We start from the raw sequence: 72,089 nt of genomic DNA on the forward strand, positions 1-72,089 counted from the left end.
AGAAACCTTAAATGTTATGATTATTTTAAATCATTTAATAGTATATTGAATTCTCATTTTCATTACATTAGAGTGAGTATCACTTACCAGAACCAGTATCACTACAAAAATGATTTTTTTCAAAGATTTCTTTTTTTATATGTAAGTATTCTGTAACTGTCTTCAGACACTCCAGAGGAGGGTATCAGATCTTATCATGGAGGGTTGTGAGCCCCCACACAGGGATTTTAACTCAGGACTTTTGGAAGAGAAGTCAGTGCTGTTAACCACTGAGCAATCTCTCCAGCACCAAAACTGATTCTTTTTAAAGAAAAACATGATGCTAATATTTTAAGTGTAGAACTATTAAATGTATCTTTTCATAATATTGTAAAACTTTCTAGGGATTCCAACTTGCATTATATATTTTTGTAAATGCAAGTCATGTTTTAAAATTATGGCCACTCGACCACTATAATTTATGTGAATTTGTTTTGTGCTCCTTAACGTAAAAATATATGAGTAAATGTGTCGTGAGGAAGAATTCTGGGAAAAGGAGTAGGAAGTGAAAGAATATGAATAAAATATTGTATGAAAAACTTACCAACAAAACAAAACAAAAAATGCTTTGGAAAGTAAAAATAGATGTACTATTACACCCGGTCAAATAACATTAACTAAGAGTTCTCTCTGATATATAGAAAAACAATTGACTGCTGCATATTGAATAGCTAACCAGCTACTTTGCTCACTTCACAGAGCTTTCCTCTCTGCAATTTTCCTATAAGATCTGCTATTAGGATGGACATGTGCTATCCCTGTTCCAGCCCACTTCACACTGAAACTCCATTCCCTGGTGTGATATGGGCTTTGGGACAAAACTGGGTCATAAGCATTGCAGTGAAACCCTTCTACAGAGAAATAGAGAAGAACTTCTATGTGCTCTGTCATCTATGTGTAGTGTATATTTGTGAGATATGTGTATTTGTGTATGTGTGTTGTGTGGTGTGTGTGTGTGTACCTTCACTTTATTTCCTTCTAACAGATTGGTGTACAAATACAAGAGGTAAATCTGCAAACCAGGAAGGAAGTCCTTACTGCCACCCATTCATGTTGTAGGCAACTCCTCCCTAGTTGCACATGGCCTTGCAAGGGTCTGAAGTGTATATCCCAGGGAAGACTAGTGCAGGGGACCTCCAACTTACATAGATGTGTGTAGAAGACAGCAAACTCACTGGGTACTACCTTTTCTGGTGCAGCACTGCAGGGAGAAACACCCAAACCTCTGTGGGTAACCACCACCCTAAGCTCTTTAAGTGAACCCTATACACTCATTGGTTCCCAGAGTAGATCCTGTCTGCCTGTGTCACTGGGAGCTGAGGAAGAAGGATAGATATTTAGCATCCCCAGGGGAAGAAATGCTATTGACACCTAATCTGATAAACTTTTACTTCTTTTAATATGTCAGGGCAGGAGGTGTCTAGCAGAACCTTACTCTACCATGATATGTGGGTCATTACAGGAGGAGGAATGTCCAGCAGGACAGGATACCTATCTCTGTATCTCAGGTGACACTGACATCAGGGGGTTGTCCAGCAGGTTCTGGTACCTGGCATTGTACATGCCACAGTAGAAGAGATGCTGTCAAGGCAGGACTGATATCTAGAAATCTATTGAGTGTCCTACATGTCTTGAGCTAGCAAATATCTAGAAGGTGTTAACAGGGAGGTAGGTGCATGCTCAATACATACATAAGTCTCTGGGTTATTAGGCCCTGTTGCATACCACGTGCAACTCCACCTGCCAACAGAGAGCTATGATTAGTTCCAGCTGTCAAGCTCTTCCCTGCCACACAAAATATGCTGGTAACCTGGCCTCACCATACCACACTCTCCCACCACAGAACTTGAACTTCTCTCTGCAGGACACTTAATAGCCAGGCCAAATTCACACAATGTGATGTTGCTGTGTGCAACGCTGTTCTCATTGGTTAGTGAACAGAACACATCATCGGTGTGAGGAAGTGCTATGACTGTTCCACCTGTACACAACCTACCTTCTCAGTGTGGTTCAGCAGATCTCCCTCAGCAGCCTGTTCCAGCACCATAAAGATATGGTTTTTGGTTTTGATTATGTGGAACAGCTTCATTATATTTGGATGCCTATCTCTGTCAGGTTCACTTAGTCATTTTTCTTATCCCTTTCCTGGGTTCTGAAAGTGGCCTACACCTCCTTGTTGAGATGGTACAGCTCAGGAAAGTAGCCTTCATCAAGGGTCATGAAGATGAGATGATCTGAAAGGGGCACACTTTTGGAGGACCTGGTCTACATGTTAGCTTCTTTGTGGCCTGCTCTGTATATTTGTCTGAATGTTGATTGACAATTTAAATCCTAACACCAGATGACAAAACACTGAGATGAATACCATGATATTTAACACAAAAGAAATAGGTCAGGAAACAAGAGTTACTGCTCTCATTTCACACATAGAAAAGTGAGAGGGAGTTGAGATGGTTGCACGGTGCAGTTCAGGGTCATAGAAAAATAACATAAAAAAAAAAAAACACTACAACAACAACAACAACAAAACCCTAAAGCAGTAGCAGAACCTAACCAAACAGACCATAATGAACAATGAAAAAAATGTGTTGTCCTTGGAAAATCAGGTGAAACTTAGAAGAATTACCACAACTAAACAAATGAGAAGATATAGAATAAAACTATAGATACAGAAATACTGTAGCAGATACAATAAGGCTCTAAGAACCATTATAAGAGATCTCAGAATCTGTAGAATAGATATAGGATACCTATGACACAATCCAACATGAATGAGGGAGAAATGGGTAAATTTCCAATTACATATAAAATGCCTGAATAGATCAGTAAAAGGAAATGAAGAAATATTAATAAACAAATACAAATCAACAAAGTGCTTAAGACCAAAAATATTCTTGAATGAAAACTCCCAGAAGTTTATTGAACACCAAAGTTCCTAAAATAATTCCATAAAATGGAAGGGAAGGGACACTTCCCAATGTGTCCCAGAAAACCAATGTTACCCTATAACCAAAATCAGATAAAGTGAAAATAGGTGGACCTTCAATGGATAGAGTTGGTTACCACCAGATCTGATGACCCAAGTTTTATTTCTCAAACCCAAATGGTGGACTTAGAGATCTGCCTCACAATTTGTCCTCTGATTTTCACATGTATGCAGACACACGTATGCAATTAAATCTACATTAACCAAATATTATGTCAAAATTTCCATATAAAAATATGAAAACCTAACAAGATGGCTTGATACTTCACGATAGTTCAACACACATTTTAAATATCAGATTCATGATCAAGATCACTTCCTTCATAAATATGGTATGAGCCTTAAATACACACATCCTTAAATTAAAAATGTGAAGTATAAACAAGACAAAAAAGTGTGTAGCCTTAAGAATGACGTTTTGTCCTTTTCCATCATGATTTAAAAAAAAAAGGAGAGGCTTTCTTAACTGTTGGTATTTGGGAATGAATAACAATTAGACTTTAAAGCCCCTTCTAACACGGCATTTTACAATATTAATTGCTCACTTACTGACATGTTCTCATTTAAAAATGGTCGACATGTTTCATTCATTCCTTTTATTGGTTTGATATCACATTAGCCATGGCTGTTAACTCTGGTCTATTAAAGGGAATAAGCAAGAAAAAAAAAAAAAAAGAATGGCATTTGGTCCTTTCCCAGAAAGTCGGTGGAAGTAGGGATAATGCTCCATGTGATAAGCCAAGTCCCTAAAGACAAATGTGCTGTGTTTTCTCTCCTATGCAGAATGTGCACGTTTGGCAGAGCCTGGAAATAAGAGGACATGAAAGAGGGGAGAGTTCTGCTTCTCTAGGGTGTTCCATAGGGCATGTGCTGGCCTGGGGTCTGGATGTCTCAATCACTACACACTGTCCAGGGAGTGCTGCACAGGGTTCTGGGAGGTTCAGAATCCAGACACTTGCAGCCCCAAGCCGTCCATTAGACAGAGAGTGGGGAGAGAGGCTCAGTGCCTAGGACCCAACCTAAGTGATTCAGACAAGATGAGAAGGCATGGTAAGGGACCCACCTCACTAGCAAGCCTGTTGTGGATGCTCATCTTTTACCTCTCAGTGTTAACTCCTTTCAGCCCACCTCTTTGGGAGGTTGTTCCATCACCTTATGTGTTCATAGAACATAAAGGACAGTGTCACAAGAACCACAGGGCAAACAAAGTCTGTTCCTCCATTGAAAACAACCCTAGAGCCCCTTCCCCCCCCCACCACCAAAAACGGACAGAAATAAAAAATATGAACAGAACAAAACTCTCCAGAAAGCCTCACCACCAGGGTAATTGAAAATGTCAGACACACTGTCCCCTGAGATAGTGGTGTGAAGGACCTAAAGTGTTATACACACACACACACACATGGACACACGGACATGCACATACACCCCCCGACACACACACACGCATATGCACACTGCATAATTCAAGATCCCAAGATTCTATGGCACTTCTCAGTCAGGAGCAATAAACATTTTGTTCCTATTGTGGGATGCATTTGGAACTCCCTTCAGGCTGGCATAACTTTCTGTCTGACCCTCAGGCCTGCGTACACTGTAGAGTTAATGTGTATGCACTAATCAGTGCAGCAGGACCTGTCACTATGTCCTCAGGAGTTTCTTATATCTACATATAAATCTGGGATCACACAAGGTAATCAAAGACTGTTTTCAAAAGGCCTGCCCTGGTTTTTAGGTACCCAGAAAGATACTTACATAAAATGCCCACCCAGGCATCTCTTTGTCTGTGGACTCTGAGGAAAGACTCTCTAACAGGCCTGACTCATAGCCTGGGGCTCTGAGTGTGGGATCTCCAGACCATCACAGTGTCAGCCTGCCTTCTTTCATAGCTGAGAATAGGTGTCCAATGTGTCTATGTTGAGAAGTGGGGATTACTAGGAGACCTGGTTCTCCCTCTACTACTCTTTAATCAATTGTTGAGAGAAATATGAATTCTTTGCTTGTGTGCAAAAGCCTGGGATTCATCAGGAGACATGAACCTGGAAGCAATAGCACCTGGATGCTGTTGTATAGTAGTATTTTGCAACATGTAAGAGCAGAGCCTCTTGGTCCCTTGGCAAGCAAATCTCTGGCACACCTGGCATCACCAACTCAGAAGACTGGATTCGAATCCACAGCCACACTTTTAGATGAGGAAGTCAGGAGGGAGATGAGTCTGCTACAGGAGGCTAGATACAGACCTGGAATTTAAGAGACCCTGGGTGAGTGCTTCCCCTTCCCTGAACCTGGTTGCTTTTGATAAATATGGCAGAGGAAGGAAGAGCAGCCTCTTCCAGAGCATTGATACTCATGCCAAGCACAGGACAGTGGGACCCTGCCAACCCAGGGCTGAGAGCTGCGGTTTACACAGAGATATGCCAGCTTTCAGGTCCAGAAGACATGAGATGAGGGTGACCAGAGGCATGGTGATCCCGACACTAGTACACTTCAAGCATGGCTGACAGCCTGGCTCCACTGCAGCCTCCCAGCTGGACTTCCCAGGCCTCTGCTCATGAAGATGAGGGACAGCCAAGAGAAGGCCTGTCCTCTTCCCATGCCAGTTACAATAAACTCGGGCTTGCAGGGAATAGGAATAGTGTTTGACACCAACATAGAGACAGGAATAATCAGCATTTGGATGAGTGCATAGCCTGCTGCAACAGCTGTTTAGGCCACCACATCTAGCAGAGCAGCTGACAGCAGGGTGTAGTGGCTGTCCTTCATGCTTCCCATATAAACAACCTCTCTGCAAGCTCCTCTCCCTGAATGCACCCAAGGACAGCACCCACCACTTATCAAAGACCCTCCTGGTCTTTTTTAGTTACTAGTCAGCAAACAAGTCACAGGAATGCTGTTTCCCTAATCACATCTATGGCAGAATGCTCCAGTCAGGCCAGCTCTCACCTCCCAACCTCATCGTTCATGATGTCCAGACTCATAGAATGTGAGAGTAAAGCAGATGTTGACTTCATTCCACTCTCCTGAGAGATAAAAGAAGGTGTGTGATTCTTTTTTGTTGTTTTGTTTTTCAAGGCAGGGTTTCTCTGTATAGTCCTGGCTGTCCTGGAACTCACTCTGTAGACCAGGCTGGCCTTGAATTCAGAAATCTGCCTTCCTCTGCCTCCCAAGTGCTGGGATTAAAGACCTGGGCCACACTTCCTGACAAGGTAGATGATTCTTAAAAGAATCTCCACGAAAGAAGGTTCCATAAACTGAGCTCATATGTCCAGGAAGCCAGCTGTTTAAGGATTGCAAGGGAAATGCAGCTCACCCCACCACTGAAAACTGGTGTTTGCAAAAAGGCACAACAGAGCTCACGCTTTCAAAAACATATCTAGAGAAAATTGCTAACTACCCCATACTGCCCCTGCAAAACCCCTTTCCCAATTAATGAACATTAGCTGCAAAACCCCTGCTTTGTGTGCAGGCTAAATCATCTCAGTCTTATATGCCCTGCCATCTTGTAGCAGCATATACTATCCTAAGCATCCACACGCCCCACCCACAAAATTTATTAGAAATCAGGACCTATTACACACACCACTGGGGGCAGCCAGCAGCAGGTGTTTCATCAGACTCTCATGGACACCTCCATATCAGTACCACGTACTGACATGCCTCCATGGCACAGACACAGACTCTTACAGTGTAGTAAAACAGTGCCAGGCTGATGGCATCCAGGAGGGCCTGTTACATAGCAGTATATGATTGATGTGCTCTCTTGAGTATGAAATATATGAAGTTCAGATTGTCCCCCCTGCAATCAAAAAAAAAAAAAAAAGCTGGATATAGAGTATTGTTACACACCTCACATAAGCATCTAGCTTTCAGACCCTCTGGTCTTCTACACATTTTTCAGGCTCTGCTAATGAACAGCCCTGGTATAACCACATTCCTTTTGAAAACACTCGACAGGCACTGATGCGTGGCAAGCCACCCCCGAGCCTGTACTCATTGATAATTGCTGAACTTCTTCACAGAACTATCACTGGACTCTCAGACCTCTAGCTACTGAATAATGACACAGAAACTTATATTTGTTTATTGTAGCTTGGGCCTTAACTTGCTACCCCACAACAAGCATGTATAACTTCATTAACCCATTTATTCTAATTCACATTTCCCACATGTCCCATAAGGTCATGTTCAGTACATCTGACTTCCTGCATTTCTGGCTGGAAAATCCCTCCCACCTCAGATTTCTTCCCACAGTTCCTCTCTCATCCAATAATTTCCACCTTCTGAATTCTGCACAGATATAGGCTTGCAGCACATTATTAAAGCCAGAGAATGACTTAGGATAGTAAGGAGGACAGAGATAACCTACACTCAGTGCACAGAAATACACAGAATCCTTGAGAATTCTGCAAATTCAAACATACCTCTTGGTATCAGGTCCTCTCCCTCCTTCATCCCAAACCAACATTTACTCTTATGTGTTTTCCCATGATGGTAGTCCTCTGCCATGTTTCAGGTACACATTAGGTTACATGACAACAGTATACACACACACACACACACAAAACGACTGCTAGGAATCAGGTCCTCCTGGATACTTCCCCTGTCTCTGCCACCACATACACATTGTTATGCACTGGGCTCTCTTGGACAACCTTCATCAACCCTCCATACAATGTTACCTTGCCCTATTGGACACTACCCAGCATCCTGTGATAGGAGCAAGGTTTTCTTGAACATGGTCCCTACAACACGGACAGCAAAATATTTATTTTTAAGCCATACTAACTAGACTTAGTACTTTTGCCATCCTTTCTAAACTTACAGGTAACAGGCCTCCTGGACCTCCCTCAACTGACAACCCACATACAATTCAAGGTATCAGGCCCTACTGGACACCCTTCTACCACAAGTGCCATCCTACTATATAACCCTAAATCTCAGCTGCCACTCACTGCCACCATGGATATACTAACAGGTGTCAGACCATGCCTGGCACAGCCTCAGACCCTGAGTGGATACCAGCATAGCTTCACCATCTACAAACTTATAGGTATCAAAGATCCTTGTCAAACATTCATCCAACATTTCGTTATTTATGTAAAAATGAATCAGAGTATGCATCTCACTTGTGTGAAGATGGTTTTCATCTTTAACAAATAGTAAAGCAATATGCACACAATACTGTTTTCAAACAAATGAAGGATTATTTGAAGTAAATATTTGATGGACACATCAGTATTACAAATAGAGACACAGTTTGGTTCCTGTGAAAATGTTATCAATTGAAAACTTTGGTCATGAATGGATGAAGTTTAAAGGACCCTTGCTCTTCACCACAAAGACTGACAGCCTCCTGCTGTGTTGGTCACTGAGAATCCTTGATAATCTCATGATGGCCTGGGTGATCCTTACCACTAAAAGATCATTGTCACTTGGTTCCCAGGGTCCCCAAGGTCAGAATATGGTACTAGGTAAATGTCTCAGGAAGACACACACAGCCCTGAGCTCACCCATACTCAAGTTATAAGATATCCTGGTAGACCACCATCTCTCGTGCACTGTCATATATCAGGATTTGTTAGATACCCCACCCTCCTAACATCAAATCCCCAAATTATATTAGTCAGAATGGCTAAGATAAAAAATTCAGGTGACAGCAGATGCTGGCGAGAATGTGGAGAAAGAGGAACACTCCTCCATTGTTGGTGGGATTGCAAGCTTGTACAACCACTCTGGAAATCAGTCTGGCAGTTCCTCAGAAAATTGGACATAGTACTATTGGAGGATCCCACAATACCTCTCCTGGGCATATATCCAGAAGATGTTCCAACTGGTAAGAAGGACACTTGCTCCACAATGTTCATAGCAGCCTTATTTATAATAGCCAGAAGCTGGAAAGAACCCAGATGTCCCTCAACAGAGGAATGGATACAGAAAATGTGGTACATTTACACGATGGAGTACTACTCAGCTATTAAAAAGAATGAATTTATGAAATTCCTAGGCAAATGGATGGACCTGGAGGGCATCATCCTCAGTGAGGTAACCCAATCACAAAAGAACTCACATGATATGTACTCACTGATAAGTGGATATTAGCCCAGAAACTTAGAATACCCAAGATACAAGATACAATTTGCAAAACACATGAAACTTAAGAAGAATGAAGACCAAAGTCTGGACACTTTGCCTCTTCTTTGAATTGGGAACAAAACACCCATGGAAGGCGTTACAGAGACAAAGTTTGGAGCTGAGACAAAAGCCTGGACCATCTAGAGACTGCCATACCCGGGGATCCATCCCATAATCAGCCTCCAAACGCTGACACCATTGAATACACCAGCAAGATTTTGCTGAAAGGACCCTGAAGTAGCTGTCTCTTGTGAGGCGATGCCAGTGCCTGGCAAACACAGAAGTGAATGCTCACAGTCAGCTATTGGATGGAACACAGGGCCCCCAATGGAGGAGCTAGAGAAAGTACTCAAGGAGCTAAAGGGGTCTGCAACTCTATAGGTGGAACAACAATATGAACTAACCAGTACCCCCAGAGCTTGGGTCTCTAGCTGCATATGTAGCAGAAGATTACTTAGTCGGCCATCATTGGAAAGAGAGGCCCCTTGGACACACAAACTTTATATGCCCCAGTACAGGGGAATGCCAGGGCCAAAAAAATGGGAATGGGTGGGTAGGGAAGTGGGGGGGAGGGTATGGGGGAATTTTGGGATAGAATTTGAAATGTAAATGAAGAAAATACCTAATAAAAAATATAAAATAAATTCCACTCAATATCCTATCATACACTGTACATAACAGTAAGCAAGATTTCTAAAATGTAAATATATTGTTAGGTTCTGATAGCTCTCCTAATAATTATCATTTATTATAGATCACTTCTCATTCTGCCCAATACCTTTTCTCTTCTTGGACTGTTCATAACTAGGTTGTAAAGCATCCAACTTAGAAGCTCATCATTCTTACAAACCTCCTCTCTATGGCAGTTCCAGGACTCAGTGTCTGGATTCTTTGTCAATCTAAACTCTAGATTTCTACTTAAAATGAGAGACTATCTGTCTGTACTATGAACTGGTTTTTAAAAAGTTAATAGAAAAAATAAAATGAAAATAAAAAATTCTTTCCCAACAATAAAATTTCACATGGCTACTCCTGCATCAGCAGAGGTGGCTTTTGGTATATGGTAAAGAAAGCCTTAATTAGAAAGAATTAAAATATTTCAAATTTATGCATTGAAGATTAATAAAATTCAGGGGATAGATGTTAAATAATAATTGACCATATAGGGCTGGAGCATTATCTCAGTGGTTAGGAGCACTGTCCTTTAAAGATGTCTTAACCTGCTCTTGGAAATATACCACTAGCCTTGGATGACTTCCCCCACTGAATACATCCTTTTAGAATTGTTATAGTTTGATGATTAATATTAATAATGATGTTACCTGTTCTGTTTGTGATTGTTTCACTGGATACAGTTTCTAAGAGAATTAATGTTTGGTTTTTAATGTATAAAATTCCCTGCGAAAGAGCTGCAAAGTATGCTCAGATTCAAACTGCCTCTGTGTTTGTTTCTGTTTGTCACCACCTAATCCTTACCCATGTGGCCTTGAGAACCCACATCCCAGGGACCCCCATACACAGCTGGGGTGGTCCATGGCAGTATGCACTCACTGATAAGTGGATATTACCCCAGAATTCAGAATACCCAAGATATAATCCACAGATCATATGAAGCTCAAGAACAAGGAAGACCAAAGTGTGGATACTTCAATCCTTCTTAGAAGGGGATCAAAACACCAGTGGGAGCAGATACTGAGACAAAGCAGAGAACAGAAACTGAAGGAAAGGCCATCCAGAGACTGTCCCACTGGGGATCCATCCCATATACAGTCACCAAACCCAGACACTATTGTGGATTCCAACAAGTGCTTGCTGATAGGATCCTGATATAGCTGTCTCCTGAGAGGCTCTGCCAGTCGCTGACAAAGAAGTGAATGCTCACAGCCATCCATTAGACTGAGCACAGGTTCCCCAGTGGAGGAGCTAGAGAAAGGACCAAAAGAGCTGAAGGAGTTTGCAGGCCCATAGGAGAAACAACAATATGAACCAACCAATATCCCCAGAACTCCCAGGGACTAAACTACCAACCAAAGGGCACCCATGGCTCCAGCTATATATGTAGTAGAGGATGGCCTTGTGGGACATCAGTGAGAGGAGAGGCCCTTGATCCTATGACAGCTTGATGCCCCAGTGTACCAGAATGCCAGGACAGACAAGCAGGAGTGGGTGGGTTAGTGAGCGGGATGGGTGGGGGAAAGATAGGATAGAGGGGTTTTTGGAGGGGAAATGAGGCAAGGGGATAAAATTTGAAATGTAAATAAAGAAAATATCTAGTAAAAAAAAAAAAAAACAAGTAGGGCTAGCAGAATGAACTCACACCTCTCCTGTCACTCTACCCTTTTCCTAGGCCTCCCTCAGAGAGGGCACATGAAGGACAGGGGTGTTCTTCTCTTGAATACACATTTTACCATGAATTAAGTCTGTTATATAATGTCATATATATTGTTGAGCCCCATTTTGGCCCTGGTTTGGGCCTTGAGGACCAATCCCGAGCCTGGCTCGAGTTTTGAGGCCTGACTCAGTCACTTCCATGTAGGAATGACTCAGCAAGACCTCTTTGGTGTTGCCCCTGCACTACCATTGCTGATGTAGAGCTATGCCATTGGCCCTGTCAGTCACTCCATACCCTCCATCACCCTTCCCCCACCTCCTATATCATCTTACCCCATTAAAATCCCCCTATGTTCTGAACTTATATAAGTGAGAGGCTGATGTCATAAAATTTAGTTCCTGCTTCAACAAGATTCCAGGCTATGTGTGTTTGTTTTGGGTCATCAACACTCACCATCCTCCTCAGCCCCATAGACACCAGGAAGGACCTCTCTCCTCTCACCTGGACCTGCCAGCAAGGAACCAGATAGATATAGATAGATGTAGATACAGATACAATTATGGATACGGATACGGATATAAATATAGATATATAACACAACTACGCACAAGGGTCTAAATATACCCATAGGTGAAAAGTTAATTGGAGGAAAGGGGAACCAGAAAGCACCTGAGGGGTGCTGAGGCTGTCCATCACCATTTTTTGCATCCTGTTTGGACACAAGCTGATGAACCTGGGGTCTAACACTGAACTGCCATTCAATCTTGTCCATCAGTGGACTGAAACCCCTAATTTATGTCCTGTTCTGAAGGCCCTGCGCAGGCCCAACTATTTCCATTTAGGTTCTATTCAGGGGCCTTGTTTGTAGCACCTTCCTGGAACTAGCCTCCAATCTAACACAAGTATACTGTGTCTTAGCTAAGGAAAGCCTGAGTACACAGGCTGGTTAATGCCCTCTAAACACAATCTGTCCACCACAAAAATGGATGATCCACCCAGGGAAAAGGAGGAGGCAGACCTGAGATTATCCCTGCACCATCACACTTCAGCAGTGTAGATGGCTCATCACAGAGAATGGAGCCTTGTGGCAGGGAGATGTGCTCAACCATTGGACATGAGGCTCTCTCAGGTTTCAGGGCCAAGCTGATATCCCTGCCAGAGATGCTTTTACTGGTAATTCTCAACCTGAGGGTCATAACCACTTTAGAGGTTTTATATCAGATATCATGCATATCAGATATTTACATGATGATTTAAAACAGTAAAATATTTAGAGATAGGAGGCAGCAATGAAGTAATTTTATGGTTGAAGTGTCACCACATCGTGAGGAACTGTATTAAAATGTTGCAGAGTCAGGAAGGTTGAAAACCACTGGCTTACAGGAAGGAGATGAGGCAGGAAGGCCCAAAGGACAAGGAACTATGTAATGCTGTAGTGTTTTGATCAGTGACTGCTGCTTACACTGAGTGAATTGTACATACATTCCCAACAGTACTTGAACATGAAGTCTACAAGAAACCGCTTCAAACTTCAAAAAGGTCCATGTGTGCCCAGTGCCCAGGAACTGGCAACAAGTCTCAGTGTCCATTGTGGTGTTCTTAGCCATGGTCTATGGTATTCTTAGACACACTGCAAGGAAGGCACCTTCTGTAATCTGCAAAAAGGTAAGGTCTTCTCTTTTGTCTGTCATTTATGTTTTTAGGGTATGTGCTCAAAGAACATAAATTGAATATGCCCAGGAGTGGGGTGCATGCTTAGGAGTTTAGTGAACTCCTATACTGAGCATGCTCAGGGCACTAGTGTCTTCCTGCATGGAGCATGTGCAGGGATAGACCCACACTTCTACCCATATGCACAGGCTCATGGAGTGAAGTGCCCATGCTTATCTTGCTGGAGCAGGATGTGGCTTCCCAAGTAGGATGCCAATGCTCTCCTCATCCCCTTCAGGTAATAAACCTTTCTCCTCTCTTTTGTCTCATCTCTGCTTAGTTTCTCTTTCACTCACTGCCAGGAGGACCCTTGGTGTTTGTCTTGCATTTAGACAATCAGTGTAGCCCACACTGCAGGCATCTACCATGCTGCTCTCTACATTTCTTCTGCATCAGTGACATGACCTGCTGGGCCTACACAGTTGTGCCTACTTCAGGACAGTGAAAGCCCTTCAGGGATAGAGAGTTAGTGGTGGACTTACTCCTCATATGCACACTAGCAGTGTCCGGGGTAGGGAACAGGAATATGGATGGCCCTTCCTCAAGTTGTCCCATCCAGGGGACAGGTGCCAAGGTACGTTCACCTCTCAGGGCTCAGCTAAAACACTTTCCCATCCTGTTCAGGAATTTTGTAGCAGCAGCATCTGGAAAAGAGAAGACATGACCGTTCAGCCTAATAAATGTGCAAATGGAGCCAAAGGGGCCTATTTCCTGTGGGTTGCTCACCTGGTGCTGGTGGTCCAGGTTCCAGGACATTTTGCAAACCCAAGTCAGGGGTTGGGATGAGGGAACTGTTCTTGACCAGCATGACCAGGACATCATGGCTGGAGCTCTTGGAAGCTGATGGAGCATAGATCTAGTAGCTAAATTCCAGCAACTGGAAGAAGGGCACAGGCACTTGTATCCAGAGTTGCATTGTTGGCTGGTGAGTGGTCAGGCATAAGTCCCCTTGAAGCTTGAGCCTGGCTCCTTCCTGAACCTCTCAGTCCTACTCAGGATACTCCCTCCTCCCATGGTTCAACATCCACAGAGATGGGCCTTTTCTCCTTCATCTCTTAAAAGACACAGGAAACAGAATGTTGGAAAGGCTAAAATATCTCACTGATGCAGTCCTGAGTAGCCCTCAGTAGTATCAACAACATCCTCTAACCCTCTTGTAAACACATTCTGGGCCAGGAAAAGCCATTACCCATATGGACCAGGACAAAGAGTGGTGGCAAAGGCCTCCTATAAAATCTGAGCATGCATGAGTAATTATGAAGGAGTGATCAGTTTGTGACAAATCCAGCAACTGTGGGTCCCTCCACCTGGTCACAGAACTGTTCAGTTTTACAGGAAGGTCAGGAGTACACCCAACTCTGCATTCATTCCTTGCAACCTTAACTCTCTAGGATATTGTCTAAAACATGTCAGCAGGCTCTACCATCTTCCAAGTCTTCAATGTGTCTGACAGCAAGTTTACTCTCCTTACTGAACAGAAATCACAGCAATAGGAATTGAAGGCACAAGCACGTATGTGAACATACTGAACCTTGCCACTGCCCAAAAGTCATGTCTGAAATACACCCTCTTCCAACATGGTCCAGTAGATATGAGGACCAGCAGGGCAAACCTGCCAACACACACACACACACACACACACACACATACACACACACACAGAGAGAGAGAGAGAGAGAGAGAGAGAGAGAGAGAGAGAGAGAGGCTGCTAGCTATGATACCATGCTGCTGCTGTCCCCATACACTGCTAGGAATGGAACTATGAAAGAAGGAGGGAAGGCTTGTCAGAAGATGTATAACAACTCCTGAAACACAACAGTAATGTAGCAGAGGGTGGAAGTGTGCATCGGGATGCCCAGTATGCTCTGAGAGCTGGCACAGGATGTGAGTTAGCTACAGGGATCAAGGGAAACCAATAGGCTCTGATATACTAGTGAACATGGGACAAGCTGGGCAGCTGGGGAAAGGCTGGATACCTAGGAGTTTCTATGGGAAAACAGCAGGACGGTGTCCAACATGGCTTGAAAATGTGCAATGGGTGCAGATGGAAATGACTGGGAAAAGGAGAACATGCCTCCCTAGGTCCTGTCCCTCCACACTTTGTGTATTGGGTAGGTCCAGTAGGACCTGACACTATACACAGCACAGTGGTGGCAGGAGGAGGGGGTCCTGATTCTTCAGACTGCCTTGAGTTTGGTAGTTGAATTCCTAACAAGACCAAATCTTAGCAGTGAACACAGGAGGTTAGGATCAGCAGGGTCTGATTCCTAGCAATGTATGTGAGGTAGGGGGGTCTCACAGGGTATAAGACTTAGTATTGTATGTGGAGTGAGGTACAGTGGATTTACCAGCATAGACTGAAACATAGCAGCATCTTTATGAGTGATGGGGACAGTGAGGGAATGTATCCAGCAGGGTCAGGTAAACAGCCCAATACCCAATAGTGCGGCTAGGGTTCCAGCAGCATCAGTTTTATGACAGTATATATAGGGCTCTAAGTGCTGGCCAGTAGTGCCTGCAATCTACCACTTTATTGGGGTAGGGCCCAGTAGGTCCTGAGTTATGGAAGGTTTTATGCACCCTGGTATATGCAGCTGGCGTTGATAGCTTCCAGTGTATATTGTGTATCTGTGAGGGAGGTGTCAGCAAGGCCTGATACCTAAAAGTTTATATTATCCACTCTCCCATGCTGCTGCCCCAAATACAATGATAATTTTCAAGCAGGGTTGGACACACTCATCTAGAACCCATGTAATGTTTAAGGTGTCAGGACTCAAAGGACAACACACCAGAGTGGCTACACCACTTACTATACCAGATGACAGATGCTACTGGACCACACCAACTCCCTGCTGCTATCTGAAAAACACAAGCAAGCTATCAGACCCTACAGCTTGTCCCCTGATGAAGCCCCACATATAGTGCCATATTGAGAGCCTTCTGGACACTCTCCACCATCCACATGACACACACTGAGGTTTGAAGCCCTCTATGACATCTCCTCCACTATCACAGACAACTGCTAGGTCCTAGGTCCTGTTATACTTGTTTTCTCCCATTCACACAGCCCTAAATACACTGCTTTTATCACTTCATGTTGGCTTCCCACACACACAGTGCTGTTTTCAGGCAAGGATGTCCATTCAGGCAAGGATGAACACCTAAAGTCTCCATCCCACATAGCAGTCAGGTGTCTAGGCCTTCCTAAATACTCGTTCCCTGAAGACACCACTCCACAGACAGAGCTAGCTATCGGACATTACAAGAAATCCCACTAACACCGCCAGACAACTTGGCCTAGGGGACAGAATGCTGGCATTGTACACACAGACTCTTGAGGGCATGTCCATCAAGACTGATGTCCTAACTTTATCCAGAAGCGTCTATGACATAGTAGATTATAGTCTGTGACAGGGGTACAGGAGTCTCCATCAAGACCTGATAGCTAATGTTGTAGTAGGTGCTGTTTTGGGCTGATGTCTAAGAGGGACCTGACACCAAGAATGACATGTAAGCTTCATTAATGTGAGGCTGTCAAGCAGGGCCCAGGACATAGCAGTGAGTTGATGGTACAGTGTCAGGGAGTATCCTTCAAGGCCTGATGACTATCAGTCAATATGAGGTTTTTCAGGGATTAGGACCGGATACACAGAACTAATGTGATGCATATGTTGGTGACCTGTTCAGCATGCTTCAATACCCAGCAGTCAGTGTGGTGTTTGGTGGGAAGTCGTGCATGGCCCAATACTTAGGAATGTATTCAAGGCACTGGGGAGGTTGTACCGTAATTCCTGGTGCCTACAAGTACAAGTGCTATTTAACAGTGCATTACACCTGGGGTATATGTCAGGACAGGAGGTGTCCTGCAAGATGTGAATCTAGCAGTATATGTTGGTTAATGGCAGGGGGTGGAATGACAAGCAAGCCCTGATACCTGTCCCTGTATCTCTGGTGGCAATGTGGTTAGGGGAATGCTTAACAGGTTCTGGTACCTGGCATTGTATATGAGACAGCAAAATAGCTGCTGTCTAGCCAGGACTGATGTCTAGAAATCTATATGTTCATTGTCTGTCAGGTACTTGAAGTAACAATGTATATAGGGTGTTAATGTAAGACTGTAGGCGATCAAGTCTTGTTGCTCACCCCATCCCACACTACCTGACAAAACAGTGCTATGATCAGATCCAGTAGAGAGTCCCTCTCTGCCACACATAATATGTTGGGAATCTGGTGTCACCATACCATACACTATACCACTACGACCCTTCAACTATTGCCCAGAGGGACCTTGGATGTCCAGGCCAAATACGTACAATTTGATGTCCCTCTGTGCAATGGTGTTCTCGTGGCATAGTGAACTGAACACATTATCTGCGTGTGGATGTGCTGAGCCTGCTCCTCCTGAAAACTGTCAACCTTCTGTGGCTCAAAACATCTCCCTCTGCTGTACATTCTATGACCATAAAGATGTGTTTTCTGATGTGGAGCAGCTTCAAAAGTTTGGATGGTCCAGAAGCTTAATTTGTCAATTTCAGTCCTGTTGTCTGTGCCATTTTTCTCACCCCTTTCAGAAGATCCTGACAGCAGACCACACCTCTTTGTGGAGGTGGCAGAGCCATGTAAAGCTGCCCTTACTGAGGCTCCTGAGGTGACCCAACACAGTCACACTTTCAGAGGGCCTGACCTCCAGGTTCAGCTGCATCACTGCCAGCTCTCTTCACTTCCATGCAAGCTGCTTGACAATTTTCACCCTAATATCAGCTGTCAAACAATGAGATGAAAACCATGGTATTACAAACAAGAGAAGCAGGTTTGGAAGAAGCCTTACTGTTCTCAATTCCCACATAGAAAAGTAAGAGAGAGGTAAGATGGCCCCATAGTGCACTTCTGGGTCATAGAAAACTAACAACACAACACTGGAAGTTACTGGGACCAGAGGGATTCAGGCACCCAGGAACACCACCTGACCAGTGGCACAGGTTCCTTCCAGTCTGTGCCCGTGCCCTAAGCAGACCTTGAGCATAAACTCCACAGCCAGTCCCACAACACCCAGAGGAAGCTCCACTCCCAGGCTCTCTAACAACCCCAGGATTGCAGGTTCACAGTTTCACTGGATTGCAAGATCGCAGAATCACAGGATAGCAAGATGGCAGGATCGCAAGATCACAGGATCCCAGGTTGACTCCCAGAAGCTCTGACACACCCAGGATCTCACAATCACAGGATCCCAGAATCACAGGATCTCACAATCACAGGATCCCAGAGACAGCTGAACTCTGGGGAGTTCTGACACAACCAGGATCACAGGAAGGACAGGTTCCAGTCAGACATACCCAGGGTAGGTAGCACTAGAGATAACCACATGGCAGGAGTCAATATAAGAACATAAGCAACAGAAACCAAGGTTTCTGGGTAGCATCAGAACCCAATTCTCCCAACAGAGCAAGTCCTGGATACATCATCACATCAGAAAAGCAAGATTCATATCTAAAATCACTTTTCATGACAATGATAGAAAACTTTAAGGAGGACATAACTCCCTTGAAGTATAGCAGAACACAGGTAAACAGCTAAAAACCCTTAAAGAGGAAACACAAAAATCCCTTAAAGTACAGGAAAACACAATCAAACAGGTGAAGGAAATTAACAAAACCATGCAAGATCTAAAAATGAAATTAGAAACAATAAAGAAATCACAAAGGGAGAGAAACCTGGAGTTAGAAAACCTAGGGAAGAGATCATGAGTCATAGATGCAAGCATCACCAACAAAATACAAGAATAGAGAATCTCAGGTGCAGAAGATACCATAGAAAACATTGACACAACAGTCAAACAAAGTGCAAAATACAAAAAGATCCTAACCCAAAACATCCAGGAAATCCAGGACACAATGAGAAGACCAAACCTAAGGATAATAGGTATAGAACAGAGCGAAGATTCCCAACTTAAAGGGTCAGTAAAAATCAACAAAATTGTAGAAGAAAACTTCCCTAACCTAAAGAAAGATATGCCCAGGGACATACAAGAAGCCTACAGAACTCCAAATAGACTGGGCCAGGAAAGGAATTCCTCCTGTCACATAATAATCAAAACACCAAATGCACTAAACAAAGAAAGAATGTTAAAAGGAGTAAGGGGAAAAGGTCAAGTAACATAGAAAGTCAGACCTATCAGAATTACACCAGACTTCTCACCAGAGACTATGAAAGCTAGAGGATCCTGGGCAGATGTCATACAGACCCTAAGAAATCACAAATTCCAGCCCAGGCTACTATATCCAGGAAAACTGTCAATTATCATAGCTGGAGAAAACAAGATGTTCCATGACAAAACCAAATTTTACACAATATCTTTCCATAAATACAGCCTTACAAAGGATAACAGATGGAAAACACCAACACAAGGAGGGAAACTACACCCTAGAAAAAAGCAAGAAAGCAATCTTTCAATAAACTTAAAAGAAGATACCCACAGAAGCATAATTCTACCTCTAAATACAAAAATAACAAGAAGTAACCATCACGTTTCCTTAATATCTCTTAACACCAATGGACTCATTTCCCCAATAAAAAGACATAGGATAACAGACTGGATATGTAAACAGAACCCAGAATTTTGCTGCATATGGGAAATCCATCTCGATGACAAAGATAGACAATACATCAGAGTAAAATGTTGGAAAACAATTTTCCAAGCAAATAGTTATAAGAAACAAGCTGGAGTAGCCATTCTAATAAAGAATAAAATCAATTTTCAACCAAAAGTGTTCAAAAAAGATAAGGAAGAACGCTTCATACAGGTCAAAGGAAAAATCTACCAAGATGAACTCTTAATTCTGAACATCTATATTCCAAATGCAAGGGCATCCACATTCATAAAAGAAACTTTACTAAAACTTAAAACACACATTGTACCACTTATAGTAATAGTGGGAGACTTTAACACCCCACTCTCAGCAATGGACAGATCATGGAAACAAACTAAACAGAGACACAGTGAAGCTAACAAGTTATGAACCAAATGGATCTAACAGATGTTTATAGAACATTTCATCCTAAAGCAAAAGGATATACTTTCTTCTCAGCCCTCATGGTACCCTCGCCTAACTTGACCATATAATCAATCACAAAACAGACCACAATACATACAAGAAGATTGAAATAATCCCATGCAAGCTATCAGATTACCACAGACTAAGGCTGGTCTTAAATACCAACAAAAACAATGGAAAACATACATGCACATGGAAACTGAACAACACTCAACTCAATGATAACTTGGTCAAGGAAGAAAAAAAAATTAAAGGCTTTTTAGAATTTAATGAAAATGAAGACACATAATACCCAAACTTATGGGACATAATGAAAGCAGTGCTAAGAGGAAAACTCATACCTTTGAGTGCCTCCCAAAGAAACTGGAGAGAGCTTACACTAGCAGCTTGACAGCACACCAGAAAGCTCTAGAACAAACAGAAGCAAATACACCCAAGAGAAGTAGATGGCAGAAATAGTCAAACTCAGGGCTGAAATCAACCAAAAAGAAACAAAGAGAACTGTACAAGAATCAACAAAACCAGGAGCTGGTTCTTCGAAAAAGTCAACAACATAGATAAACTCTTAGCCAGACTAACCAGAGGGCACAGAGACAGAATCCAAATTAATAAAATCACAAATGAAAAGGGAGACATAATGAAATATATCTTAAAATAATTATTCTATTTGTTGAACATTAACAGTTGAAAATATTAAAATGTTTTACAGACATCATGAATTATTATTGATAATTTTTGATCACTGTGCTTGAAATTAGCATTTTCTTAATGTTTAACTTCAAAGAGTTTTTTCCATTTAAAAATTTTTAAACTATATTTACTGATAAAATAATTTCTCTCCTAGAAACACTGATAATCTTTTTTAAGCAAACTTATAGTTAGACCCTGTACACAGACATATAGTGTGTTTTCAATACCTATGTCAGGTGGTATCATATAAAGGCTTTTGAATATATTTGTTAATGATTCATTTTTAATATTTTATGCTCTTATACTATGATTAATTCCTAAAGAATATTTTGTATGTTTTGAAACAATTTAGTACTCAACATTAGATGTAGGATCCTCAGATATGGGCAGTATTAGATGTTCATTAATGATATTTTTAGGGTATGGATGGATATGAATATAAAAGTTGAACAAAATTTTTGTATTTGATTCTCAAAATATTCATTGTATAAAATGCATTTAAATAATAAAAATTTTTAAGAAAAACAAAGAAAAAAAAAAAAAACAACAAACCAGTAGCTGATAAAACAGGCTGAAAGTGAGAGCTGAGACTAACCAAACAAAAAATAATGAACATTGAAAAAAACATCCACGTCCTTGGAAAGGAGAGAAACTGAGGAAGCATTCCCAAATCTAAGGATATGAGAAGATACAGAGTAAAACTAGAGACAAATGACTGTGATACAGTAGCAGATACAGCAAGGCTCTAACAACCTTTAGAACAGGGCTGGAGAGATGGCTTGGGCTTTAAGAGCATTGACTGAACTTTCAGAGGTCCTGAGTTTAATTCCCAGCAACTACATGGTGGCTGACAACCACCTGTAATGGGATCTGATGCCCTCTTCTGGTGTGTCTGAGGACAGCAACAGTGTACTAACTCACAACAAATAAATATATAGATCTTAAAAAGAAAAAAAAAAAAGAACCATTAGAACATATCTAAGAATCTTTGAAACAGATATAGGAAACCTATACTGACACCAATTGTGAAACCGGGAGAAGTGGACAAATTTCAAAATACATATAAAATGCTTGAATAGATCAATAACAAGCAATGAAGTTAAAATATTAACAGGAAAAAATCAACAAAAGTCCAAGGCTTGACATATTCATAAATGAATTCTACCATACTTTTAAAGAACACCAATGTTCCTAAGATAATTCCATGAAATAAAAGGGAGGGAACACTTTCCACTGTGTTCCAGAAAGCCAACATTACCCTGTAACCAAAACCAGACAAACAGAGACCTCGCTCATTCTGTGGATAGAGCTGCTTACGACCAGACCAGATGATCCAAGTTTTGTTCCTGGAGCCCACATGGTGGAATGAGAGAACTGGCCTCACAGTTTGTCCTCCGTCTTTTCCATGTGGGCAGACACATACAAACAACTAAAACTACAGTAAACCAAATACGATTACCAATATGTTCATGTGAAAGATGTGACAAACCTTAACAAGAGTCCGTGATTCTTCACGATAAACAACACATTTATAAGCTCATGTTCATGAACATCAGTTCACTCACGAATATAAGGTGAGTCTGAAATACACAAATCCATAAATAAAATCATGTGAAGAGTGTACGAGATGAAAAAGGACCTAGCCTTAAGAATAAAAAGTGTCAGCCTAGCATGGTGGCATATGTCGTCAATCTGATTGCACCTGGGAGGCTGAGGCAGGCATATTTCTGAGTTCGAGGCCAGCCTACAGAGTGAGTTCCAGGACAGCCAGGGCTACATAGAGTAAACCCTATCTCGAAAACAAACAAACAACAACAACAAAAAAAAAAAAAACACAAAGAATGAAAAGTGTCATTTCCAGAAAATAGGTGGAACTAAGGATAATGCTTCATGTGACAAGCCAAGTCTCTAAAGACAACTGTAATATGTTCTAATTTCTATGCATAATGTGCCCGTGTTGGAGGATCCTGGACATAAAAGGGGGACATGAAAGAGGGCAAGGCTCTGCTTCCCTGCGATGATCCACAGGGCTTGTGCTGGGCAGGAGCCTGCTTGTCTCAGCCACCACGAACTGTCCAGGGAGTGCTGCACAGAGTCCTGGGAGGCTCAGAATCTATATTCTGCAGCCCCAAGGCCTCCATTAGCCAGGCAGTGCGAAGAAAGGGTCAGTGCCTACAACATAACCAAAGTGGTTCTGACAAGCTGAGAAGGCGGGTTAGGGAGTCACATCATCAGCAAGACTAGAAAAACTAGGCTGTACCTGGGTGTTGGGGGAGTAGACAGGAGCAGCTCTCCTGAAATCATGCCTGAGCACACTGTCTCTGCCTCTGTAGACCCGGAGTGAAAACTTAACCTCAGTTATAACAGGTCAGTTACCAACTGTCTCAGCAAACTCGCACCACCTGTAACTCCTGGTCAAGACCTAATTGGTCACATGTCCAGAACTTGGCCAATCAGACTGGCTAGCGAACCAGGACTCTCCTGACTGGTCATACTGAGGTCATGTGACTCCTGTACACATGAGAAGGTTCATGTCCCTACCACAAGCAGACAGTCTTATTACAGCAGGGTTAAGGAGAGAGGCTTGCATGCTCTGTGCTTCCTTTCCAGGACTGTGCCAGCTAGGATGCACCTCCCCATCCCATTGCCTCTGTCCACAAGAGAGCTCGCTAGCTATTACACTTCCTTTCTCAGGTCCTGAAATACAGTACACATTGTAGTACTATTTCTGAAGGGCAGATTTTCGGTTTGCTCCCAGCTGTGGGTCGCCCCTGAGTACAAAAGCCTTCAGTTATGTATTCAGTCAGTGATCCTTCACCTTTCACTAGGGATCACCTACTGGGTCCAGAGGGCAACAAGACTGAAGGAATTCCTGTCTTCAAAAAACTCACAGTGGGCGGTGGTGGCTCACGCCTTTAATCCCAGCACCCGGGAGGCAGAGACAGGCAGATTTCTGCGTTCGAGGCCAGCCTGGTCTACAAAGTGAGTTCCAGGACAGCCAGGACTATACAGAGAAACCCTGTCTCGAAAACAAACAAACAAATAAAAAACTCACAGTATAAAAGAAAACGTGAGACACTTTTAAGCAGTGTCTATGTCTACAATGTGTACTGTCCTTTACCTCAGAGAGGGGGCTCTTAATGCCTGCCCTGCCATGTGTGCTAATACCATTGACTAGTGAACTCCAAAAGTTTATCATAAAATAGTCATGGCTTGTCATACTTGGTTTTGCTCTCAAAGTGTCTCAAAATTAAATGTTATTTTCCACTGCCTTTTCTGATCATTCATTGCACTGCTTTAGTGATGAATAATTTTAATCCAGAATTTTTTTTTCCTCAGATGTAGCAATTTCCCCAAATTTTTCATGACTTCTCCAGTACTTTTGGAAAATAGTTTCAATCTCTTGCTAACTAGCCCTCATGGTTCCTGTGCACTTCCTGTGTTTCCTCCCAACCTTCAATTTTTGGTTTCTTCTAACTTAATGATTTCATATGTTTTTGAGATCTCCATACAGGGGAACTATGTTCACTTCAGTCATGCTCCTGCCCCTCAGCTTCTCCCATTCCCCACCCAACTCATGATTTCTTTATTGTTGCACATTTATGTGGTTATAATAAGTACAGGGTCTGAGATTCAAGTTCTGGGAGACAGCAAAGAGCAATAGTGTCAGCCCATCTTCTCTGGGGCGACTCTTGAGCTCTGATTTATCACACCAAGGGAGATTTCTCAGGTATTGGGATTGTTTTGTCATTATCAATCATAGTGGCACAACTCTATTTAAATTATGTATACACTTCAATACACAAATTGTGTGTGTGTGTGTGTGTTTTCAAGGATTAGTTTCATTTTCATGTTCCCCCATCTCTCTGAAAGGTGAGTGTCATAGCTTGGGTTCTGTTACTGTGAAGAGACACCATGACCAAGGCATCTCTTACAAAGAACAACATTTAATTGGGGCTGGCTTGCAAGTTCAGGGTTCAGTCCATTATCATCAAGGTGGGAAGCATGATATCCATCAGGCAGGCATGGTGCTGGAAAACGAGTTGAGAGTTGTATGTCTTGGTTGGAAAGCAGCCAAAAGACTTGTTCCAGGCAGCTATGAGGAGGGTCTCAAAGCCCACCCCCAAAGTGACAATTCCCTCCAACAAGACCATACCTCCTAATAGTGTCACTCCCTGTGAACCAACCACTCAAGTTCATGAGCCTATGGGAGCCAAACCTATTCACACAACCACTGTGAGTGTAGACAGCCCTGCGATTACCAGAGACTTTCACTTGATTATGTTGCTTTGATTGAAGGCTTTGCTCATGCTTTGAAACCCCTTCCCAGAAAAAGGACTCTCAAACCAGTTTGGGGTTCTGTGATGCCAGGCTCCACTGTCTGTCATATATATGATTCATAGTCCACATGCCAATCTAGACTCAGCAAAAAGGCAATCTCTCACTCTTAGAAGACCCACACTCAGAAATTGAGCTGCTGTTGTTGGTTACAGAGAAGAGAACACTGGCAAAGACATTCTTCCTCAGTTTCTCCAGTTGCTGGAACATTCCAGTAATGAAATAACAAGTCATGAAGATGTGGAAAGCTCTTCAGGGAAGCAGTATTCACCTTCCACAGGGACCAACCATCCTTACCATGGTGTTGCCAAAATAAGGCAGCGCCACAGAGAGGATGACCTCATGGGAGAGCTTGCACTTAAACTCATCCAACACAGTTACACTTGGACAAGCTAACCTTGGGCTGAGCAGCCAGTGTAGGCACACATTTATACATCCCCTCAGAAGTTGGTAAGTTGGCCATCTTTCCACTGAGTCTGGGGATTCTGCTTCTTTTCCTTTGACCCTTCCTCTTTCCATGGCATATCCATTGTAGGTTGGCTCTCTGCAAGATTTCTGGCATGAAACCTCACCTTCATCTCAATACATCTCTGAATTGGGCCTGCTTAATGCAGATGAGGAACCAGCACTTGGTACTGTGAAAGCCCTGATGAAAAGGAGGGCCAAGGACCAGTCATGGAGCCACACCAGTATGCATAGAATTGTGGTGTCAGCCAAGGTGACTTGCTTATATGAAAGTCCTCAACTTTGAGTGACCAGAAACCCCAGGATTTCCCTCAAGACCTCCTCCGCCATTTCAGTCGACTGTATATCATGCATAATGCTCAAGGTGAGGACACCCAGGTGCTGGCTGAAGAAATGATGTCACTCTCACCAAAACTCACTCACTACACAGCCAAGCTGCTGCCTCTGCCTGCAGGTCCCCATTGCTCAGGTAAGAGGAATGGCATTGCTCTCACGCACACAAAATTCATCTTCACTCTTGAATGCTGGAACCTCCTCCACAGGGAGTTTGATGATAAACTCAGGGCTTCTGTTGGCTTGGCAAAAGTGGGAAAAGGGTGCTGTGAGTCCTGCTACACTGGACAGCAATAAGTACCATGACATCTGGGATTTTAAGAATATGTGTACAGTGTGCATGGGGTGGGTGTGTGGTGCTGTCTGTGTCTTTACATAAACATAAAATAAGGTTTCTCTGTATTTTTCTTTTTTTTATTAGATAGTTTCTTTATTTACATTTGAAATGTTATCCCCTTTCCTGGTTTCAACTATCCCCTCCCCCTGCTTATCAACCCACCCACTCCCCCTTCCTGGCCCTGGCATTCCCCTATACTGGGGCATAGAACCTTCACAGGACTAAGGGCCTCTCCTCCCATTGATGACAGACTAGGCCATCCTCTGCTACATATGCATCTAGAGCCATGAGTCCCACTATGTTTTTTCTTTGGTTGGTAGTTTAGTCCCAGGAAGCTCTGGGGGTACTGGTTAGTTCATATTATTGCTCCTCCTATGGGGCTGCAAACCCCTTCAGCTCCGTCGGTCCTTTCTCTAGCTCCTTTATTGGGAACCCTGTGCTCTGTCTAGTGGATAGCTATGGATCTCTGTGAATTTGAGGCCTGGTGTACAGTGAGTTCCAGGTCAGCCAGTGCTACTTAGAAAGATCACATACATGAGTCGTAGAACACGGAGACTCAAGCGGATACTGACCTGAAAGTTTCATCCTTACTGAATAGCTGAATAGCTTTCCTGGTGTTGGAAGGTTGGTGTGGTAGAAGAGAGGAAAAGCTACCATCAGTCTTCCTCAGCTGTGGAACCTGCAAGCTACAATAATGACAGGCCTGAAAAGACATGCCCAACCAGTTTCTAATTGGATTTGAGTCCCGATCTACAAGATGAAACCCATACACTGTACCCTTATCAGGCCAAAAGCCTGTGTATAGAGTGGCTATGAATCCTTGGGGGAGACCTACTGCTATTACACTGCTAAATGGACATTAAGCCAACTCCTACATACTTATTGTCATATCCATATATCAATGCTGCTCTTAGATCTTATCAGATAAGCTTCTATGTCGGATTGATACAGAAACCCACAACTGGCCAAGGTGTAGAGAATAAGAGGCTGTAGAGTGATCAGCCCTGAGTGGAACCTAGGCACCACATCCTCTTTTCCAGAGGCTCAGGGATCATCACAGAAGAGAGGCAAGAGCAGAATAAAAGCCGGAGGCAGTAGATGAGGAGGAGGGAAGAAGCTTGAGCACAGCCATGCATACAAATTCATGTCGGTTGTGACAGCACACACAAGAGCTTAAGCCAGGCCACATTTCAGCATGGAGATAGATCAGTGTTAGGCACACAGTCCCAACCCTGTGGCACTACGGAGGCTGCCGGGAGAAAGAGAGAGACAGTTTTCTCCGAGATTTCTCTGAGAGCCCCTGGTAAGTAGACAGTGTTCCTGTGGATGATGCTACATACAAGAATACTGGGCTGTACAAATTGGTCTTAATGGGTTAAAGAAAAAAAAAAGACAAAATATTGAAGTGGGTATGGAGGAGGGGGAGTGGCTATTTGGGAAGAATTAGGGAGAAGTGCATATCATCAAAATGCATCATTCAAACCTCTCCAAGAATGCCGGGCAGTGGTGGCGCATGCCTTTAATCCCAGCACTTGGGAAGCAGAGGCAGGCGGATTTCTGAGTTCGAGACCAGCCTGGTGTACAGAGTGAGTTCCAGGACTACACAGAGAAACCCTGTCTCAGAAAAACAAACAAACAAACAAACAAACTTCTCCAAGAACAAATTCTTTTACAAAGTGAATAGGACCGTGAAAGGCAAACTTCTCAGACTGTAGGAAAAGGGCCAGTTAGGGCAAGATACCACTCATCAAAAAAATGGATTTGAAGTGAGCACCTCTAAACTGATGGTGTGGTTAAAAGTTTCACAGAAGCTACCAAAGACAGCGCCTTAAGTCTCATCCACTAAGAGACACCACCTGGTTTGACAAGGAGCAGATCACACTAGCGCTGACCACAGACTAAGCAAGCACTATCCGTATGGTATAGGAATTTCAGACTGCAAAATGCAAGAGCAAGGTTGGCGTGAAGGCTTGCATCAAGCCCTCAGAACGCTGATGAACAGACATGGAATGGCCTGGCCGGGCTCCCTGTGAAGAGGCCCCATGAGACATGTACAAAGCAGTGAAGAGGAAGCCTATGGTGCAATTTTCACCCTGGGAGAATTATGCAATTGTTTACAGGATAGCCATGAATGGATATCATGGATTTGGGTATATTTCCTTTATTTTACACTAAAAGGCTTGGTGTAGAACTTGGGAGGTTTTCCAGTTCCTGGACCCATGTCACACCTAACAAGCTTGGTGTCGCAAGGTGTTGAGGCATGGCAGATCCTGGGAAAGCTATGGAGGTCCTTGAGTCTGGGTTAGTCCTTGGACAGGGCCACATGCATCACTGAACTCATTGTTTTACATCCTGGTGATGAAAGGCTTCTGAAGTCCTGGGCAGTAGCCACAACTGACTCTGTGAATACAGAGGTTACGCCCCCAGAAAAGTCAACTAAATTCCTGCTGTGTAGGGTCCTCCAAGATATTGAGGTAAGATGACAGCTGTGAGAGAGGAAGGTGATCCATTTTCTGTCTGAGGTTCCAAAAGGCATGTGGTGTGGCGCCCAGGTAAAGTTGCTTGGTGGGACTGCAAAAGACAGGAGGCAAAAGCATCAGCCCCAAGCAGAGGATCAAGAGGGCCATCAGTCTGTATAAATATGGTGCCTGTATCCTTATAGTCTTCCCCCACACACACACTACCTCCATATCCCAAATCCCTTTGTGCCACATCCAACAGGGCTGTCTTCTAATCCCACTCTGCATAGCATCTTCAGTATGAATATCTCCAGACCCTGAGCTCACATTCTGGTATGAAGAAATCCACAAGAGATGTCTCTCATTTTCATAAGTTGGTCTCTTCCACATTTTTTCTGCCATCTCTGCCACCTGGAGATAGTTATGTAGGATAAGGATGCAGAATAAGAACAGGGTTAGGAGGCATCCCTCTTGTGACTGCCCATGCTAGGTCTCTAATGCTCAACCAGGATAGTGTAAGGACAGAGCACTGAACGTGAGCAACGGGAATGGAGGGGCCTCATCTCTCCATGTACACTCTCTTTGCTCCTCCCTCCACTCGAATCATTCCCCTTACAAGACTGCAAGGGACACAGGATCAGGTATCTCAAAGAGAAATGCAGCAGAGGTAATTGAAGCTACCTGACATCACGTAGACCTTTGTTCTGCTATTCATGGACACAGCATCAGTCCAGTGCCTTAAGCAACACTCCCAAGTGTAGCACCCGGCCCTGCCAACCACAGCTTCACTCAATCACAAAACCTGGGTATTCCCTGATTTTAATCTCACCCCCATAAGCCTCCTCTTCCTGCTTCCATCTCATGTCCTCAGGGACATGGCTCTCATCATGAACCTGGTCACTAAGGGGCAGGCCAGCTGGAATTCCTTTCCACAAGAAAGCAGAAGCCTACCTTTTACCGCAGCAGTTTCCTTCCTGGTCTTGCTCTGCCTCCTCTGCACATCCTGCCGGTTAGAAACAACACAAATGTGCTGGGGTCCTTTCTTCCTCTCTCTGGTAGACAAGCTGCCTGCTCTCTGAGCCCATGGATGACATGAAATCTCTATTTCCCAGGGAGCTCTCTCTCATCCATCATTGACTCATTCACACTGTGCATAAACACATTTCCTTTTGGCCTTGTTGGAAAAAATAAATAAATAAAACAGAAAAAGATGCTGTCTGTGCCATACTTACCAGAGATGTCCTCAGTCAGTGTACCTGAGACAGGCTCCTACCCAAGGCTGAGCTCTGTAGCTGACTCTGGGCTGTCAGGTGATATCTGCTTCCTCAGAGCAGAGAAGAGCAGAGGAGACTGAAGCCCTTGTATGAGACCCTTGCTCTCATCACCTGCTTTCTCAGGTGCTTGCTTTTGCATACACAAAAGCAAGCACCTGAGAAAAGGACAAATGAACATTCCTGTAGTTTGTCCTGTTCTCTCATGAATTCAGTAATGCAGTGTCTTCATGGAGACTCGGCCATCCTTGATGGCCTCTCTGCCACCCTGTACAGTTGAACTGAGCGATTCAGGAAGACAACTCAGGGCCACTCTCACCTCTGCCCTGCCTTTCAACCTCTTCAGACTCTCTCTGGAGATTTCCCATCTGTAGTTTGGCTTTAGCTACTTTGCAGGTTCTTTTTTTTTTTCTCCGCCTTTTCTCTTCCACCCTTTCAATGCCCTAACACTAGATAGAAGAGAAAAAGGATAAAGGGAAAAGGGAGAGACATTATTGGTAGCCTATCTCCTGCTTATTAGGGGAATTGAGTTCCTTGAGACAAGTTTGCTCTTTACTGGCAGGATATCCAGGATATCTTCTTCTTTCTTCTGTACACAAGACTACTTAACAAACCACAAACTTCAGGAAGGGATAGCAACCACCAACAACTGACGACCCACCATGCCTCTCAAGGACATAGCACTTATATACCCTCTGAAAAGTTCCCAGAATTCCAAATGTCACACAAATGCAGAAACTATCTGCTGCTGGCAAAATCACACCCCTGCTTGAATATGAGACAAATCACAGACAGCTGCTGTGGACAATGTGAAGCAGCCCAATTTCCCACACCTGACATTTTAAAAACCCATATTCCTATATTTATTTTTTTAATATACCAAAAATTTTCACTACTCCTGTTTTTCTTTTAAAAAAAAATGAGAGTAATAGTTATGAAGAACAGCATGATGCTCCACTGTGTGTGAACCAAGGCTCTCCTCACCTTTGAGATGTCACTTTCACTCCCAGGTAGTGGTGACACTGGGCAGTCCTTCAGGAAGGGCAGTAGTAGGAAAAAGAGCCCAGCCCCACACATAAAGGCAATGCCCATGTCCATTGCTATGTCCATGGAGCTGGGGCTCATCCATGAATCAATAATGCTATTCATCAGAGAGAGAAAATTCTCCATCTTCTGAATCGCAATGCAGCTCTCAGGCTACTGAGTCCTTGAGTGCAGTATGAGATGTGTCAGGAGGGCTCAGGGCACATCACACAGCTGTGGCCTCCTCATCACAACGGGCTCCTGGCAGGAGAGAGGGTGCCACAGCCCCTTCCCAGCCTCCAGCCTATCGTCCTATCCTGTGTCCTTTCCCTGCTCCCTCCTTCCAAATCCTGTTGCTGAAGCAGGCACAAATAGACCTCTGTCCATGTTTTGTTCCTTCTCCCTGTGCCCCAGAATTCCTCTGTGTAAGCATATATTTCTCACAACCTACTTCAATAAGGGTTCAAATTTCCCTCTAGCACACCACCCACCAGAGTTGGCGGCGGGAGGGGATATTAGGATACAGGGGAAGTGGACCTGTTTTGAAATAGTTCTTTACAGCAATTCCAATCTTCGTTGTTTTTCGTCCATTCCCTTAGCAAACACTAAACATGAATCAGCAGACCACACAGGAATCAGCAAGGGGCAGTTCAATCCAGAACAAACTTGCCCAACCAATATACTGTACGGATGTGTTGACATTACAATGGAAACCTGCATTAGGTTTAAGATAGGGACATGATTATGTTTATTTCTCTATAGGGAGTGAAGAAAATATGGTTACCAACAAAACAAAGATTAGATCAGACCAGGGAAACCCTCTTATCACCAGAGACATGGAGGTCTTCACAAAGCAAATAGCCCAAGTGATTCACAGACTGTCTCACTGTCTGATTTCTCAAAAAAAAAAAAAAAAAAGCATGCAAATCAACTTCAAAAGGGCTAGGCCAAGTGATCCATCACACACAGACTGGATAAACACAGAGACTGGACAATATATAGACTGGAAGGGCAATACAGAAACTGGATAAATACAGAGACTAGGCAATAAATTATACAGCCAGCTTTTTTCAGACTAACCATTTTCCCCCCTTGGATTCCCCCAAAAAAGAATTCTTTGCCCCAATTCAGAAGGAAAAGAAGACCATAGCTCCAATTGCTTAATCTGGAGTGAGTGGTTTGGGTCACTTGGTGTGTTATGGTTGTTGTCGTCGACAACAGTAGATTGTTTTCTTTGAATTATTGTATCTTAATAGATTAATTTAAGGATTTTGTTTAATGAGTGTACTCTATATTGATAGAAGGGTAAGGTTCTTTTGTTAGACCATTGTTTGACTATACTGTACATGAGCCATTTGTTGAAAATGTGATGGTTCTTACAACTATTTCTATTGTGTATAGATTGTTAATGTGAGAATGAAGGGCAATTCTCAAACAGAAAGGGGGATGTGCAGTGGAAACTTAAGGGCTCTTTGGAAAGTCAGTTGTGTTGAATGGTTTCTTGCTGGGGCAACACATGTGAAGGAACATTTTTGCTGAAGTGGACATAGGTGAAAGGATGTTTTGCTAAAGCAAACACGTGAAAGGCCATGTGATGAAGGATTCTTCCATAATGACATGCATGTATTGGTCCGCCTTACATTGTACAGTTGAGCTCCATTTGTCGGGACTCCACCGAGAGAAACGCACCAAAAAACTTGTGGTGATGTGCTGTGGCTTCTTACTGGCAGAGTGATGTCAGCTGAGACAGACTCACTTGCTGAGGCAAGACACGTGGGAGGGGAAACCTGTAGAGGACATGTGATGTTTGGAGGGAGTATAAATAGGATTCAAGGGACTGGGAGAAGATCTGGCTTGCTTGCATTGCTAATCTCTTTGGGTCTTCCATCTTTGCTGATCTTCACTTTGTCCAGAGAGACACAGTTGAGAAATGTTCCTTGCATCCCTGCTGGTCCAAATGTCTTCTGCTGATGGGTGTCTATTCAGCTGAGGCCTAGCTGTTCCTGCTAGGTCATGCCACCACTGCTGCTATTCCGACAATACCGAACTGGCCTGTTTGTTTATCCTTCAAGTGTTTGCAAGTGGATAGAGCTGCCGCTGCTGACCTGTAAACTGAACTGCTGATTTCTTGACAATGCAGATGAGATTTGCCCCCAGGAACCATTTCTAAACAGGTCCACTCCCCCAGTAGCCTTTCTTTTCCACTACCTCTAGTGACTGGTGGGCTAAAAGGGTGGTTAAGTTATTAAACCATCATCAAAAGTAGCCTTTGAAAAAAAGTAAAGTTACAGGCTACAGATTTTTTAAAATTAATTTTGTATCCAGCCACTTTGCTGAGGTGTTTATCACCTGTAGGAGTTCTCGATATAATTTTTGTGGTCATCCATGTATACTATCATATCATCTGGGAATAATGATACTTTGACTATTTCCTTTCCTATTTGTATCTCCTTGATCTCCTTTGTTTGATAGCTCTAGCTAGAACTTTAAGTACTATGTTCAATAGACAGGGAGAGAGTGGGCAGCCTTGTCTTGTCTCTGATTTTAGTGGAATTGCTTAAGTTCCTCTCCATTTAATTTGATGTCGGCTATGGGCTTGCTATATATTGCCATCATTATGTTTAGGTATGCACTTTGTATCCCTGATGTCTCTATTAATATGAAATGTTGTTGGACTCCTCAAAGTTTTTTTCAGCATCTAATGAAATGATCCTATGGGGTGTTTCTCCTTTCGGTGTTTTAATATGGTGGATTACCATGATGGAATTTTTGTTTGTTTGTTTGGTTGGTTGGTTGGTTGGTTGGTTTTTGGTTTTTCAAGACAGGGTTTCTCTGTATAGCCCTGGCTGTCCTGGAACTCACTTTATAGACCAGGCTGGCCTCGAACTCAGAAATTCGCCTGCCTCTGCCTCCCGAGTGCTGGGATTAAAGGCGTGTGCCACCACACCCGGCTCCATGATGGAATTTTATATATGAAACCATCCCTGCCTCCCTGGGACGAAGCTTACTTGATCATGGTGGATGGTGTCTTTGATGTGTTCTTAGATCTAGTTTACAAGTATCTTGTTGAGTATTTTGATGTCAATGTTGATAAATGAAATTAGTCTGAAATTCTCTTTGTTGAGTTTTTGTGTGGCCTAGGTGTCAGTGTGATTGTAGCCTCATAGAATGAGGTTTGCAATGTTTCCTCTTGTACTGGCTATTTTTGTGTCAACTTGACACAGCTGGAGTTATCACAGAGAAAGGAGCTTCAGTTGAGGAAATGCCTCCATGAGATCCAACTGTAAGGCATTTTCTCAATTAGTGATCAAGGGGGAAAGGCCCCTTGTGGGTGGGATCATCCCTGGGCTGGTAGTCTTGGGTTCTATAAGAGAGTAGGCTGAGCAAGCCAGAAGAGGCAAGCCAGCAAAGAACATCCCTCCATGGTCTCTGCATCAGCTCCTGCTCCCTGACCTGTTTGAGTTCCAGTCCTGACTTCCTTTGGTGATGAACAGCAGCATGGAAGTGTAAGCCGAATAAACCCTTTCCTCCCCAACTTGCTTCTTGGTCATGATGTTTGTGCAGGAATAGAGACCCTGACTAAGACACCTCTGTTTCCATTTTATTGAGTAGTTTAAGACATATTGGTGTTAGCTCTTCTTTGAAAGTCTGGCAGAATTCTGTTCGAAAACCTTCTGGCCCTGGGTTTGTTTTAGTGTCAGTGTTGTAGGGACCATGTTCAAGAAGACCTTGTTCCTAGCACAGTATGTGGGGTAATGTCTAGTAAGGCAAGGTAACAATGTATGGAAGGTTGACAAAGGTTGTCTAGCTGAGCCCAGTGCATGACAGTGTGTGTGTGGTGGCAGAGATCAGGGAAAGGTGTCCAGGAGGACCTGATTCTTGGCAGTCTTTTTGGAGTGTATGTGTTTGTGTGTGTGTGTGTGTGTGTGTGTGTGTGTGTGTGTATACTGCTGTCCTGAAACATCATGTGTACCTGGAACATGGCAGAGGACTACCAGCAGGGGCAAATACCTAAAAGTGAATGTTGGTTAGTGATGGAGGTGTGACAGAACCTGATGCCAAGAGGTGTATTTGAGTTTGCAGAGCCCAGCAAGGCCTGCCAAACACATGTGGCTTTGGCTTCAGCAGAAGGGTATATCTTCAGAGGTCTGCTATCTAACAGTGTATGGTGGGTAAGAGGACTACATGCCCTGACACCTAGAAGTGTGTATGTGGCAATGGCCCTTGTGTGTCCAGCTGGGCATGATGCCTAGTGGTCTTTGTGGGGAGGTAGAAGAAGTGAATGTGTGTCTAGAAGGCTCTGATATCTAGCATTGTATGTGAAATGGTAGCCTGGGAATGTTGTCCAGCAAAGCCTGATCTTTAAAAATTTTCGTGGGAGGGCATCACGTGATAGTTCAGCAGAGCTTAAATAACACCAGTGTAGTTTGGGTGGAAATGGTGAGGGACTAACAACAAACCCAATATGTGTGGTTTGGGAAAGGGCATAGGTCAGTAGAACCTGGCACATATTTGTGTATATAGATCTGCAGAAGATTGTGCAGCCTGGCCTCAAACTCAGAAACTGTGGTGCTGGACAGCATGGAGAGGGTCTCAGGCAGGGGACATGCGGTTTCTAGATGGGGTGGTGATGGGGTCTGCTAGAGGGCCTGACATCCAGCTGTGACTGTGATGGGTATCTTTTTCTTTTTTTTTTTTTTTTTTTTTTTTTGGACTCTGAAGGTTATCTCTGTTCTTCCTCACCTGCCTAAGGCATTCTCTGGCTTTAATATAGAGCTGCAGGCCTATATCTGTGCAGAATATGGAAGTTGGCAGAGAGAGGAACTGTGGGAAAAATTCAAAGGTGGGAGAGATTCGCCAGCCAGACATGGAGGAAGTCAGATGTACTGAGTGAGAGGTAATGGAACAGGTGGCAAATGTGGATTAGCATAAACAGATTAATTAAATTGTACACACTAGTTGGGAGGTAGCAAGCTGTTTTAGTCAGGGTTTCTATTCCTGTACAAAACATCATGACCAAGAAGCAAGCTGGAGAGGAAAGGGTTTATTTGGCTTAAACTACCACATTGCTGTTTATCACCAACAGAAATTAGGACTTGTACTGGCTGGTTTTGTGTCAACTTGACACAGGCTGGAGTTATCACAAAGAAAGGAGCTCCAGTTGAGGAAATGCCTCCATGAGATCCGGCTGTAAGGCATTTTCTCAATTAGTGATCAAGGGGGGAGAGCCCCTTGTGGGTGGTGCCATCTTTGGGCTGGTAGTCTTGGGTTCGATAAGAAAGCAAGCTGAGCAAGCCAGGGGAAGCAAGGCAGTAAGTAACATCCTTCCATAGCCTCTGCATTAACTCCTGCTTCCTGACATGCTTGAGTTCAAGTCCTGACTTCCTTTGGTGATGAACAGCAATGTGAAAGTGTAAGCTGAATAAACCCTTTTGTCCCCAACTTGCTTCTTGGTCATGGGATTTTCTGCAGGAATGGAAACCCTGACTAAGACAGTACTGGAACTCACGAATAGCCTCTCATAGGCTCTCTTCATGGTGCCAAGCCTCAACTCCTTTGCATGACCCCTACAGTCCTGGGACATCAATTGCAACTGAGGCTGCACTTTCACCAGTGGCCTTCCATGGCCTCTCACAGCACAGAACCTCAGCTGCTCTTCATGACCATTTCATGTCTTCAAAACCAGTACCACCTGGGTGACTCTTACACATTTCCAAGTCCAGCTGCAGCATGAGGTACAACCTTGGCTATCTCTGGAACACAATCTCTCTGTGCTCTCAGGAAACATTTCCCAGAAGATTTAAAGCTGGTCTCTTCTTAATCACCACTAACTTCTTAGTTCCAGCTAACCAGTACCAATAGTCTCAGTAATGCAAAGGTTTCGCTTTAGTAGTTCTGGTATCTTGTTAATCACAGCTGATTCTTCAGCCCCAGCTAACCAAAACTGAAGAATCTTCACAATCAAAAGAGCAATAGCTCTGATAAGACTCTTAATCTTCCCTCTGAAATTTCACAAGCCAGGCCTCCATCGTTTGCACTGTTCTCAACATTACCTTCCAAGCTCCTACAGAACATCCCACAGAGCTCTTAACATCCCAAATGGCTCTTCTAGTTCAAAGTTCCAAAGTCCTTCCACAGTCCTCCCAAAACATGGTCAGGTTATTACAGGAACACCCCACTATGCTGGTACCAGTTTGTCTTAGTCAGGGTTTGTATTCCTACACAAAACATCATGACCAAGAAGCAAATTGAGGAGGAAAAGATTTATTCAGCTCACACTTCCACACTGCTGTTCATCACCAAAGGAAGTTAGGACAGGAACTCACACAGGGCAGGAACATGGAGGCTGGAGCTGATGCAGAGGCCATGGAGGGTACTGCTTACTGGCTTGCTTCCCTTGACTTACTCAGCTTGCTTTCTCATAGAACCTAGGACTACCAGCCCAGGGGGCCCTTCTCCAACACACACACCACTCACCCCCCACCCCCGACCTCCCACCCCCCTTGATCACTAATTGAGAAAATGCCTTGTGTCAGGTTGACACACAACCAGCCAGTAGACAGAGTCTGTATTCTCTTCCTCTGCTTATGTTGCCAGATCAGTCTGTCTATCTATCTGTCTATCTATCTGTCTATCTTTTAGCTACTACCCATGATCAAGCATTTATTTATCTTCTATCACTGACAATCTACTTAATCTATTCTTATCCTCTGCCTATCACATATATACCTGTCTCTTATCTATCAAATATCTGTCTATATTGTCTATCAATCATCTATCTTTTTACATACAGGGGGTTTTTTGTTTTATTTTTTAGACAGGGACTCATTATATAGATCAAGAAAGCCTATAACTTGCTTTGAATCCCCTCTGACCTTCAACTCCTACCCTCCTACCTAAGCCTCCTGGGTGTTGGAATTACAGGTAGGAGACACCATTTCTGGCTAGTTTAAGAGACTGGCCTTAAACTCCTGTGTTCAATTAATCCTCCTGCCTCAGAATTCTGAGTAACTGAGAATATGGCGTGCCCCATTCTGCCTGTCACTTCCATCCTACTCAATTTTCCTGGATAACTCCCTGAGGTCACCTAGTGTGCATCCTATTAGATTAGAAGGAAACTGATGATTTCTGGATTTGGAGCAGAAGGTGACCTTAAGATCCTTGATCCTCCTCCTTCACTGCCCTGTACATTTTAGTGTTTCTGTGCCAAGTGCTCCACCAACTGTAGTGAGAGAGTAACTTCCCTTTCTGATTTCACCTCAGGCCAGGAGTGGATCAAGCAACGGGGAAGACTGCAATATTAGAAGCTGACAGCAGGTGGCACTGTAGGAAAAAGGATGAGCATTTTAGAGACAAAACTGAAGGGTGACACGGTGTGTGACATGGGTGTGGAACAGCAAGCACTTCCTACACATCCTCGGGTGTTTCCCCTATGGATGTTTCCCCTATGGATGCTTCAGCTCAGACAGGCACTCGCTGTGAGACCCCTCCATCCCCTCTCCCGACGTTCACACGTTCCTCATAATCTGGAAGAAAGTTTAGTGAAAAAAAACCTTTGATGCTGATGACCAGAAAAGCAAAGCCATTCTGTTGCTGGTGTTCCCATCACAGGCTCAAGACACACATCAATGTTGTTCTGCAAAGTCTCTGTGGTTGTGAACATGGGGGTCACAGACTGTGCTACGACAACACAAATACCTTAGATGCTGTCTTTTTTTTTTTTTTTTTTGGTTTTTCAAGACAGGGTTTCTCTGTGTAGCCCTGGCTGTCCTGGAACTCACTTTGTAGACCAGGCTGGCCTTGAACTCAGAAATCCGCCTGCCTCTGCCTCCCGAGTGCTGGGATTAAAGGCGTGCGCCACCACACCCGGCTTCTTAGATGCTGTCTTAATGGAAGTGTTCGTGCAGTCTCTAGGACTGATAATGGTTGGTTCTCTTGGGGGTTAAATTGAAAGACTGTGTTTGGGCTCTCCTTTTCGTGACGCCTCCTAGGCTGTGTCAAGGTGAAGCTAAACATCTCCTTCCCTGCCACCGGCTGTCAGAAACACATTGAAGTGGATGACGAACGCAAGCTTCGCTCGTTCTATGAGAAGCGCATGGTCACAGAAGTTGCTGCTGCTGCTGCTGCTGCTCTTGGTGAAGAGCGAAAAAGGGTTGTGTGGTCCCGATCAGCGGTGGGAATAACAAACAAGGTTTTCCCATGAAGCAAGGTGTTTTGACCCATGGCAGAGTGAGCCTGCTGTTGAGTAAGGGGCATTTCTGTAACAGACCAAGGAGAACTGGAGAGAGGAAGCGCGAGTCTGTTCGCGGATGCATTGTGAACGCTCCTCTAAGTCTCAACTTGGTTTTTGTAAAGAAAGGAGAGAAGGATATTCCTGGACTGACAGATACTACTGTGCCTCGTCGGTTGGGACTTAAAAGAGCTAGTAGAATCAGAAAGCTTTTTTTTTTCGGACAATATTTTTTAATTAGGTGTTTTCTTCATTTACATTTCCAATGCTATCCCACAAGTCCCCCATACCTCCCCCACCCACCCCCCCTACCCACCCACTCCCACTTCTTGGCCCTGGTGTTCCCCTGTACTGAGGCATATAAAGTTTGCAAGACCAATGGGCCTCTCTTTCCAATGATGGCCTACTAGGCCATCTTCTGATACATATGCAGCTAGAGACACGAGAAAGCTTTTTAATCTCTCCAAAGAAGATGATGTCTGCCAGTATGTTGTCAGGAAGCCCTTAAACAAAGAAGGTAAGAAGCCTAGGACCAAAGCACCCCAAGATTCAACGTCTTGTTACTCTACGCGTCCTGTAACACAAACACCAACATATTTCTCTGAAGAAACAACGCACTAAGAAAAACAAGGAGGAGGGTGCAGAATACACTAAACTTTTGGCCAAGAGAATGAAGGAAGCCAAAGAAAAGCACCAGGAACAGATAGATTGTCAAGAGACGTAGGCTGCCCTCGCTGTGAGCTTTTACTTCTAAGTCTGAGTCCAGTCAAAAAATTAGTCTTTAAGAGGAACAAATAAATAATGACCTTGAAAAAAAAAGGATTGTGTTTGGGATGTGACCCCTACTTTTTGCAAAGCCAGTGTTTCACAGTATCTGAAAAGAATGTTGTGTGCTCCATCCAAGTGGAGAATGGGGGCAGGGAGGTACTGCTAAAATATTCTTGGTGGGATTTTATTTATGCTTTTTTTTATTATTATTAAAGGGAGAGGACATCAAGTGAACTAGAATGAGAAACAAAGATGTGGTGACAGTTTGTATATGCTTGGCCCAGGGAGCAGCACTATTAGAAGGTGTGGCCTTGTTGCTATGTCACTGTGGGTGTGGGTTTTAAGACCCTCTTCCTACTTGCCTGGAAGCTAGTCTTCTCCAAGCTGCCTTTGAAACAAGAGGTGGGACTCTCAGCTCCTCCAACCCTACGTCTCCAATCAAACAACTAGGGATGTAGCCCTGTTGATGGAGAGCTTTCCCAGCATGCACAGAGCCTCAAGTACCATCCCTGGCACTGCATACCATGGAGCTGAAAGAGGAGCTCACTCATGCAAAATGAGATCATTCCTATTTCAATCTCTGTTAAGCAGATACTCTGGTCGATGACGTTTCTGTCTCTACTGGGTTGTGCACATCTCACCGTAGCTCTTGGGGAGATGCCTGACTGAGTTCTTCTTAATCACTGGTCACATTTTTCATCCATCCTTCACTAGCTATCCATGTGTTGTATCCAAACCATGAGCCGGCCCAAAGGCTCCTATGTTGAATCCAGTTCCTGGTCTCCAGATGGTGGTGCAATTGAGAAACGGTTGGATTGTGGTGGTTTGACCATCAATGCTCCATCGAAGATCCTTTTGCCATCCATTTTTCTGAAAATGATACAATTCCATGCTTCTTTGAGGCTGACTAAAGCTCTATGTCTTTATGTGTTCATCTGTTGGTGGACATCTATGCTAATTTTATCCATTGGCTGTCGAATATGAAGCAGTGATAAGCATGGGAACGGCAGTATTGTTGTATTTTAATCTAGATCTCCAGGGGTAGGTGAGCCAGACCCACCAAGGTTCTCCTTTTTCATTTCTGAGAAACTTTCAAACTGATTTCCACTTTGGTTGCACTAATTTGGTTGCAAAAGGATTCCTCCCCTGGCACACGTCATTGATAGCATGCACTGATTTCTTCAAGTTAACCATCCTGACTAAGGAAATGGAATCTCAGTGCATGACTTTACTTGTTTGGGGGTAATTTGAGGCAGGTTCTCACCATGTATCCCAAGATGGCTTTAAGTTCACAGCGACCCTCCTGCGCTAGCCACCAGAATCCTGGGGTGATAGGCAGAGACCACTGTGCCCAATTTCAAGGTAGTTTTGATTTGCATTTCCAAAAGGTAGTGTGTGCCAATTGCTTGGATAGAGCTGGTTCTGTTGGAGGCCATGAACTGTCAGATGTGAGAATCAAACAAGTATCCACAAACACTTCCCTTAATTCTTAGTTAATTTGACTTGACTTAAGTTTCATATTGTCTTCCTTTTTATGAATATTTTAAATGAGACCTAAGAAAACATAAGACAAATGGCTGAGGACATCTTGTTCAAACATAAGGTCCCCTACCTATCTACTTACCAGGCAGCAGAAGCATAAATGGGCAAATTAAATTTAACTCATTGCCTGCTTGATACAGCGAAGCTTCAAAATGTGGGTGACTTTTCTGTTTTCTCAAAACACACAGTAGCATGTTGTCTTAGTCAGGGTTGCCATTGCTGTGAAGAGACACCATGACCGAAGCAACTCTTGTAGAGGACAACATGTAATAGGGGCTGGCTTACAGGTTCAGAGGTTCAGTCCATTATCATCAAGGTGGGAGCGTGGCAGTGTCCAGGCAGGCATGGTGCAGGAGGAGCTGGAAGTTCTACATTTTGATCCAAAGGCAGTCAAGAGAAGACTGCCTCTTTCAGGCATCTAGAGAGTCTGAGCCACAGAGACACTTCCTCCAACAAGTCTATGCCTACTCCCACAAGGCCATACCTCTAATGGTTAATAGTGCCACTCCCTGCACCATGCATAATCAAACCACACAGCACTAGGTAACAGAGATGGGAAGGTCATAAGTCCTAGGTGATCCTAACCTACACAGCAAGTTCCAGGCCTGTCTAGGCTATATAGCAAGACCTGGCTTAGCTCCACCGAAAATCTACATTCGTACAGGGTTTGTTTATTTTCAATTTTTATTGCATTTGTAAATTTATTTTGTGTGTATGTGTGTAGCCACCCACATGCTGCAATACACATATGAAAATCAGAGGACAACTTGCAGGAGTGAGTATTTTCCTTCCACCATGTGCGTCATGAAGGTTGAACTTAGGTCACTAGGCTTGATAGCAAGGGCCTTTATTCACGGAGCCATCTCACTGGCCCTGGGGACCATTTCTATCTAACACGGAAAGAGAGCTTCCTCGGACTAGATGACTCCTTTTTGATGCTCAACCCAGAAACTCTGTGGAAAAACTGGTCTGTCACAAAATCATATTTCGAAATTGTAAAATAGGAAGAATTCTCTTTTCTCCCAGGAAATAATCAGAAGATGAGAGTAAAGAACGCATTATCCTGACACAGGAGTTAATGTGCCGCTTTGTGTTCTTCGAGCAGACCATGCGAAGCTTGTAAAGACTGAAGGACTGTTCCAGAGCTGGAGGTGGGACAACACAGGAAAAAAAAAGGAGAACCCATTAGAACACCAAAACTTCTCTTTAGAAGACCAGTCAATTGCAAACTTTATATGCCCCAGTACAGGGGAACGCCAGGGCCAAAAAGGGGGAGTGGGTGGGTAGGGGAGTGGAGGGAGGGTATGGGGAACTTTTGGGATAGCATTGGAAATGTAAATGAGGAAAATACCTAATAAAAAAAAAAAAGAAGACCAGTCAAATCACACAGGGCTTTCTTGGTTTTTCCACTAAAAACTAAGTTATTTGGAATCCAACTTTGATTTCTTAGGTTCAAATTCCTTCTGTGTTTTCAAATCACTTCCCCAGGTCCAGAGAGTTAGCTCTGTGATTATGAGCACGCTCGTGCAGAGGACTCGGTTTGTTTCTCACCACCCACATAAAAGTTACAACCACCTGTGACTCCAGTTCCAGGGGATCCAACGCGCTCTTCTGACCACCATGGGCATTGCACACATGTAATACACACCCTCGCACACAGACAAATACTTATACAACATAAAATAAAAGTAAATAAAGTAAATAAACAACATAAAATAAAAGTAAATAAGCTTTAAAATCATATTTCATTAGGGATGAAGAGATAGCTCAGTGGTTAAGAGCACTTGCAGAGGTTCGATTCCCAACACCCAAATGGTTCCTCACAGCCCCAGAACACAGGGACCCAGCAGGTGTACATGTGGTGCACACACACACACACACACACACACACACATGCAAAACATTCATACACATAAAACAAACAAATCTTTAAAAACTATTTCCCAAGGATGAAAGTTTTCATTTACAGTGTGCCCTGGAGTGTTTGTCAGTGCTGAACATTTTAGATGAAGTTGGTGTATTAGTAATTTCCTCATTGCTGTGACCAACAAAAATCAATTTAAGAGAGAGGACTCTTTTGACTGACAGCTTAAGAAGGTATTCTAGTCAACATGGTGGTACAGACCCTTAAATCCCAGCCCTCAAGAGGCAAAGCTGGCAGATCTCTGTGAGTTTAAAGCCACCTGATCTAAATAGTGAGTTCCAGGACAGTCAGGGATACACAGAGAAACCCTGTCTCAAAAAAAAAAAAAGGTGGGATTGTGGGGGAGGCATAGCAGCAGGATCATGAGGAGGCTGGTCATACTGTTGGTCACACAGTCAGGAAGCAGAATGGACAGGAAGTAAGGCCAGGCTACAAAACCTATCAATCAACCTGTCCTGTGACCCACTCCCTCAGCAAGAGCCAGCTCCTAAACACTTCACAACCTTCTAAACAGCCCCGCCGACTGGGGCTGACCAAGTGGGCAAACCCATGAGTAAGCCTATAAGGGACGTTTCACATTTAAATCATCGCACACAGACAAGCCAATAGATGCAGATGTCTCTATTGACATCACACACAGCCATAGATGCAGATGTCTTTATTGGCATTCCACACAGCCAAGCCAATAGATGGACATATGTAGGTGGATGCTTTAGAAGGCTGGAATTATCCCTGCACACTTGACAACCAGCTGCTGGCACTGAGTAAGAGCCTCAGTGAGCCATCCTCCAGCACCTTTGTGGAGAAGATATTTGTACTGCAAAGGTGATCACTGAAAAACAGGCCTGGTGAGATCACACAACTTTTGCACGCAAGTACTACAAAGTATCTGTGTAAGAATGGTGCGAGAGCACACACACACACACACAGAGAGAGAATGCAACATGAAACAAAAGGTACATTGCTACTTGCACAGATTTTAAACTTAACTTTCAATTGAAGTTACCCTGTATACATTTTAAACCATGCAAACGATACTTTTTAAGCAATGGAAACATGCCAGATTCAGAGAGTGCTTGGTTCTGGGGACTGAAGGAGGGAGCAAGGCTAGAAAATGAAAGACAATGGTTTAACCTTCCCTCTGTGACCTCAGGTTCCCTTAGACAAATGTCTGCATTGTCTTTCTATTGAATGATACAGCAGTGTTCATGATATTTCTCTGTCTGTGTTCCTACAACCTTAATTTGCCTTTGGATTACAAATGCACACACTGATTTAGAAATACCAACATGAGACAGTAAGAAGCTAGCAAGCATTTTTTGGGGGGTGGGGTGGGGTGGGTGGAGTATCTTTCTCCTGGTGTGGAAGAGTGAATGGATATTAGGAAAGTAAACAACTTTAATGACAGTCTTCAAGAGCTGAGGAACCCCTGTTGAAATGCTGCTCTCAAGGGGCTGGAGTTGGCCAGAAAGCAACCAGGAGTGTGCACACAGCATATACATACAGTTCATTTTATGTGTATGTGACCGAATATACCTGCACACACCAACACATGCAGGAGCCCTCAGAGGTCAGAAGAGTCAGCAGATCCTCTGAAACTGGAGGTATGAACAATCCGGAGTCACCGTGTGTTGCTGAGCACCGAGCCCAGGTCCTCTGCAAGGGTAGGAAGTTCTCTTAACTGCTCAACCATCTCCGTGGGCAAGGCTCCGTTTACACTCACATCCACAAGAGCATGAGGTCTTGGTGCGTGATAGAAAGGAGTAATCTGAGGCAGAAAATGGAGATTTTTGAAAGGAGAACAGAATTGATTCAAGTCTTTAAACAGTCGTGCTTGTGAGGAAAAAGCTGCAGTAGAAAAAATATCGGGTTTCGTTTTTTTCTTCCTTTTTGTGATTGGAAAGCATTTTATTCCGAGCACAGGTAAGCACTCCTAATGTTTCCCATGTGTTAATCTCGCTATCATTTCATAATGTCTCTTAGGTACAACTTGCCACATTTAATTTTTTTGTGCTTTGGGACTTCCCATGAAAAATATCACATGTTAATTTTATTTATAAATAGGAATTAATGCTTAGATATGATCATAATTTAGAAGGATAAGTAGGAGCAAGAAGAATCGAATGTAAATCTGTGGCCGCCTTTGCATGCTTACTGTGGCTTCCAGTTGGGAGTTTTGATGGAATTCCTGAGTATGTGAACCAGTGGCTCTCGGCTTCTCGTGCATTTTCCTCCTGCCTGTCTGTTTTGTCTCATTCTGATGTATTAGTTTTTGTTCTGTTCTATAATTTACTTTATTTTACTACTATCCCTTAGGAGCCTGTTTATTTTCTAATGAGAGACAAAAGGGGAGTGGATCTAGACAGAAGGTGCAGTGGGGAAGAACTGGGAGGAGAGAGAGGAGAAACTGTAATCAGGATATATTAGATAAGGGGGAAAAATCTATTTTCTTTTTTTTTTAAGATTTATTTATTTATTTACTATATGTAAGTACACTGTAGTTGTCTTCAGACACACCTGAAGAGGGCATCAGATCTCATTATGGGTGGCTGCAAGCTACCACGTGGTTGCTGGGATTTGAACTCAGGACCTTCGGAAGAGCAGTCAGTGCTCTTAACCCCTGAGCCATCTCTCCAGCCCCAAAAATCTATTTTCGATAAAAGAAAAAAATGGAATCTTTTTTCCAGCTTGTGAGGTATGCATTCAGACTTAGGGATAAGAGAGGGATCGTGGAATGGGGGGGGGGGGGATAGAAAGCTGAAAATGCTCCGGCCCTAGGCAAATACCTTTGACTTGCTCTCCACAGCCTTGCTTGGGACGTATTTAGGGAAACACTTTACCTGTGCAGGCAATATTCGTTGTTTAGTTGGTTGGTTGGTTGGCTGGTTGGTTAGTTGAGACAAGGTCTCATTGTATAGCCTTGGCTATCCTGGAACTTGTCACAGAGATCTATCTGCCTCTGCCCAAAGGCTGGGATTAAAGGTGTTTGTAATAAACCAAGCCTTCCTTGCTCAAATGAGCTAGAAAGTCTTGACTCTGAATCAGCAGGAAAAGCAACCTAGATCTGAGGGTGAGTGCTCTCTTTCCCCTGCCCCCTTAACTGCCCATCATTTGTCCTACCTCAGGAGGCTGGATTTTTGGGGGTTTGTTTTTTTTTTTTTTTTCGTTTTTTTTTTTTTTTTTTTTTCGAGACAGGGTTTCTCTTGTCTCTTGGCTGTCCTGGAACTCACTTTGTAGACCAGGCTGCCTTGAACTCAGAAATCTGCCTGCCTCTGCCTCTCAAGTGCAGGGATTAAAGGTGTGCACCACCACTGCCCAGCTCCACTGATTTTTATGTGTGCATGTGTCTGCACGTGCGTGCATGCGGTGGCATTGGCACTGTGGTCCGAGGACAAAGTGAAAGCTGTTCATCCTTCTGTCCTGTGTGTCCCTAGAATCAGCCCCAGTCCCTCAGCTTTGGCAGCAAGTGTCTTTACCCACTGAGGCATCTCCTCGACCCTGTTTTGTTTTTGAGACAGGGTCTCGATGTAGCTCAGGCCTTCCTTGGGCCCTCAGTGTAGCAGGGGGAAGCTTTGAATTTCTGATCTCTTTTTCCCCAAGAGCTTAGACTCTGTGCCTGGCTTGGGATGGATAAAACTGAATCCTCCTGTGAGTTAGCTCGTAGCTGGGAGACAATAGGAAAAGTCCCAAGGTTTGGTGTGCGAGTGCTTCTGTGACTGCTGTGCACACCCCGAAGACAGTTGTTCCAGGAATGTAAACACAACTGTTCCACAGCCTACTCACTAGCAAGTGCTCATGACTGACCGGAGAATCTATCTTCATGCTGCTCCGCCTCAGAGTGAAACCAGGACTGCCTCCAGCAGCAAACGAGGCTCTAACCCTGGTCTGCCACTCACTCGCTTCCTCGTCTCCTTTCATCAGCAGCTCCTCCTCCCCCACCGCACAATGTCCCTTCACTTAGGGTAGACACTGGCAGATGTGATACCTGTCCTTCTGACTCCCAGTTCATTTATTTCCAGACAGGTGCCCACGTGTTTTCTCTACAAAATGGGGAGGGGAGGAATCAATGTGGGTCTGCCATGATTCACGGAAGCCAGACGTGATTTCCTTTCAGGCTATGACTCATCTGAAAATGCGCGGAGAACCTTGACCTTCATGCATTGGCTGTGATTTTAAAAGCATGATCACTTTCTGCCTGCTTTGAAGATGAATTTAACTCCAGACTCCATCAAGTGTGACTTTTTGTTCCAGGGGGAAACACCCTGGAAGGTCCGAGGGTAACACAGTTGCAATGGCTCTGCTAAGAGAAAAGTTATTTCAAGCACAAGTGGCTCAACTCTCTCAGCCGCTCCCGGCTTCCATGGAGTTGAGCTGACTGCTTTCCTCATAAAGTCTCAGGTTCTCCGTGTATAAAACAAGTGCTTCAACAGCCATCTCTGTCTCCTTCAGCCTTCTCTGCACGTCTATAATTTGCTTACTGATTTTCTTTTTAAAATATTTTAAAAGTAAAAGAACATAGATTTTTATTGTTTTATTTTTAAGTGTGTATGTGTGTGTGTCTTTGTGTGGGCATGTGCACACATGAAGATGCCACTGGATGCCAGAGGCATCAGACCTCTCTGGATCTGGGAATAATGGGCAGTTATCCCGACCTAAGCATTGGGAACCAAAGCCATGTCTTCTGAAAGAGCAGTGAGTGCTCTTAACTACCCAGCCAGCTCCCAGTGCCACGCCTCTTTATTTTGTACTGAGATTTGAACCCAGGGGCTTGTGTCTGCTGGGCAAGCATTCTGCCACTGAGCTAAAGCCACAGCCTAATATTTTTTAATTAATGTACTTGGAATGTGTTAGGGACCTTTTGAGAACAAAGAAAAGACAACATGACTTAATTAGTGTCCGGGTACTTAAAACTGCACAGCATTCTTGCATTCCTTCAGCCTCAGTATAATGGCAACATTGATGTAGCCTTAATGTTACAGTAACCCCATAGCCATAGAATCAATCGCCAGTAAAAATACTGTTACCAGATAAGCTGCTCCCTAGCAAAGAGTCTCAGTGTCCTGTTTCTCTGAACAAGAATCCTATAACAAAAGCACACATTCAAATAAATGAGAGAGAAGAAGACAAACAGACACAGAGACACAGACAGAGAGAGACAGAGGGGCAAAGAGAGACAGAGACACACACACACACACACATATTGTATATATTCAAGATCTGTATGGGGAAAACTGAAGGAAATCAGAGAAAAGATAGTCCATGTTCAAGGATAATTCTTGACGTTGTTAAGACATTCCTCCCAACTTGATCTAGAAGATCCAGTGCGATCCCAGAAGTCGACTTCTTCATGAATATTTACAAACTGATTCAACGACTTTATATGGAAAACCAAAGAAGACCAGAGCGGCCAACACAATATTGAGGAGGGACGGAGCCGGAGTACTGATTCAGCTTCAAGCCTTTGTATGAGGCTCCAGTAATGAAGACATCACGGAATGGATGACAGGATGAATGAATGAATGAATGAATGAATGAAGATACAGAGAGAGCACCTGTCAGGGGTGTTCTCATACACATAGCCAGCTGCAGCAAAACAGACACAGTAAAGAAAGGGACAACACACCAGACAGGACTGGACATGGTCACCACACAGTTTGTGTCACACTGATATATAGTTAATATTAAAATGAATCACAGACTTAAAACTTAATGTAAAGCACAAAGCTAAAAATTGTATAAAAGATAACACAGAAAAAACAAACCTAAATGATCTTAGACTTGGTAATAAGTTTTGAGATACAATTCATAAAAGGAAAAACTGGTAAATGGGTGTCATTAAAGATTTCTGGGGAGTCTTCCACTAGCAGCCTTTGGATGAAGACATAGAACTCTCAGCTCTGCCTGCGCCATGCCTGCCTGGATACTGCCATGCTCCCACCTTGATGATAATGGACTGAACCTCTGAACCTGTAAGCCAACCCCCAATTAAATGTTGTTTTTATAAGAAAAAAAAGATTTCTGGGGCCTAGGAGATTGCTCCTCTGGTAAAGCCTTGTATGTGTGAGAACTTGAATTTGGATCCTCCAGGACCCAGTGCCTGTCATCTCAGAGATGATGCAATGAGAAACAGAAACAAGAAGGTCCCCGAAGCTGGGGGCCAGTTAGTCTGGTTTATGTGGCAAAGTCACAGGCCACTGACAGACCCTGTGTCAAAGGAAAGGTGGGTGACACCTTAGGACTGACACCCTAGGTTCTCCTCTGACCTTCACATGTCCACCATATACACATAAGCACACATGTGCACCATACATACGTAAGCAGAATGAAAGAGAAGCCACAGATTAGGTTGCGAGGGGCAGCGGGATTGCCAAGCACCACCTCATAAAGTCTTCGGATCTGAATTACCCAAGAACCCTGCAAATGTCTCAGTATTAAAACAAACTGAAATTACAGTAGCAAGCCATCTGACTGGACATCTCACCAGAGAAGAAGCAGAGGCAGAAAACGAACAGATGAGCAAAAACGTACACTAAGCAGCTACAAGACTACAGTTGAGCCCTGGTAAAAGAGCCTAGATCCCAAACACAGATTACACCAAACCCTGGCAAAGATAGCAGCTGACTCATTCGGTGCTAGTGCGAATGTGAACAGGTGTGGCTACTTGGGGAGACCATGAGGAAGAAGTGCCTCAGAAAGTTAAATACAACCCTTGCCCCAGCACTCCTTGGTGATGAAACAAAGGAGTTGAAAGGCTCCAGATAAGTTCACGCGCAGCGGTTACCTTCCTTGTCAGCATGGAGAAACGACCAAGATGTCCCATACTAGATGAAGGAGACTCAAAAGGAAAGAAACCCGGTGTGTCTGCCCAGTTACTCAGCCGTGAAGGGGAATGAGCTAACCAGCCACAAAAAGACATGAGCTGAGAGCCCTGGAGTGGCACAGCCCTTAGAGGCAGAGGGAGCTTAGGAGAGCTAGAGGCCAACGTGGTCTAGACAGTCAATTCCAAGAGAGCCAGGGCTATGTAGATTCTGTCTGAAAACAAAGCAAGTATGCAAAACCAACAAAGTCTTCAGCCATGCTGGGAGGGGGCAGTCTGAAAGCGTTACTTCAGCCATGCTGGGAGGGGGCAGTCTGAAAGCGTTACTTCAGCCATGCTGGGAGGGGGACAGTCTGAAAGCGTTACTTACACCTGAGTTCCCCTGCATGGTATTTTGGAAACGGATACAGAGTCTATTAAAAAAATGTCAGTGTTTTATAAGGATTTGGAGGGCTGGAGAGATGGCTCAGCGGTTAAGAGCACTGACTGTTCTTCTGAAGGTCCTGAGTTCAAATCCCAGCAACCACATAGTGGCTCACAACCATCCGTATTGAGATCTGACACCCTCTTCATGTGTGTCTGAAGATAGCTACAGTGTACTTATGTATAATAATAAATAAGTCTTTGGGCCAGGGGGTCGGGGGGGGGGGGAGAGAACAAGTGTATCCTGTGCAGTTGGGGCAACCAACCTTGTTTACTGAAGTGAAAACACGTGACTTGATATTTAAAAAATAAATAAATAAGGATTTGGAGAACACCAAAGAAGGTAGGAAGGATGAACACTGGAGGCCAAGAGATAGTTAAGGCAGCGACACCCTCCTGTGGCATTGTCATGGTGAGACTGTGGTTTTGTGTGTGCATCAAAATACCAGAGAACATAAGTGTGAGCCCAAGAAATGCTGTGGGCTTCAGTTATGAAAGCAGACAGGGGCTGCGTGGTTTCCCACGGGGCTGTGCCCCAACAAGCTTATTGTCTATAGAAATAGTGTTCGGTCACAAGCCTGCTACACCGGATCTACTCTCTGCGTTGATGACTAGCCCTTGTCAGTGAGCAAGGATGGACATCTGTCCCACTCAGCATCTGCAAAGGCCACCAGTGAACGTGAACACTCACACTTGTCACCGGTCTCCCATCAGCTATTTCTATCGAGCTTACAGGCTTACAGGACTGGTTTTCCCAACCAGGGATTGATAAATGTGGTCTTCGGGTCTGTGGCTTCTCTTTCGTCCTTTAGCAGTTGTTTGTTTGTTTGTTTTTGTTTATTTGTTTGTTTGTTTGTTTGTTTGTTTCAAACCAAAAGTGTTAGCTTGCAATGCGCTCCTCCTGCTTATCCACCTTTCCTCTTTCGGGTCACACTTCGGGGCCAAGGTCTAAGAATTCTTTTTTTTTTTTTCTTTTTGGTTTTTCGAGACAGGGTTTCTCTGTATAGCCCTGGCTGTCCTGGAACTCACTTTGTAGACCAGGCTGGCCTCGAACTCAGAAATCCGCCTGCCTCTGCCTCCCGAGTGCTGGGATTAAAGGCGTGCGCCACCACGCCCGGCTTAGGTCTAAGAATTCTTAAGCCCAAAGTGAAATGCTTTCTCCCATGTTTCCATTCTCATTTATATGTGTGGCCTCTTATGGTTAGATTTTTATTCCTTCTCTCGGTCCATCCACCTCCCTTCTTCCTTCCTTCCTTCCTTCCTTCCAGTTATTTATATTTTAAGGACAGAGTCTCATATAACCCAGGCTGACCTTGAACTTTTGACACTCTTGCCACTGCTGCCTAAGGGCTGGGATTCCAGGCATGTGCCACCATAGTCAGTGTATGAATGCTGGGCTTGAACTGGGGGATTCATGCCTGCTAGGCAAGCGCTTTACCAACTGAGCGTCACCTCCAGGCCCTAAAAATATTTTCTTATGACACGTGTGTGTGTGTGTGTGTGTGTGTGTGTGTGTGTGTGCATGCCTTGCCTATGACAGGCAGGTTCTCTATCATTGAGCTGCATCCCCAGACCTTCTCTGTGTCTTATTCCTTTCTGTTTTGAGACAAAGTCTCACTCTGCAGCCCAGGCTGGCCTTGAACTGGTGATGCTTCAGCCACAATCCCCACTGAAATCATAGACACGTTCTGGTCCCTCAGCATATTTAGCTTAATATATTAATATAACATATCTTGTCATGAATTTTGTTAAGCCTGTACTATTATATAGTCACTTAGCATATCTAAACTGTAGCTATAGAGATTTCATCAAGTTCATGGTTTCCTAAGAGGTAAGTGTCAGATCTTTTGTTGCATTCTCATTGGCCCCTAATGCACTGCACTTTTTCCTTTTAGGTTTTTTTTTTCTCCTCTGTTTTTCAGATTGTACATATTCTATTGCTTTCTCTGATTTCCCCTGACATAAACATTCTTCTATTGAGCCCATCCAGAGATTCTTTTGTTTCAAAGTTAATCTTCAATTCTATCACTTCCTCTAGGCTCTGGTATGAGTGCTGTTTTCTTGCTAACATCTGTTTCTTCATTTGTAAATCATAATTGGATTTACTCTTTTTAAAAAAATATTTTCTTTTTAAATCATGTATGCGTGTTTGTGTGCATTTGCGTATGCATGCATGCAGATCCACGAGGAGGCCAGAAGAGGGAGCCATACCCACAGGAGTTGGAGTTTCCAGTGTCTGTGCGCTGCTCTGCGTAGGTGCTGGGATGTAGGTCCTCTGCAGAAGCAGCAAGTTCTCTTAACTGCTATATTTACCATGTACTGTCACTTTCGTGATGGCTTCTTTAAGATCGTTGCCAGACAATTCCAGTATCTGATTCTTCCTGGCAGCAGAACCTGATTTCTTTTTTCCAGTTGTAATTGTCCCCGGTTCTGTTATGACAGCTGTGTTTTTATTAGATCCTGGATGTGCGGATGTTATCGGGAGACCCTTAAGTCCTCTCTGCTAGCAGGCAGTATCTCTGCTCATGTTTAGTGAGCAGCTCATCTGGGATAACTGTCACAGGCTGACGGTCCAATGGCAGCAGCAGCCCCAAGCCTTTGCAAGCAATCGAAGCTGAGTTGGTGCTGTAAGAGCCTCTTCTTGGTACAAGCTGGAGGCTAGTGTGGGAATACAGATTTCAGGCATGAGATGTCAGTGTCAGGAAAGCTACTGGTGTGATTGCCCACAGGAAATGGCTTTATTCACAAGCCTGATGACTTGAGTTCAATCCCCAGAACCCACGGCAAAAAGCCAGATGTGGAATTCATCTGTCATTCCAGCACTCCTCGTTTGAGGTGGGAGGCAGGGACAGGAGATCAGCTATAAGCCCGAACGTCAGCTAGCCTGAATATGCAAGCAAGAAAAAACAAGAAAGACCCTGCCTCAACAAGTTAGGAGGAGCCATCTTCTAAATGGTGTCCTCTGACCTCTGCATATGCACCATCGTACATGGTAGCCACATTCACACATATACATCATGCACACGAATAGCAATGATGATGAGAATGATGGTGATGATGATGATGATGATGATGATAGTAATAATACTTAATGAACTTTTTAAATATATATATATTCCCAGAAGAGTGCAGAAGTTTGGGACAGTCAAGGCCATCAGAGCTCCCAAGAGCAGAGCCCAACACCTGTTCATGTCTAACGAATGAAACCCATAGGCAATAATGAATGTAAAAGGCAAAGAATTATGTTAAGCAACAGGGAGAGCCTCCTGAAACCATGAAGTCATTCAAAGATGTCAGACTGTTACTAGAGCTCCGCCCAACCAAAGGGGTCTCAAGAAAAGGTTGTAACTGTGTAGCTCTTGCTTGGGGTTAAAGGATGGGCTTTGCAGAAAGGAGGGAACCACAGGAGAGCAGCCAGAGGCTGTCAATCAGCCTGCTGCCATCTGCGTGCATCTGTGGGTTTCCAGTAAATGGGATGCCTTTAGTTAGAGTCCCAAGTGGTTGTCACCAAGCAACAACCTGTGTGCTCAGCAGGAGGCGCCGTCAGGGTTGGGAGCTCACTTGACTACCTGGTGGGGTCCAGCCAACTCCTGGCCTCACCAGAAAACACCCCTCCTCCACCCCTCACCTCCTGCTGGCACTAAGTCTTGCCATTTTTGGTGGGAGCAGGACTCTGCTTGGTCCCCCCTGCTACCTGCTCATTTTGGAGGTGGTTGGGGACACCAGGCTAAGCAGGAGGAAGCTCTTCTTGACTCTACTTCTCAGCTGCTTCTGTCTCCAGGATGCATACTGGGGTCCCTGTGTGTAGGAGGTACGAACAGAAACATTTTAAAAATGAAAACTCAACTTCTGTTCAGAAAATAAAATTCTTCATTGTTATTTTTTTAATTAATCTTATTTTATATTTTATGTGTATGACTATTTTTTCAGAGGCCTGTCTATGTACCGTGTGAGGACCTGGTCCTGGGGAGGTCAGAAGAAGGTACTGGACTCCTCGGAACCGAAGTTATCGACAGTTGTGGTTACTGGTAATCAAACCCAGGTCCGTCATGCCCACCCCACCCCCTCACCTTCACGCATGAACAACAAACGCTCATAACCAATTATCTTTCTCCCCAGCCACCTCCCTTCTTTCTTCCCACCCTCTGGGGAAATTAGTTTTATATTTTTTTCTCTGTTTTAGGTCATGATGTCATGTCCAGTTATGACCTGCCCTCGTCCTCGGGGAGCTTTTCTGTCACGTATCCCCTTGTCCCCTTGTCCTCCGTGTATACAGACAGAGTGCTCCTGCCATGCCACCCTCTGCTTCTCCTCCCTCCAGGCTGCAGCTCTTTCAGCAACAGGTTGGCAAGGCCCAGTGGCCCCTTGTTCGATGGCGGCCCCTGCGACCAGGCACATACTGCATAGTCCCATGCTCTCTACACTCAGCAGCTTCCAGCATTGTCTTCTTATGGGGTACACTAGGATTTTCTGGGGCTTTCTCTTCACTTGTGGGCTCCATCCTGTACCCCACCATGGACCCAGAATCTATCCTTGCTGCTGGGTCCCGGCATGGTCTTGATGGGGACAGAATGACATGGGTCCTGCCCCTGGCACAGAGCCAGGGAACATGGCCTTCCAAAAGTGTCTGATGACTGCTGAAAGCAAAAGGAGTATGGAATTATGGAATGTTCTCCCTGTTAACATTAATGACTCCATGATAATCAGACAGCAGGAGTCCAAGAGGTGAAGGTGTGGCTAATGTCTCAACAACAACAACAACAACAAAAAAAAAACAGTAAACACTGGAACCTTCAGGACAGCCCTTGAGGCTGTGAAAAAGAACTCTAGAAACTTGAGTTCAAAGATATATAATTTCTTGCTGGGCAGTGTTGGTGCACACTGTGGGAAGCCACATGTGCCGTTGCAGAGTGGCACAGGCTTCTGCTGGCCACCACGCATACATAGGCAGTAAAGTTTTTTTGCCAAGATGAGGTTTTGAGAATTAACCAAAATTAACCAATCAGATGAGAGAGAAGTTAACCAATCAGATGAGAGAGAAATTAACCAATCAGATGTAGGCATGCAAATGAGGTGGTAAGCATCAACCAAGCACAACCAATCCGGGTGTGAGACATGCCTCTCCTAGGCCTATATAAAGCAGCACCAGTTCTGGGCTCGGGGTCTATTCGCCTCTACAATCAAGCTCTCCCAATAAACGTGTGCAGAAGGATCCTGTTGCAGCATCATTCTTGCTGGTCGATTCAGACGCGCACAAGAGTACACCTTTAATCCCAGCACTTGGGAGGCAGAGGCAGACGGATTTCTGAGTTTGAGGCCAGCCTGGTCTACTGAGTGAGTTCCAGGACAGCCAGGACTACATAGAGAAACCCTGTCTCAAAAACAAACAAACAAACAAACAAAAAGACAAAAAATATATATAATTTCTCAACTATGCAAACAATAAGGATGCAATATGAATTGTATGAGGGGCTTCATGAACCTAAAGGAACAGAGCAGCTGCACTGTAAGCTAACTTATCAGAAAGACACTCAGGAAGGAGATAAAGAGATTTAGGGAGTGGTGACTGTAGGAGACACCACCCAGCTGAGTTGTTTGTTTGTTTGTTTGTTTGTTGCTATTCTTACAAAGGCAGATAAATTCCCCAGTTCAGGATCAGCCCAGGACAGAGAAAGGTTAGGCCCAGGTATGGTAGAAATGGTCATTTCAGATTACCGTGTGCCACTCAGCAAGCTTAGCATCTGTGCTTAACCAGAGGTAGGCAGATCTCTGAATTCTTGTACAATGTTAAAAGAAAGTGTGTCAGAGACAAGACAAGCCTGCCCAGTCTCTATCTATTCAATATAGTTCTTGAAGTTCTAGCTAGAGCAATTAGACAACTAAAGGAGATCAAGGAGGTACAAATTGGAAAGGAAGAAGTCAAAATATTGCTATTCGCTGATGATATAATAGTATACATAAGCAACCCCCAAATTGACCAGAGAACTCCTACAGCTGATAAACACCTTCAGCTGGATACAAAATTAACTCAAAGATACCAGTAGCCCTCCTTTATACAAGTGATAAAGGGACTGAGACAAAGATTAGGGAAATGACACCCTTTACAATAGTTACAAATAATATAAAATGTCTTGGTGTAACGCTAACCTACCAAATGAAAGGTCTGTATGACAAGAACCTCAAGTGACTGAGGAAAGAAGTTGAATAAGATATCAGAAGACGAAAAGATCCCCCATGCTCATGGATAGGTATGATTAACCTAGTGAAAATGGCCATCTTACGAAAGCAATCTACAGATTCAATGCAATCCCCATCAAAATTCCAACACAATTTTTATAGACCTTGAAAGAGCAATTCTTAACTTCATATGGAAAAACGTACTACAACAGAGCAATAGTGATAAAAACTCCTCGGTAGTGGGTCAGAGACAGACAGGTTGATCAATGGAATCAAATTGAAGACCCAGAAATAAACCCACACACCTATTAACACCTGATTTTTGATAAAGCAGCCAAAACCATACAAAGGAAAAATGAAAGCATCTTCAAAATATCCTGGAGTACCTGGATATTTACATGTAGAAGAACAAAATAAGATTCATACCTATCACCCTACGCAAAACTCAAGTCCAAGTGGATCAAGGACCTCAACATAAAACCGGATATACTAAATCTCATCAAAGAGAAAGTGGGAAATACCCGTGAACACATTGGTACAGGAGACAATTTCCTGAACAGAACACCAATGGTCCAGGCTCTAAGATTAACAATTGATAAATAGGACCTCATGAAACTGCAAAGCTTTGTAAGACAAAGGACACTATCAATAGGACAAATTGGCAGCCTACAGATTAGGAAAGGATCTTCACCCTATATCTGACAGAGGGCTAATATCCAAAATTTACAAAGAACTCAAGAAGTTAGACAATGACAACCCAAATAGCCCAATTAAAAATGGGCTACAGAGCTAAATAGAATTCTCAACAGAGGAATTTCAGATGGCTGAGAAGCACTTTTAAAAAAAGGTTCAAAGTCCTTAGTCATCAGGGAAGTGCAAACCAAAACAACTCTGAGGTTCAGTCTTATACCCATCAGAATGGCTAAAATCAAAAACTCAAGTGACAGCAGATGCTGGCAAGGATATAGAGCAAGGGGAACACTCCTCCATTGCTGGTGGGAATGCAGCCTTCTACAACCACTTTGGAAATCAATTTGACTTTTTCTCAGAAAACTGGGAATAGTTCTACCTCAAGACCCAGCTATACCACTCCTGGGCATGTACCCAAAAGATGCTCCATCATTCCACAAGGACACGTGCTCAACTATGTTCACAGCAGCTTTACTCGTAATAGCTGGAAACTGGAAACAACCTAGTTGCCCCTCAATTAAAGAATGGATAAAGAAAATGTGGTTCATCTACACAATGGAATACTGTTCCTCTATTAAAAACCAAGACATCATGAATTTTGCAGGCAAACGAATGGAACTTGAGAATATTATCCTGAGTGAGGTAACCCAGTCTCAAAAGGACATGCATAGTATGTACACACTTATAAGTGGATATTAACCATAAAATATAAGTACTGTGGTACACTCCACAGACCAAAAGAAGTGAAACAAGAAGGAAGGCCCAAGCAAGGAAGCTCGAATCGCACTTAGAAGGGGGAATAAAATAGTCATAAGAGGCAGATGGAAGAAGGGAACTGGGAAGGAGGAGGTATGGGGAGAGCACTAGGGGATGCAGGATCAGGTGTGGGGAAGGACAGGAGAGATGGCCAGGTGACCATGAGAATTAACGGAAATCTGCAACTGACAGGGGTGAGGAGGGCATCTAGGACAAGACATGACCTAGGACAAAGGAGACACCCAAGAGTCAATGGGGGTGACCTTAGCTGTGAATCACTACATTGGGGATATAAAACCCGAAAGAGGCCACCTTCTGTATCCAGACAGAAACCCCAGTAGACTAGGAGAGACACTAACCACCCACAAAACTTTCAACTCAAAATGTATCCTGTTTACAAGTAATGCAGGCACAGGAGATGGAGCAGAGACAGAGGGAATGGCCAACCAATAACCAGCCCAACTTGAGACCCATCCCATGGGCAAGCATCAGTCCCCAGAGCTGACTCAGACAAATGCAGACAGCACAGCCAAACAGTGGATGGAGCTTGGGGACTCTTATGGACAAATAGGAGGAAGGATTGTGGGTCCCAAAGGGGATCAAACTCCACAGGAAGACCAACAGAGTCAACTAACCAGGACCCTTGGGGCTTTCAGAGTTTGAAGCACCAACTAAAAACATACAGGGTTGGACCTAGGCCTCCCACTCATATGTAGCAGGTGTGTAGCTTTGTCTTCACGTGGGTCCTGAGCAACTGGAGTCGGTGCTGTCCCAAAGGCTGTTGCCTGTACATGGGATATGTTCTTCTGGCTGGACTGCCTTACCTGGCCTCCGTGGGAGAGGAAGCACCTAGCCTCACAGAGACTTGAAGTACAGGGGCTCTCACCTGCCCAAAGGAGAAGGGGAGTGGGAAGGGAGAAGGATTGTGGGAGAGGGTGACCAGGAGGAGGGCAGTGAGCTATATGTAAAGTGAATAAGTAAAAAGAAAATTAAAGAAAGAAAATTTGTGCTTGCTGTTTCCTAAGAATTAAGGAGCTGGGGTCACAGGATGCTGATTCACAGGATAATAAAAAGGAAACCTGAAGTAAATGCATAGGTTGATATATAAAATAAAACACTAGGCTTATGATCTGCAGGAGATGAGCTATCCAGAGAACTGTTCAGAATAGCAAGAGAGAACCACTTGGAAAACTGTCTCAAGAAGAAGGAGGAGGAGAAGAAGGAGGAGGAGGAGGAGGAAGAGGAAGAGGAGGAGGAAGAGAGAGAGAGAGAGCTGTCTATCGATCTCAAGAAAAAGCACATCAGAGAAAAAGAATGCAAAACAGCTAGAAAGCTGTCTCCAGCAGAGCACAGGTCACCAGCCTGGACCCATGATTTGACTTCAAAGTTGTTTGTTTTCACTGCTCCCAGATACCCCTTCTCTCAAAACCCTGCTCCCCAAAGAAAAGCAAGCTCCTCTCATTGTGGGGTGTGTGCTCGCCTTTTACTTCTCCATCCCATTCCCCATGGAAGGAACAGTTATATGCTTCCTCTGTGAAGTCTTGGCCTTTGGTTCCCAACCCAAGGATACAGAAGCCCTTCCAGCAAGGGCCTCCCCACCACCTACTACCTATCAATCAATCAATCAATCAATAATAAGACTGAGACTGGACGGCATTGGCCCGGGGAGAGAGACACATGCCAGTGCTGTTCTTTGCCAGATGCCAGACATCCTCTGGCGCTCAAGCCCTTTGCTGAAAGCAATGCCACTGAGAATCCTTTTAAAGGAACAAGGCTGAGCTGAAGAACTGGGTGGTTATCTAGGTGAGGTTATGATGGGTGTTTCTCCCCACACAGTGACCTCTATTGATAAAGCCCCATGTGGCAGCAGAGGCATTAGGTAATTGCTTAACTCCCCTCCCCCACTCTTTCTTTTGCATGTAAGGTATTATTAGCTTAAAAGTCTCTCCCTGATGGGAACAGTGCATCATTAGAGAGATTAAACTTCTAAGGATGGACACTTGGGATTGGAAACCTGTTTCAGGAAGATGAACGAGCTCTATCCAAACAGCCCGCTAGGGCTGCCCACCACAAAGTCCTTCCGTGTCCACCCTCCTGTCTGGAGACATGAAAATGTTGTGTCTGCCAGAACGCAGCTGTTTCTGCTCCCTCCTGAAAGACGGAAAAGATGAAACAAAGTAACAACTCCTTTTACAAAGGGCAGCGCATGGGAGATGATTCAGTGTTTGTTGCACAAGCATAAAGACCTGAGCTCAGATTCTGCAAAAAGCCAAGTATGGTAGCCCATCCCTGCCTGTAACCCCAGCACCAGTGGGTGAAGACGGGCAATTCCCAGGGGTCATTGGCCAGATGTCTTAGCTGGATCAGTGAACTCCAGGTTGGGGTGGAGGGAGGGGAGAGGCTGTCTCAAAAAATAAGATGGAGAGAAATTGAGGAACACACCCAGCCACCCAGTGCCAGCCTCTGACCTACACACCCCACTCACACACATCCACAAGTGCCTAGGCTTCTAGAAACACAAGACATACAGGGGAAATCCTTCTTGGCTCTGAGTCAGATCAGAGAGAATCATACAGAGGAAAAAACCCAGAGCCAAGCAGAAGGACCTACAAGCCTCCCCCCCCCCCCCCCCGGCAGCTAAACTGAACCAGTGATATCACTTCTACGTTAGCCAGGATTCAGAGAAATCTGAATACAAGCTTCCCGCTCAGACTGTGGAACTACAACATGTACCATGGTGCAACCGTCCACGGGACTAAGGAGGCACGACAGATGGTCGTCACACCCTCATTAATCATTGTAAATGAACGTGAGTGTTTTGTCCTTTAGAGCCTTAGATTCTGTCTTATAACCACCATCCGGTCGGTCCCCTGTCACATGCACAGTGTTCTGTCACTTGAGCAATGACTTATTTATTATACTTTAAAATACTTGCCGAGACAATAATGAATTGTTAGTAGTAAAACAAACAGCAACAACAACAAAAAGGAAATCATGAGAGTCCTGTCTCTGGATGTGAAGACCTGGGGTACCACCTCCAGTCCCCAACCTTAATCACTCACAGAGCCAAGGCCTCTGTGGTCGGAGGCAGAGAGGAAACCTACTTTTATATTATTGGTGTATTTATTTCAAAGTCTCACCATGTAGCCCAGGCTGAGTGCAAACTCACAATCCTCCTGCCTTAGCCTCCCTGATGCTAGAATCACAAATGTACACCACCACACCAGGTTCTCCTTGCACAGATTATACAACACACACATTATACAACACATACTCACACACCAGACAACATGCACAGCATATGCCATACACGCACATTACACAAGTAATTCATACACAATGCACACATGTATCCACACACTGCATACAACGCCATGAACATATCACACAACTCACAAGGCACTCATAGACACTGCACACAAACTCATGTCGATAAACATATATAAAATTAAATCGATCAGATAGTGGAAGGTCTCTGATAACAAGTAGGGTGGTAATGCCAGAAGCAGGCCTATGAGGGCATGGCAGACACGGACATAACCAGACACGGACAGGATCAGATCCTTCATAGGAAAAGGGGGGATATAGAGGCCATGTTCTCTGGATTGCATATACACAGCAAGGGTTGATGAGTTACACAGCAGCATTTGATGAGAACACTCGAGGAAAGTCAGAAATATCATCTGTCAGGTTCATGTACCCAAGGCTAGCTCTGAAGGCAACCCCACAACAGAGTTGTAGATGGCCGTGTTAAATTACAATGTAAAAAGCCTGGAAATCTCTGCTTCCGAGAATATGTAGTCCCGGAAGTCTTCTGAGAATCCCACAATGGTAATGGCTACTACCACTGCCAGCAGAAGTGGAGTTGAGCAGGCAGGAGAACGCTTCTTTTTTATCTTCCCGGTTGCCATGGGAGCACAGTGACCAGTGAGAACAAGCCAAGCAGGCAGGACCAGGGCTTGCGTGCTATGTAGCTGCTCTCTTACCTTCAGTATCCACTGAGGATCTCAGGGGATCAGCGGCTGTCAGCTATTTTATCCTAGGCCATTGGTGAGCATTGCGCTCCCTTATCTCATACACGCACACGCGTATCCCCAACATAATCTTCAAAGCTCCCTGTATTTATCCCTTAGTACCTGGGCCAGCTTTCTATCACTGTGATAAAATACATGAGGGTTTGGTGGGGTTTTTTTTAAGCATATAAAGGAAAAAGGGAAGCTGACAAGATAGCACAGTCAGTAAAGTGCTTTCCTGAGTTCAGTCCCCAGAACCCGAGTTATTAAAAAAAAAAAAAAAAAAAAAAAAGCTGGGCACAGTGTTGTGCTCTTGAAATCCCACAGTCGGAGAGATGGAGGCAGGGTGACCCCTGGGCCTCACTGGCTAGTGAGTTTACCTTACTTAGTGAGTTCCGGGCCAATGAGAGACTTCGTCTCCTAAGAAGAAAGGGGAGGGTTCATGAGTAAGAACACACGAGGCTGTCCTCCAGCCTCCGTGTGTACCCACGCACATGAACACACCAATGACAAACACAAAAAGGAGGAAGGCTTCTCTATCTCACCCATTCAATGGTTTCAATCTACAGTCACCCAACCTCGTTACTTTGAGCCTAAGACAACACAGTGAGTGCCCCTGGTGGGACATGATAGAAGGAGGCCTTGTTCACCCAATAGCAGCTGAGAAGAAAAAGAGGAGGGAGCTTAAGAGATGAGGTCCCAGTGGCCCCCTCAAGTTTATGTCCCCAGTGGTGACTTTATCCCACTAGGTCCCCCCTGTTATGCATGCTGACAATGCCAGAGCTGTGGACCAAGCCCTCGCCATATAGTGAGAGGACCTAATTCACTCCATTTTAGAATAGCAGCCTTCAGCTTCAGTTTCCCAAAGAAGCAGGCAAGAGTTCTCAAAAAAACCCCACAGACAATGGGTCATTAATCAGCAGCAGGCCTGACATCCAGCCAAGGCAGAGAGGTAGCTCAAAGACTGAGACAGTTCCTGGAATTTCTCTAAGGCCTGACCGAAAACAGTAGAACTAATATAGCAACCAATTAAAAATGTACTACTGTAATTGCTGCTTACCTAGCCAATCCTATTTAAAAGACCTAACCATCCCTAAATGTCCCCTAGTTGTGCTAGGAGCCTGAGAGTTCATCTGGTCCTCATCATTTTGTTTGAATGGCTGACCCCCTATATGCTGGTTTTTTTCTGCAGAATAAACATCCTTGGCTTTTGCATACTATTTGAGTCTGGGATTTGCCTTCAGCAACTCTCAGACCCTTACAATAGGCCTTCCGGGGATATTTCAGATCCAAAGTACAGGAGTATCTGCAGAGGGTTGGTTCTAGCATCCTGGTCAGGCACTAAAGTCCTCTGAGACTTAAGTCCCTAATGTATAAGTATGTAGCATTCTCTTAGACTCTATACATATATACCATTATAGAGTGTGTGTGTGTGTGTGTGTGTGTGTGTGTGTGTGTGTGTTAGGGTTTGTACTGCTATGATAAACATCATAACCAGAAAACGGCATGGGGAGAAAAGGATATCTTTAGCTTACACTTCTACAACAAAGAAGTCAGGGTGGGAACTCAAGGTGATGTAGAGAAAAACAGAACAATAAGTTGATATTATAAAGGATCTACTAACCCCGCTTAAGAAAGATCAAGTTGCATAAAGTAAAACTCTGGTTCTCCTATCAGTATTACTTCTGCCAGGCAGACAAGATGACCTTGGTTAACAGCTGCCTGGAAAAAGCAGTGCTAGTCTGTATCCGGATGACTATAATAATATTGTGACATTGTAAATCTCTCCCGAAAACAACCAGACCTTGGATTTTCTGCTACTCTGGAACCTGTTTAATTGCTCAAATGTAACTTGAGGCCACGAAGCTATAAACTGATGGGATTGTCATTCTGGGCGTGTTCCCTTTGCTACATTAGCCAGAACCAAGCGTTAAGGAATGTTTCCTTTATTAATCTTAGCGGGTGGCATGATTTCTCACTGAGAAGGCATTCATCCCATGCCAAGGGCAGGACCCTGAAGCAGAAGCATGGAAGAACATCACTTGCTGCTTGCTCTCCATGCCCACTTCACCCTGCTTGCCTGTGCCGTCCAGGAACACCTGTTCAGGAGGAGTGGTATCCCCAGGGAATCAGACTCTCCATTCATCCAGAAAATGACCCATAGGCTTGCCCACAAGCCAACCTAGTGAGGTCATTTTCTCAACTCAGGTTCTCTTTCCCTGAACAACTCTAGCTTATGTTAACTCCACAAAAAAACAAAACAAAACAAACCCAAAAACCCCAAAACCCAGGACATTGTGTGTGTGTGTGTTTTGCCAGAGATTGAACCCAACTGTCTGCACATGCTGAACACAAGGTCTACCACTGAACTTTACAATTCCCAAACTCCTTTACATGTTAAATCATTTCTCTTTTTTTGTTTTTCGTTTTCAAAGATTTATTTATTTATTATATGTAAGTATACTGTCTTCAGACACTTTTTTTCTCTCTCTGGCCCCTGCTTGCTCTGGCTCAAAGATTTCTTTATTTATTATATGTAAGTACACTGCAGCTGTCTTCAGACATCCCAGAAGAGGACATCAGATCTCATTACAGATGGTTGTGAGCCACCAAGTAGTTGCTGGAATTTGAACTCAGGACCTTCGAAAGAGCAGTCAGGCTCTTAACCACCAAGCCATCTCTCCTGCCTGTTAAATCGTTTCTTAATTACTGCTCCTATCCAAGACCACCATGTAAGTTGTTATAGTCTAATTTTCAGAAAATAAAGACAAGGGGAAAAGTTATGCATGCTCGGTACAGATGAAAATTTCTGCTCCGAATACTGTTAATTCACAGTTGGCTGAACCAGTATTGTGGAGGCCGCATAAACAGAGGATTGGCTGTCCTCTTAGGTGACTCTTCCTAACACTTCATGCAATTCTGTTCTATTTAATTTAGAACGCAGATGTGGGAACCGACCTAAGTTGATCATCACTGACCTGTACCTCCAGTTCTTGATACCATGCATGATCCTGTCCTCTTAGCCAACAGCAGGATCCGTGCCTTCTGTTCTGACCAATAAAATGTGGCAAAAGTTATCACGTGCTAGTTTCATGACTAAGCAATTTTATATATGACTTCTCTCTTAGCACACTAGAGTGGCCCAGTGAGAAAATGGTCACCTTGAGGCACCACAGGTGGTACAACCCCATAGACAACACCCAGGCATTGTCTGGAACAAGACCAGTAACAAGATTAACACTAGCAAATAGCAGGACCCTTGAGTGGAGTGGACCTGAGGAAACAAACTGTTGATAAATTGAGTGAATTTGAAAGAGGCTTCACCCCCTTGTTGGGATTTCAGATGAAGCACACAGCTTAGCGGGCATTGTCATTGTAACCCTGAGCTAGTTAAGCTGGGCTCAGAGTCCTGGCCAGAGGATCTGTGAGATAGCGAATGTCTATAGCTAAAAGAAAAAAAATTAAAAATTTTTTAAAAGGTTGCTTTATGGTGGATCACACTCACAGTTTCATGACCTATGGGCTGGGTGCCCTCCTTTGAAAAACACAGATGTAACCAGAGGACAGCCACACTTTTGAATTGTGCAGGAATATGACATTGAGAATGTCAACAAATCGTACAAGGATATCTGTGACACGCATCTGAATGGGTGTGCGTGCTGGGAGAGAGAACGCGACTGTAGCAAAGAGGTATTGAACATGATAGTTAGATTCTCTTCCTCCCTCCTTACAGGGGAAGATGATACAGCAGAGTCAATACTGAACCAGCCTCTGTGAAGTGGTCAGACTCCAAGAGAAAAGAAGAGATCATTAGGGCAGCCACCGAGCACGGCAGGAAGCAGAAAACAGCGAAGTCTTCACTGAGGCTCCTGGGGCTGAGCCTGCTACTGCTGTATACATCATTTCCTGTTTTCAGGGCTTTGGTCTCTACACTCGCACAGGGGGCCAATCATGACTCCATGATGTCACCTGTGAAATGTGAGGTTGTAGCTTAAAGACATACCTCCAACCGTCATCATTTGGAACCCCCAAACGAAAACAAACAAAAAGAAACATAAAATTGAAGATTCTTCTCTAGTACAGCAATTTCCTCTGAGTTGAAACGTCCCCTCCACCCCTCGGAGGTGTGACTCATGAGACTCAAGAAGTAAACAAACATTGCATGACTTTGCTAACATAAACAGACAAGGGTCATCAGGGCCCCTCCTGGAGGTTATGGGAGTAGTAAACAATTCCAGCTGAGTTACGGAAGGAGAACAGATTCTCGGGTTAAGGAAAGGAGGTTCCTTCAACTGTTGGGTTGCTTGCAAGTCTTAAAGAGGAAATCCATGGTTGCAGCTTTCCTCCGTCTGCACCATGTTGGGGTGGAGCTTTTCAAAGATGCCTTTGAGTCATTCCTATAGGCTGCTCAAGACCTGAGTGGCCAGGCCCCGCCCCCAGACTACTCTAAAGGCCAAGCCCAGTCTCTCAATCTCAGGAGTGGCCCAGCCTCGCCTCCCAGACTACAAATCCCAGGCTACCTTAGAAAACACCCCCACAAAGCCCCACCCAAGAAACCCTATATACAGCCTACCTCCTGTTCATTTCTCTTCTGCTTCTCTCCCAAGCAGAAGCAGCCATCTTCTTGTGTCCTTGCCAATACATCTTGTGTGAGGTTTGTTGTGTGACTTGACTTTGTGGTATTCCTGGGCTCCCAACTGCTGGGATACATTTCCCAACCCAACTGTAAAACTCACAACCCCTGCTCCTGAAGTAACTCTTCCCATACGCATACCTCTAGAAGTACCGCTAACAAACTCCTCGGTTCACAGGATTGGTATAATCGTGAGCCATCCTTCCATAGTGTCTTGTGACAAATACTTTTATTTTATTGAAGTTCAGGCTGGCCTCAAATTTAGGCTTCTCCTACCTAAGTCTTGTAGGTTTTGGAATTACAGGCATGTGCCACTATGACCAGCTAAGAAATACATTCTTGCTATGTGTGAATCATAATGTCATGGGGGGCCCTCTTTGTCACAGATGGGAGTGTTGGACCCCCGAAGGGAGACCCTCACTCAAGTCTCAGGGATCGAGAGCCCAGAAAGCCACAACAGTCAAGCTTGCTGCAAACACACGAGGTTTTAATGGCACACAAACCAGCATGCTGAGGTTGAGACCCATACACCACGCAGCAACCCTATTTTCCAGCAGGCTTATAAAGGCAAAAAACATAACCTAGGGGGAGGATCGGAGAGGAAATAGGGGAAGTCTAGGGGCGGATATTTACTTCAAGGCACCTGGGACATTGAAACATTTTGTGGTTGTTTTTCCCAAAAGTTCTGGGGAATTAGGCCGGGGGCCGGGGCCCATGTTCTCAGGGCAGTCAGTATTTTTTTATTCTTCAGGAGCAAGTCATGTACCTAACATTTGAGAATTCAATAGCAGACTGACAATAAATATGGTCTGTTAGGGGCTAGAGAGATGGCTCAGCAGCTAAGAAAACTGACTGTTCTTTCAGAGGTCCTGAGTTCAATTCCCAGCAAACATATGATGGCTCACTCTTAGCAGAACCTGTGAGTATTATTTTAAAAGGCAGGACAAAATTGAGAAATATTCAAGAGTGCATTAGATTTTGTCAAAGAAAGAGAGCCATATAAAATATCCATCTATGCTCTTATGTATCAATCAATAATCTTTTCTCATTTATCCACCTATGTTATCTGTTTAAATGGATTTGTCATGAGGAATAGGCTCACATGATTACAAGGCCTGGGAAATTCCACACTTGGTGGTATAGTTCAAAGACCTGACAGCAGGGATCCAGAGAGCCAATGGAGTAGATTCCAGTCCATCCAAGAAGTCCTCAGAATTGTCAGTCACTGCTGAGCAGATCCAGGAACCCACACCAGGGGTCAGAGACAGTGGTCCTGTTTCCTCTCCTTGGTCCTCTATTGGGCTTCAGTGGAGTGGGTGAGGGTCACCCACGTCAGAGAAAGTGGTCCACCTTGACCAGTTCCAATGCCGAGCTCCTCTGTGATGCCCTCACATCGCTGGGCTTCTGGTGACAATGATCACACGAACCATCACAAGCAATGTGGGACTGGAGTGACTGAGAGAGATTTGTCTAGGAAGAAAAAGACCTTGGGAGCCATTGATGTTGGGGTTGAGTAAAGTCACAAGTAGTGAAATTTGAAATTGTCCAGCAGTAAATAACCAAAAAGTAACTAAATGTAGAAAGGAAAGGAGAGGGAAACAGAGTGGGGTGGGGGTGGGGGGAGACTGGATGAAGGGAACTCTACATGCTCAAGTCATGAGAACCAAGCAGCGGAGAAATGGAGAACAGGTAGTATAGTAACAGAGCAATGGCTTATGGTTTTAAAAATGAGACTACACCTAAAATTATTTTAATTAACAAGAAATAACTTGTAAGATGTTATTCAAGACACTTAGGTATCTACCAGGCCTCCGACCACTAGGCCTGGAGCCCTGAGTTTGATCCCAGGACCCACTTGGTAGAAGAGAATGCCTTCTGAAAGTTTCCCTCTGACCTCCACACGTATGCTGTGGCATACATGTGCCCACATACACATAGTATACACAGATGATGATGATGATGATGATGACGACAAAGAAAAGTCACCCACATGTCTCAAACTTATTAATGGCTATTGACAGAGACTTCCGGTGAGACCGAAGCCAAGACATGTACATAGTCTCTATGTTTACAAAATGAACATCAAGTATACTTTTGGATCTAAAGAATTAGATTAATAGGCAATAATAGTTGGGTATGATTCGCCAGAATGTCTGGGGAACTGAAGAAGAATGTTCTGGGACCAGACAAAAAGAGGGGAGGATGATGGATGTGAGCAGAACAGCCTCGGGGAGGCGGGGAGGGATGCACTCTGTGCAGAGGCCGGAGGCGGCTTCCATGAGCAGCTGGAAAGAAGTCAGCAGTCAAGATCCAAAGAAGAGAGGAGACACTTGACAAGGTTAATTGAGAAGAATTTCAACAAAGAGATGAAAAAAGAGATGGCCAGGGCACCTAAGGACTAGCCCCAAAAGATCCCTCACTTCAAGGCCTGAAGGAATGAGGGAAAAGGATGTTGGCAGCCAGCAAAGGTTGGAGCAGGAGGTGTGGCTATTGAACAGGAGGCGTGGCTATGATGCAAAGGGTCTGGCCGTGGTCCAGGAGGAACCTTGGTATAGGAAGCCCAGCTGCGATACAGGAGATGTGGCTATGGTACATGCAGATGGCTATGGTAGGAACAGGGAATGATTGTGTCATGAAACCTGATTGTGGTGAATTCAGAAGGCATAGACATGGTGGGTGCAAGAGTCTGTTCTCTAAAATCCCCCAGAAATGTCTTGTTTGGGCCAGCTGAACCATTATTCTTGGGCACACAGAATTAAGCATCAAGTCTTAGTTGCTGCATATTTGTCATCTGCTCTAATATGTTACTTTTTTTTTTTTTTTTGAGACAGGGTATCTCTTTATATCTCCGGCTGTCCTGAAACTCACTTTGTAGACCAGGCTGGCCTCGAACTCAGAAATCTGCCTGCCTTTGCCTCTCAAGTGCTGGGATCAAAGGTGTGCACCACCACTGCCCAGCTTATATGTTACATTTGATCCATATGTTTGTTATATGTGTGTTTTTTTGTTTATAGGTCTCTTATGTGACATCTATTTATTGCAAATAGATATGTATACATGCCTTATTTCTTCATAACAAAATGCAAACCAGCTGAGTGTGAATACTAGGTATGAGGATTACTGCAAGTGAGAGGCCAGCCTGGTGTACATACAGCCAAGACTACATAGCCAGACCCTGTTTCAACAACAAAATCCAAAACACACAGCAGCTGGGTGTTTTGCATTGTGAAGACCTGGGTACTGTGGCTGAGAATGCCTTTGGCCCTTAGCCCTACAAAATGGAGACTCACTCTGTTTCCGATGCTAGGATTTCAGGAGCCCACAAATCTCCGCCCTGTTTTGGTTGGCTTTGGACTTATGGCCAGAAAGCAGCCATGTAACTCATCCTAATCCCAGCTATACACATGCACGCACACTCACACACACACACACACACACACACACACAAATACACACAAATGCACCAAGCACACTACAGTCTTCCTAGGCTCATGAGTTCTAGGAATCCCTTCCGTCTTAGGAGGCCATTTTTAAACCGAAATCACCAATGAAAACAAAAACGCAAGTGGAGTACCAAATGACTGTAAATATAAATTAGAAAAGCAGAGATGAGCTGGGGAGACGGCTCAGTAGCCAAGTGCTTACAGTGCAAGCCTGAGATTCTGAGTTCGGATCCCCGGGAACCTATGTAAGAAGCTGGACATGGTGCTTGGGAAGCAGACCCAGGAGCCCTGGAGTTCATGATAGATAGCCTGGCGAAACTCAGCCTCTGCATCTCCCATCAATCCCCAGTATGTTGTATCTTCCAGAGGCTGAAGGCAGTGCGCCCATCCTCCAAAAGAGTAGAAAAATAAAATCCATCTTCTTCAGTCTTCCCACTCGCTGAGTGGACAGACTGGTCTGGAACAAAAGGGATTTCCTGGGAACAATCCCATGATTGACCACACCCTGGCTCCGAAGGTTTAGAGTGACGCCTAATGCACATAAAGAGAGTAAATCAAAGAAAACCCATCAAGAATCAGACAATTTCTCAGCAGCCGTCTTCCTCTTGCAGCAGGTTAATAATTCCATCGAGAGCCCTGGAATTTACTAGACGTCTTTGCCTGTGTTTCTTACAAATGCAAAAGGGAAGCTCACTAATAAAAAGCAGGAACCATTTTAAGATCATGTTACTTCTTCAGTGAGAAACTTGTGTCAAGAATCCAGCAGACGCAGAGTCCAGCCCAGTTAATGATGAGGTCACACAAAGGGGCAGAAGAGAAAAGATGGTGTGTCCCACAGTGTGAGATCGTGTGCTGTTTCTAGTCCCTCCTCACATCTGGAAGTATTAAGATTTTCCCACAATTAAGACACACACTTGGATAGACAGTCAGCCCTCAACCCAGAATCTTTCAGGGCTTGCAGCAGCATCCCTGCCTTCCTGTTATTTCTCTTTGTGGTGTGTGTGTGTGTGTGTGTGTGTGTGTGTGTGTGTGTGTGTGTGTGTGTGTGTGCGTGTAGTATGTGTGTGTGTGTGTGTTTTTCATGTGTATATAGTTGCCTGTGTACATGTGTGTATGTTCATGTGTGTGCAGTGGAGGTCAGAGTGAATGGTAGGTGTCTCTTTCTATCATTCTCTATCTTGGGTTTTAAACCAGTTCATCTTGTCTGACCAGCTTGGTAGGGATCTTCCCCTCTCTGTTCTCCTCACTGAAGCTCCAGACAGGTGCCATTGTGAGTGTTCCAAGCCCCTCCTCTTCCTCTTCCTTTTTTCTCCCCACTCCCTTCACTTCTCCTCCCTCCCCCACCCCCAGAGATCGCCATAGTCAATATGTGTTGTTTCTTCAAACTCTTTGCCTGGAGGTTTTCAAACACACAGAGAACTTGATAAAGCCTACAATGCATCTCTCTATTTCTGCCATCCGGCCTCAAGTATTGGCAACATTTTTCCACCTCGGCTTTATCTGTTT

At 44.1% G+C, this 72,089-nt stretch overlaps 2 pseudogenes; one reads left to right on the forward strand and one right to left on the reverse strand.

The window, feature by feature from the left end:
* Positions 1 to 28,759: 28,759 nt before the first annotated feature.
* LOC147000965 (spermatogenesis-associated protein 31-like) lies at positions 28,760 to 33,110 on the reverse strand (annotated as a pseudogene).
* Positions 33,111 to 35,968: 2,858 nt separating this feature from the next.
* LOC147000966 (small ribosomal subunit protein eS6 pseudogene) lies at positions 35,969 to 40,182 on the forward strand (annotated as a pseudogene).
* The last annotated feature ends 31,907 nt before the right edge of the window (positions 40,183 to 72,089 follow it).

The sequence above is a fragment of the Mus caroli genome, unplaced genomic scaffold (genome assembly GCF_978045245.1).
Source record: "Mus caroli unplaced genomic scaffold, Mus_caroli_1 scaffold_15, whole genome shotgun sequence".
In the NCBI taxonomy this organism is placed as follows: domain Eukaryota; kingdom Metazoa; phylum Chordata; class Mammalia; order Rodentia; family Muridae; genus Mus; species Mus caroli.